Source organism: Rhamphochromis longiceps, linkage group LG15, assembly GCF_057381845.1.
Source record: "Rhamphochromis longiceps isolate RC_006_pf linkage group LG15, R_longiceps_female_GT1.1, whole genome shotgun sequence".
NCBI classification, from domain to species: Eukaryota; Metazoa; Chordata; class Actinopteri; order Cichliformes; family Cichlidae; genus Rhamphochromis; species Rhamphochromis longiceps.
This window is the reverse complement of record NC_140571.1, coordinates 9126061-9187008: the sequence shown is the minus strand read 5'-3', so window position 1 is coordinate 9187008 and position 60948 is coordinate 9126061. Positions and strand designations below refer to the sequence as shown.

General features: G+C 39.2%; 2 protein-coding genes across 5 annotated transcripts in view; one reads left to right on the top strand and one right to left on the bottom strand.

Moving 5' to 3' along the window:
- Positions 1-519: 519 nt before the first annotated feature.
- On the top strand, positions 520-48286 carry LOC146652029 (low density lipoprotein receptor adapter protein 1). Of its 3 annotated transcripts, none has more exons than XM_085382569.1 (10): positions 520-839; positions 23422-23564; positions 26904-27016; positions 34944-35058; positions 35418-35490; positions 35644-35730; positions 37856-37983; positions 39143-39177; positions 42848-42876; positions 43976-48286. In XM_085382569.1, exons 1-10 carry the CDS (start codon positions 755-757, stop codon positions 44020-44022), a joined length of 855 nt encoding a protein of 284 aa, XP_085238695.1. In that variant the 5' UTR covers positions 520-754; the 3' UTR covers positions 44023-48286. The 3 variants fall into 3 exon arrangements, with proteins under 3 accessions (XP_085238695.1, XP_085238696.1, XP_085238694.1); XM_085382570.1 differs by having other exon boundaries at positions 43450-44108; XM_085382568.1 differs by lacking the exon at positions 42848-42876.
- Positions 48287-56151: 7865 nt separating this feature from the next.
- fndc4a (fibronectin type III domain containing 4a) overlaps positions 56152-60948 on the bottom strand; it is a 22783-nt gene continuing 17986 nt past the window's right edge. The window contains exons 5-6 of one of the 2 annotated variants that reach the window (XM_085382082.1): positions 58254-58387; positions 56152-57050 (exon numbers count right to left, since the gene is read on the bottom strand). In XM_085382082.1, the coding sequence (XP_085238208.1) occupies positions 57009-57050; positions 58254-58387 (176 nt within the window). In that variant the 3' untranslated portion in view covers positions 56152-57008. Of the gene's footprint in view, positions 57051-58245; positions 58388-60948 lie in introns of both variants that reach the window. The other variant, XM_085382083.1, reaches the window with a different exon arrangement.

The window sequence follows — 60948 nt, the reverse complement described above, 5'->3', positions numbered from 1 at the left end:
TTTCGAGCTACAATCGAAAGATGGCGCCAGAATACCAACAAATTATTTATTATTTCGACTTTTGACTACTTTTGTTACTTTGTTTATTATTAACAAGAAACATAGACGGACATGTGGAAAAAACATTAAAGAAAACAGAAGGCAGAAAATGGTCAGCAGTAGCTAATGATTTTATCACCACCCTTAAATAAAACTGTAGGGTTGTTTCTAGTCAAGGTTAAAATATTAAACATGGTAAAGGGCTAAATGACTTTATTTGATAATTAAAAAAATAAAACTAAGAGAAAAAGAAACCATGGTAACAATGGGCCCACCACTGATCAATAACCCGCAAGAAATCCTATGAGACAGAAAGTGCAGTTGTAAGCTCATTAGGCATAAACTCATTAGTGTGTTTAAGTCCTCGGTACACACATTAGACTGTAATGACTTTTTTCATTAAGGTCACTCCCTCTCACCGAAGGAAGCTCGTGAAGGTTAGAAGGACACGCCCTCAACTTTGGAAACGGTGCAGTGGACTCGTGTGTGCCCTCAGCCGCTCACGTTATCACTTGGGAAAGAGAGAGAGAGGTAAAGACAGAGAGAGAGAGAACGAGGAAGAGAGGCTCGGGGCTGGAACTTGAATCTGTGTCCTATCTCCCTCGCCTTTTTCCTTTCCGGCGTATCCGCCATCGAGCGCAGGCTGTTCCGTCTTTTCCTCCCTGTGGTCCGGTGACTGGGGAATCCACCTGCCGGAGAGCAGACACACCTCGTGATGGATGCCCTGAAATCTGCCGGCAGAGCGATTATCAAGAGCCCGGGAGTTCCGCGGCACACATGGGGAACTTCAAAACACGAAAGTGAGTGAGATGATACAAATGTTTGGAAACGGTTACAGTTTTGCAAAGATTCTTTTTTTTTTCTTCATGTGGCGTAGCGGCAGCATCATCTGTCAGATTGGGAGTATGAAAGGAGGGCAGTGTGTGCCTCTGGCTGCTCGCAGCAAGCTAGTGGACTTGTTGTTTTATTGCTCGGGCGCTTTTGTTTGTCCTTCTGCCAAATCTAAGCGCCATAGCTGTACAGTTACAAGCTGTTTTATTATGCTGTTGACTCTGAGCTGTCACATAATAAGAAACACAAGCACAGTCCTGTCACTTTTACTGTGTGATATGGAGCTAATGCTGCCTGAAGCCCCATACCAACATAAATGGCTACTTAGAGCCAGTATTTCTTCATTACCAGTTTAAACAAGTTAAACTAAAATCTAAATAGCTGCTGTTCTTGTTTTTTAGTTAAATATATTAAAGCTTTATACTGTTTGAAACTCTGAAACATTCACTTTGGGATCTTAGGACTCTTTCTTTTCGGCATTTTCCCCATTGGATTCGCTTAATCTAGTAATATGTACAATAATTGATAGATTAATTGAGAACGCTAGCATAAGAGCTTTACAGGTTTTCCACCTAGCTGCGTTTTACAGCCATCTACACTCACCTACCACTTCATTAGGTACACCTGCTTAACTTTGCATAAATGCAAATCTGTAATCAGCCAATCACATGGCAGCAACTCAGTGCATGTAGTCAAGACAACCTGCTGAAGTTCAAAATGAGCATCTGATTGGAGAATAAGGGTGATTTAAGCGACTTGGTTGGTGCCAAACCTGCTGCTCTGAGTATTTTATAAACTGCTGATCTGTTGGGCTTTTTCCAGCAAATATCTCTTGGGTTTTATAGAGAATGGTGTGAAAATGAGAAGCTACCTAGTGAGCTGCAGTTCTCTGGGAAGTTTGCTTCAGAGGAGAATAGCTACACTGCTTTGAGCTGTTAGGATGGCAATGGTAACGTAAATGACCTTTTATTATAACAGTAAAGCACTTTTAGGGTGTGAAACAGGAGATTCACATTGTGGATGTGCAGCTGAATTAAATCTACAGGAACTGTGTGATGCTATCATGTCAACATGGACTAAAATCTCAGAGGAATGTGTCCGGCACCTTGTTGGATCTGTGACACAAAGAATTTAGGTAGCTCTGAAGGCAAAAGAGAGTCCAACCTGGCACTAAGAAGGTAAAACAAATGATGAGGTATTTTGATTCCTATATATCTATCAGATGTTCTCTGCTATCACAGGCATATTCATAACAGTGTATTATTAGTAACATACTACAATGCAATTGTAATTGTAATGCAATCTTTATTTTAATGGAAAATATTCCAAAAAAATAAATAAAAATAAGGTAAGCTATTTGTTAATTTGTAAAGTAGGTTCCTACACAGTTCGTAAACTATGATCTCATCACTTTTATATATGTAGTTATAGATAATAAACAAATAAATCCGCTGATAAATCAATACTGCAACTTTGTACTTTGTAAAATCAGGATGAACATTCGGCCATCAATCAGTAGTGAAAACTGCAGGGATTTTATAGAGATTACAATACAGATTACTGAAACACCTAATCAAAGTTAAGCATAGTCCCAGTCTGTTCCTGAGTTATGGAGCTGAATAATGCCCGTGTTTGTAGGGACACTATAATAACACAGAAAGTTGACCTTTGACCCTTTGCTTGTAAAATCTCCTCACTTCATTGTTGTATCCTGTTAGATATTTTCATGAAATCTTGTCATAAGTAGCACATTAATTCTTGAGTTACAGTCACAATGCGTTTTGGGAGGTCACAGTGACCTTGAGATGCTAATCAGTGCTCATCCTATGGTCCAAGTTCATCCTTTGGTGCTTAATGGGAAAAAAAATCAATCAAGGTGTTCAAAAAAGTGAAAATAGGTTGGGGATAAGGGCAGACTGGCAACAGCAATCAAATTGCCTCTGGCTATGACTATCTTAGTTAAAAGTAGCATGGTATTCATTTGTTGCAGGTAGAACTGAGGACTATACTAAGATTTAATCCTACTAAGATCTAATTAAAGGTCTAGGTTAGTTTTTCTGTTGAACACACTTCAGCTGTCTAATAAGATTATACAGCTACTTAAAAAATATAAAAATGAAACCAATTTTTCAGCGAGTTTCATCCACAGAGGTCGACCAATTATCATTCGACGAAGATAAATGAATATGCAACAAACACATCTTTAATAATTGAGCTGAATTTACATCATAATTCTCAGTTATTGGTTTTTCAAAAAGTTTTTTTGACCATATTCAATATGCAATGTTGCTTAAGGACAACTACAGTGCGAAGTACAGGAGGTTTTGAGTGCTGAGTGAGGGGTCAGAGCAGCAAACCTTGTCACACCATCAGTGACAGACTGCCTTGCAGCCTGCAGCCCTGCTGTAACACAAATGTGTCAAGCGCCGTCTTGAACGCTCCCTCCTCTCTGCTACTTTGCCTGTGAGCTTCCCACTGCAATAAATGGTAGCATGCTGGTTATGCTTCATCCAAAATTCCTACTTAGTGCCAGCTTTCATTAAACATGACTGATTAATTTCACAGCCAGCAAGATGTTCTTAGTTTCTTCTGCTCTGTTGGACATGTTCTACATAAATTATTGAATGCCCGAACATAAATCTGTTGGATTTGGGCTTTCATGATTGTCTCTGGTTGCTTTAAATGCATTTTGTTTCTCAGCTCGAGCACAAAATGACAGTTTTAAGTGGTGGCTTGTCTCAAATAAGTGCTTGGGTTTGTCAGCTTCTCATAACTGCTGGGCTAAAACTTTTGATTGTGCACAAACAGTGAGGGATTTAAAAAAAAAAAAATCATAATTTTCCACGTCACAATACTCTGCGCATCAACCGCGCTGACTTTTGATGACAAACAAACCATCAGCGTGTCATTTTGAAAGACATCGATTGTGACACATTGTTAGCAGAAGCCCCTGCATTGTGCTTTTCTTCTCTTATTGTTGTTGCCAGTGAGAGAGATAAGAAAAGGCAGAGTGACACTGCCAGAGCAGAATCCAGCTGGATTTCGGCACCTGATGACAGAAGCAGTTTGTGTCTCAGAAACACCGCAGAGATCAGGCTGGGAAAACGTGTGAACGCAGCAGTGAGGAAACGGTGCAGGCAGTAAGAGCGGCTGTTGATATCCAGATGCTACTTAAGCAGGCAAAGTGGAGAGAGGACAGTGTCTGTATGGCAGCATGTGGCAATGCGTCAGAGCTGCCTGTCGGAATTTAAATAAGGTAACATCGCAGCCGGTTGGCACTTTCACACACATTAGGTGTGGTTAAGTTTGAAAGAGAGTGATGAATTATTTGTGTGCTGACAGCCAACTGAAAGTGCATGTGGAGCGTGGATGGTAAGTCACTGTGGATAAATAATCACTTTTAAGAACAATATTTAGTTAATTTAGGTAAGAGTTGGTTTTAACCCCTTAAGCCCCAGCGCCCCCTGATACGGGGGGCAAAGGCAGGAGATCAGTTAAGCTTGGGGCTTAATAGGTTAAATGAGACTCCAGTGTGAAGGTGGAATGAGACAGAGGAATTTAATTGGATGATCACTTGTGTCTGGAGTGTTACACTGATTAATTTAATTGCCTCCTGACCTCTAATTGTCCACCACTGTAAGGTTACACTTAACTTACCGCCCCTCCCTGAGCCTGGTTCTCCCGGAGGTTTCTTCCTGCTAAAAGGGAGTTTTTCCTTCCCACTGTCGCCAAAGTGCTTGCTCATAGAGGGTCATTTGATTGTTGGATTTTTCTCTGTATGTATTATTGTAGGGTCTGCCTTACAATATAAAGCACCTTGAGGCGACTGTTGTTATGATTGGCGCTATATAAATAAAATTGAATTGAAAAAACTGAATTGAATTACCCTTTTGAAATTGTGTGGTTCTCTTTTAATACACCCTATATAACAAAAATTTATTTATTTATTTTATTACAAGTGGTCAATATGTCCCCCTCTGGATATATGTCCATGTGGTAGTCAAACCCGTCCCACACTTTTGCGAGCATTTCTGGAGTCACTGTGGCCACTGCTACCTACCATCAACCATGTGAAAGTCACGAACCCCCTCTGTGAATAGCTGTGGAATTAAAGCACTTTAAAATTTTATATATATATAACATATTTATAGGTTTCTATGAAATGAGGAGTGAACACTCTTTTCATTAGTAAACCAAAAAGACAAAAACAATGCATAATAACAATTTTATTTTTAACCAGCCACCTTAATAAACCTTATTAAAATAAAGTGATCTATTTGCTCCACCTTAAATGTAGTCAGTCTTTAGTCCTTTAGCAAGTGGAAAACTGACATGTGCAGCACTTTCTAGTCGCCCACTGTGGCTGCCCATTGTCATCTGTTGAGGTCAAAGCCACTGGCAGCATGGAAGAGGACACAGCATGTACCCTGAGTACAGGCCGTCCCTTTGCATCACGTCACACAGTAGCAGTACAGACCTTTCCTGTGTCTTAGAAGTCACACACACTTGCCCTTGGCACTAAAGGATGTCCCTGCTGCATCAGTTCAAAATGCTGTGACTGGAGGAGACTGAGCTGAAGCCAAGCAAGATTGTGTAATTTGCTTTAGTATTGCATTTTATAAGTGCTTTTTGTAACGGAGCATATCTTCTTTTTTGCTGCGTAGCTGTGGGACCAATGTGAGAAGAAGAAAACAGAAGACAACAAGCATCTTTAACAAAATCTCTGGTGTCTCAAGCCCTGTGGCTTTGAAGAAACTGTCAGAATATGCAATTTGTTTCCTGTGCTTTGCAGTTTGGATCATAGCTCGATCTGAAGTTGGTGGACTCAGGAGTCATTAGGTTCAATCTCTGGCTGTGCATATAGCCCTTGGTTATATTGAACCTGACAGGGGCTTGACTGAATGTCATCCAGGAGACACTGGTGTCAGTTAACAGTGTCCTGAAGGAGCAATTATCTCTCAGTGGCTCATTAAGACTCAGGAACCCGTGACCTAGAGAGATAGCAGTGAGGAGGAAGAGGAAACATAGTCCCCCTCCACCATTAAGGAAGAATTGAGTGTCAATAAAGGGCTGAAGACCAGAATTAGTAAAGATCAATTTACAGAGGGTTCCCACGATCTGAATGTGATAAATAAGATGACGAATTAGTGACTGATTGAGCAGTCAGAGCTGTGTTAGGATCCAGAAATAAGTACTAGTAATGTAACTTTATTAGGTACTAATTACATTATATGGTGTTATCTAAGGAGCTTGCATAGACAAGCGACTGGACTTTAAGTTTCTTAAAGACAACTGAAAAAACTTCTTTAGTTTCAAGACTAAAAAAAGAGCTCAGCCAGGAGGAGCTCAAAAGCACCTTGATGATTCCTAAAACTTCTGGAAAAATATTCTTTGAACCGATAAGATCAAAACTAAACTTTTTACAAGGTTTGAGTGTGGTTACATCTGCATGGAACTAACACAGCATTTTATAAAAAGACCATCATAGTACCAGTCAAACATGGTGGCGGTAGTGTGATGGTCCAGGGCTGCTTTGTTGTTTCAGAACCTAGACAGTCCATGAATTCTGCTCTCTACCAGAAAATCCTGAAGGAGAATGTCTGGCCATCAGTTCATGGCGTGAAGCTCAAGTGGAGCTTTTTAGGAAGTTATGCTGCAGGACGATGATGCAAAACACACAACATCAACAAAACCAAAATTATGATTGGCCTAATAAAATTCTAGATTTTATTCATGCCTAAAATATGTTTTCATTGCACTGTAACTAAACTAAACTAGTTATATTTTAATACCAGATGTAGCCATGTGGCTATCCCTGTGTGTGATCAGGTTTTAAACATGACTCTTGACCCTGATACAGCACAACATTGGCAGTGCTAAAACTATTTATAAATTAAATAGTCAACAGCAACATGTTTTTGGAAAAAGTCAGTGTACTTGGCTTTAGATAATGCAGTCCTGACAGTAAACCAGTACAAATATGTCTGTAGACTGCATGGATTCAATGCACTGGCTACTTCAGTGTAGAGACCTGATTCATTTAACATGACATCTTTAGGAAAGGTTGTATTAGCATAAAGTACACAACCAGCACTGTCCCATTTACTGTTGCACTAAAAAACATCATCCACCCAGAAAGAGGTAAATGGAGCAAGAATAGTGCATATATTTAGTCTGATATACAGCCAGATGTTGCTGTGCTTTTGGATTTCTTCTGCTAAAAGTAGAGGCACTCTTATTTCTCTTTGCATTTACTAGGGTTCATGTATAAGCACACAGTGATTTAGAGGATCAGTTAAGCCAGTATATGCCATTAGCTGAGCTTCAGTACATCAGATGATGATTTGAGTGAGCAGATTTCCCACCTATAGTCTGCATAATTCATGTTCACTACTCCTCAGTCCCACCAGTCGCATGCTGATGATAGATTAGATGATAAAAAGCTGCTAATGAGTTTTTACAGGGCGTGCTTTAAGGCAAGAAACCTGTCTAATGGATTTTTTTATTTCAAAAATTAGTACTATCTAAGTTGTGAGCTATTATTTGCAGTAAAGATTTTAAATTATTTAACCCACTGTGTGTCTAACTGAACCCACACTGTGACTGAAAATAGGATCTCATTGTGTTTCTTGTAATTTCAGCTAACGGCTTTATAAAGTCTTTGATTTAAAAAGAAATTGAACAGACATATTTTTTCTTTTTGAATGTGTTTTTTTATTTTATTTACAACCATGTTTCAAACACAAATCAGTGCTGTTTAGTTGCATAGATAACAGCAGAGATGTTTTTGTCTGAGTGTCTTTTCAAGCATTCCACTTCAGAAGGGAAATGCACGAGCTCTATCGCCCCAGCAGTCTGATTAGTGGGATTACTGTCAAAAGCACAGAGACCTATCTCACAGTTCTGCATAGCCTTTTTCCGCTACAGTTTGTTTGAATTTTTTTTCCTGCATTGTTTTATGAGGAAACTGACAAAAAATATATATATATAAATGCCATGTTGTGTTAGAAATTTTATTTTAGGCTTCTAGTAGCAAATACCCTGGTGCTTGGCGTGTGACCTTTTTAGCCATGCTTGCAGTGAGAGTCTAAAGGGACGCCTACACAGGAAGAGACTGGCAGGCATGTGGCAACCAGAGACCACAGAATGTCACTGAAATTCAGTGACTTGTAGCGACAATGGGAGAAAAAAAATGTCAGTGTCATGAAGCGGCTGGTCGCTAAATAAAACTCCTCAACTCTGAGGCAAAATAATTGAGTAATCTGAAGAGTTGTTGACTAGCAACCGGCTGTCATCACGTTCTAGATGGTGAAAAAGGAAAGTATCAGTCCACTATTTTTGTTCTGGCTAAAATATCTCAATAACTACTTTATGGATGAAATGTTATTGTTCTTGGCACCCACAAGAGGATGAATCACTTTGCTGATCCAAAGCCTTTCTGTGTTATACCAGGCCATGGCACGTCAAAATTTTCCATTGTACTGTGTTCAGCTGTTTGTTAAAACAAATATCTAATCAGCCAATCACTTGGGAGCAACTCTATTCAATCAGACATGTAGACATGGTTAAGACGACCTGCTGAAGTTGAAACTGAGCATCAGAATGGAGAGGGAAGCTGATTAAAGTGACTTTGAATGGGACATGCTTGTTGGTGCCAGGCAGACTAGTTTGAGTATCTCAGAAACTGCTGATCTACTGGGACTTTCTCACAAGGCGGCTGCAGTGATGAGGACCCTGTACCTGCCTGTCGTAGTAAAGAGAGAGCTGAGTGTAAAAGCGAAGCTCTTACTTTAGCTGTCGATCTGCATTCCTACCCTCACCTATGGTCACTGTGGGTAGTGACTAAAAGAACGAGATCGCGGATACAAGCGGCAGAAATGAGCTTCCTTTGAAGCCCTCTCCCTTAGAGATAGGGTGAGAAGTAGCGAGAGGGGCTCAGAGTAGAGTCTCTGCTCCTCCACATCGAAAGGAGCCAGTTGAGGCAGTTGAGGCATCTGATAAGGATGCCCCCGGGGCGCCTCCTAGGTGAGGTGTTTCGGGCATGTCCCACCAGGAGGAGGCTCTGGGGCAGACTCAGGACATGCTGGAGAGAGTATATCTCTCGGCTGGCCTGGAAATGCTTTGGTGTTCCCCCAGACAAACTGGAGGAGGTGGCTGGGAAGAGGGAGGTCTGGACTTCTCTGCTTAGGCTGCTGCCCATGCGACCTGGCCCTGTATAAGCAGGAGAAGATGGATGAATGGGTCAGAATATGCATAAATAACATAAAATCAGGTATGCATCGTGGCTGCTGCTGCTGGTGGTGTATTGGTGTGCAAGATATATTTGGGCACATTTTGGGTCCCTCATTGCCACCTGAGCATCATTTAAATGGCTTAAAAGACAAATTAGTTCAACACAGTCTCCAGATCTCAATCCAACAGAGCACCTTTGTGATGTGGTGGAACAGGAGCTTTGATGTGTGATGCTGTCATGTCAGTATTGATCAAAATCTCTTAGGAATGTTTTCAGGATCTTGTTAAATCTCATTTTTATACTAGCATGGTACAGCTAATAAATGGGGTTGGTAAGTGGCGTGCTAATTTTGTACAAACTAGCAAATATGGGCATGATCTTTGTAAAAATGTTTTGTCCACTTAACACCAGCCTGCAGGCATTGCCGCTGGGAGGATATCGGCACGCTCATTATTTGCATTTCATTCAAAGCATTGCTTTGCCCTTAGCACAAATTTAGCTCAGAGACATAGAACTGACTGTGTAATATACTCTTTTGTTTAGTTAGTGTGCATTTTTTTTATTTCTGCCTGGTAGTATTAGATAGGGGAAGTACATTTATAAACTAGCATATCCTCCATATTTTTTGCCACTTTGCTTCATCTTCTTGTAAACCCAGTTCAGGCTGCAAAGGTGAAGTTTTGGTCTTCATTTTTCCACAGCCATGAGAATATGCAGTATTAAATGGTTTTGGGATGTTGTCACATGTCACGTGTGATAACCCCCTGTTTGCGGTGGATATTTTGAAACTGAAGGAAGCCTCATTCAAAGATGAGTTGTAGTATTCCACAGCGTAATAATTTCTGTATTAATACTTTAAGGTTTGATTTTTACATATGGTATTATAAATTTTTCGTGAAAGGGTGGTACAGATGTTACCTTTATGTACATTTCTATATGTTGTATCTATTTCAGCCAACATTCAGAAAGTAAATCAGATTTTTCACGACGTTGTTTGTTCGATCTTCCACATGTTGTCTTGTGCCTGTTACATTTGAAGCAAGCAGGTTTATTTTCTTCACTGGTTCACTCCACAAATATTGATTTTTAAAACCTCAGCCTCGTGTTATTAAAAACTGCAGCATATCATATTCTATATTGATTTTCTTTGTGTTGTGTTGTGGCAAGCGTAATGTTTTCTCGTGGTCCACAGTAGAATTTTTGCTATAAATGTTTATGTTTGGTAATTCATTTTTTAAAGCCTTGGGGTTATTAACAGTTTCATCCAGTACATCAGTAATGGCCAAGAGGACATGATTCACTCCCACGTGTCCCCGTTCCCCTTTATAAACAGTAACATGTGCAGCCAAACTACTGTTTTAGTGGCTTAAAGAGAGCTGAATGTTATTCTGTTATTCGATGCATTTTCTCTGGAGTGTTTTTAGCACCAGCAAGGTTCCCTGGCCTGAAGTGAAGAGAATTATGCAACAGAGAGAAACTGAGAGCCCCTATCTCGGGAGAGGTCCTTGTTCACACAGCCGCTATAATGTGCACACGCACTCACACAAATACTGCTTCCTGTTTACTGTGTGAAGTCCAAACATTTGAGTGTTCTGTCTTGTTTGATGCCTGTGACAGGTGTCTATGAAATAGGATATGCTGTCACTCCAGTGTAAGAGTCTTTATCAGCATGTTGTCAATTGTTATTCTGTGTGTGTGTTTGTATGTGTAGGAGAGAGATTAACTATTGCAGATGCATCTTGTGTGTGTGCGTGTGCACGCATGCATATCTTGCTGAACCTGTCCCTCCACTGGAGAGCCAAATCCCATATCTGCTCTGTACCTCTGAAAAATTCAACTCCCCTTACCATTTCTGACACGTCATGTCCCTGCCTAAGCTCAGCACTGAGAGCTGAGGAGCCCACTCCTAAAAATAACCCTATGCTGTCACACTAAAAGGGGAAAACGCCTAACGTCAGCACTGTACAGAAATCCATTCTGTTTGCTGTTATTGAAACAAAGCATCAAAAATCCCAGTAGAAGTTTTATCATAAGACATGTTATCTTGATTTTGCAGTTTATTAAGATGAGCTGGAAGTGTTTAACCCAGCTCAGATAAGTTAGTTATACTTCAGTGGATTCCTCTGATCATACTGGTATTAATTATGGGGCTATCTGATGAATATTGGCTTTAAAAGCTTCTGAAAATTGCTGTTTGATGAATTCTGAATTATTTTACATAATTTTTTTAGGGTTTAAATTATTGAGATCTGTTGTACATCCAAAATTATTTAAATGTTTTTTTTGGGGGGTGGGGTCTTAGAAGATGGCATCTCAAAATGCAACGTAGAAACCAGTGGCTCCTGTTATGCTAGCTACAGCTACTTTTATGCAATCTGTGGTTTTAGAGTTTCCATTTTGAAGGCTTAGGTTCAGCATCTTTGCAGTTATAATCCTGTATAATTAAGGTAAGATAACCATGTTTAGATGGATCAAAACATGGGAAGTCAGCTAATAGCAGTGCGCGCTACTTAGCATGTGTAGCAAGGTGTGTCCCTGTTCGCTGCGATGTTGATATTTTGATTCAGCACCGAATCACTACTCAAAGTGGCCATGCGACTAATAATATATACCTTTAAGCCTCAATAAAATCTAAACAAAAGAGTTGGAAGAAGAATCAACCCATCTACATTTGCCACAAAGGGGGGAAATTGCTGCTTGAGACTTACTAAGATCTGCTATATCCAGAAGGTTATTTCCACTTGTTTTTCCATCTTTGTGCTAAGCTTAGCTTTACAGCTGCTGGCTCTAGCTTTATATTTACTGTAACCATATGACAGCACTATGGCTCTTTTGAAAGCAAAATAAGCTCCAAAATGCAGGAACTAGCCGTCAGTTTTTGTGGCTGGATAATATCAGACTTTCAGCTTCTCCCTTGCCAGAAGGGGTCGCACTGCATGTTTGCTTTGGCAGAGTTTTTACTCCGGATGCTCTTCCTGATGCAACCCCAAAGGGGATTTGTATCTCATGCTGGAATCAAACCAGCGACCTTTTGCTTGCCAAGCGAGTGCACTAACCACTACACAGTTACAGGCACACAAACAAACAGGCAAACACATTAAAAAAATATGACCTTGCCTGTGGAGTGCCTGCAGCATTCTGGAAATCTAGCCAAGGATCTTGAAACTCACAAGTTGATATAAAGGAAAGGCAAAAACGCCAGGAAAATGTATACAGTTGAAATCAGTCGTTTCCAAATGCACAGCTCAAGTACTCACATTGATTATCCCTTTATCTTGTTATCCCAAAGGCGTAACACCCTAGAAGCTGATGTATTTGGTACTTGCCGGACTAACATCCATCAGTCAGATGGAAGGGTCTGAAGTGCTCCACTGCATTAGAAGGGATTCCTGTGAGATGCCCTCATCTATTAAAGGGGTGCAGAGATACACTGTCTTAAATTAGATCAGCAGCTCTCAAAGGTGACTTGTTTTGCTTTGGTGTGATAATGGATGGGAAAAGTAATGACTGCTTTGTTTGTCCCTTGAACTCAGCTTGAGATTAGCACTGGGGAATATGGGGATTCTAGTTTTCCTCTTTTCATTTGAGTCACAGCCTTAGTCTTGAGTTGAAAACAAAATATTAAATATAAACCTATTATTTCCTGAATAGATTTTCTTTTTGGGAGGCTATTTATAGTTGATGAAGATGTTGAAATGGGAGCTCGAGGACTCCTGGGGGAACAGATTCGTATCAGCGCAGAGAAAATCACGCCCTGTTTGAATTGCTAATGAAAACAATCCTTGTATGGTGCAGAGCGATTATACTTTATGAATAAATGGCCGCGAGGAAATAGCTCCGATATTAAAGTGTCTCTTCTGTTGCTGTGTTAACTTGCCATGACTTTGGAAATGTTTACTTTCCCTCTAGTGAACGTTGATGTAAAATCATTTTATAGGTGATGACAACCATTGTTCTCTCTGTACATAATTATACAGTTAGTAGTTTTCAGTCTGTCCTTTGTGGCTGAGTTTAGTGCTTTCACAAGCAATTGCTACAATCTAAAAAGTTGTAAAGTGGGTGGCTGTAGCTCAGGTGGTAGAGCAGGTCATCTACTGATCGGAAGGTTGGTGGTTCGATTCCCGGCTTCCCCTAGTCTGCATGCCAAATATCCTTGGGCAAGATACTAACCCGAAATTGCTCTCCGATGCATTCATCGGAGTATGAATGTGTGTGAATGTCAGTTGTGCTTGTGCGAATGGGTGAATGCACAAGTTGTGTAAAGCGCTTTGAGTGCTCAGAAGAGTGGAAAAGCGCTATATAAGAACTAGTCCATTTACCATTTTAAAGTAATAAATCTAGGATGCAGTGTTATTTTAGATCCTTGGGTATTGATCGTAGTGGTTCAGACCTGTATGGAAATCACATAATTTAACAGACACAGCGCTCTACATGTATAAACAAGGGTGGATGCGAGTCACTCAGATGATTCAGGGTGTTTCTAATGGACACTTAAAGTGCAAGTCACCTCCATATTTAGTACCCTTCAGTCAATGTTAGACCACAACTCAAGAAACTGTAAACACCCTGTTTGACAAACGAGGGCTGCTCTGTGTTGCATAGTAAGACAACTAATTGAACATTTTAAATGGTGCTTTTCTGACCTAACAGGTGTATCTTTAAGGTCTGATTAAATATGCAAAATTAAAGCTTCTTGATGAATGTTCGGAAACAATCATGGACATACTGTTAAAAACAAAAGTGCAGGGCATGAGTTACATTCTAGACACGAGTGTATCCCATCTTCCTTTCATCTTCCTAGACCTAAGTATCATATTCTCAGTAAAATGAGTGAGAGGGGTTCTTAGAAAGCTGGCTCTAGTGATTATATAAAACAAGCTGCCTGTGAGCTTGGCCGAAGCGAAACGGGACGAAAATCCAGCAGGAGTTTGAAATGTTGAAGCACATTTATTTTCCACCAAACAACTCAATCAACCAGCCGGGGACCAGGATCGGATGGTTTTCATACGAATGTGCAACACATGCACAGCTGCACAGGCAAATCTTCTCGTAGCGAGAAGATAGTGAGACTTTGCTGTTAACAAGTTCTTTGCTGTGAATGGGGAAGGCACATAGTTTGCCAAAGTAAACTACAGGGGAACCACTATAAAAAACCGTTGCTTCAACAAACCTAATCATCTATTTTCCTTCACTTATTCAGTTCAGGGTTGTGCTGGAGCCTATTCCAGCTTTCACAGGGTGAGAGGCAAGGTACACCCTGGACAGGTCATCAGTCTGTCACAGGGCTAACACTGACACAGACAACCAGTCACGCTTGATAAAATTGGAATCACCAATTGGCATAACTCCATGCATGTTATTAGACTGTGAGAGGAAGCTGGAGTACCCACACTGATATGAGGAGAACATGCAAATTTGCACATAAAGACTGGATTTGAACCCAGGACATCCCTGCTGTGATGGGCCAATACTAACCATTGCACCACTGTTTATCAAACATGAGCAATTTAAAGAGGCTAACAAAGACAAAGTGGCTAAAGCTATCCAGAGCTCACAGCCAGCCACAAGCCATTCACTTGGAAGTGAATATAAATAAGTAAATACACTTAGAACAGTAGAACCAAACACACCTGTATCTATACCCCACTTATGTTACCATCCCTGTGAGGAGGCAGAGGTAAGTTTGTTTGTTTCTTCAGGTTAGCATGAGTCTGTAGTTAGCAAGTCTAGCTGACATTAAGCTAAACATACATACATGTAATACAATAATACAGCCGTGTCCCTCCTATGATCAAATGACTCACTGCACTCCAACATACTAGCAATCAATAATATGAAGGATAAACTGCAAAAACATTGTGTGTTCATTTATTCCCAACATGGCAATGTGTTAACGATGTGTATCAATACAGCAGTCCTGAGTGTCAGTGTAGTTTATGCAGTGGTTACTTACATTATCAGTAGCAATATTTTATGGTAATGGCAGCTTGTAATTACGCTGCCCCAAAACAAGTTATAGTTAATGTATTAACATGTAAAAACATGTAAATATAAAGATAAAATGCACACATATAATGATTTTGTGATTTCTGATCAGCAAACAATCCCAACCTCTTTCCAGTACCATTTGTTCCAAATAGATACAGCATGTTGCAACATTTTACGTCTTCTTCCAGAAGAGACAACAGTTACTAGATTAAAATGAATGCTGTTTTCAGTTTTTCTGGTGCCATTACACACTGAATTCTGTATGATGGCATGAATCCATGTGGCTCTTTCTTTCTCTCTCTCTCTCTTTTTTTAATCATTGTCTGCTTATCTGGCTCAGTCCTCCTGCACAGTATCATACCAGCCACACACCAACTGTCACTGTCTGCAGAGTAAATATTAGCACAATTTTCACACTGGGATGCCAGCTATAAATAGAGTGCAGGAAATCATCCAGGAACAAACCCTAAACGTCTGTGTTGGCTTTTAATTTGACCGTGTAATGACGCATGTCCACAAAATAACCTTAATGTTAATCCCATTTTATTCTCTGGACACTTCTGAGGAGAAAGCATCCTAGTTTTTGAGGAAAAGATAAGAGCGTTTCACTGCTGTATCCCCAAATGTCAGTTTAATGCTTTCTTATTAAGGATTCATGGAACCTTTGGAAGGCTTTGTGATGGGAGAGCTCAGGTCTATGTTTTGCATAATAAATACAGTTATGGCAATTAACATTCAGGACATAATTGGCTTTTCATAATCAAGATCTAGATGGGAACATCAATAACAGTCCCAACATTCTTTTAAGACCACAAAAGCCTAACTTGGCAAAATTTGTATGTATTACACAAACAAGATATTATGTCTTAGTTCGAGTGGTTTAAAGGCCCTGCAGATTGTTGTTTTAAGCTTTGAATACAGTCATGATTTTTTTCCCTTTTTGCTGAAACAAAGTGCTTAACACATTAATGAAGAGTGGTATTAGGTGGTATCTTTCTTTGCTAATATTTACTTTCTTATCTGTCTTTTATTACAGAGGCTCAGCCCATGTCAGTCACTCAACAGAACAGCTCCCACTTTGCTTCTGTTCTATTTGCTCAGCCATGCTAGATAATTCAATCAGCATTAACAGCAGATACAGTGTTTTAAGTAAAAGCAAGGGGTGGTGTGCTGAAAGAGACATTATGCTGAATGGGGGGCACTAGCACGGATTCACAGATAAACGTTTGGGGGAAATTGCTGGTTTATTAACCTAAATTATTTTACGCTAGAGAATTCTTACAGTTGGTATAAATGAAATTTTCTAAATTCAGGAGCTTGATGCAACTATTATAAAATATCTATGTTTTACAAAGTACAAACTGAATCTTGTTGGCTTGTATCCACTATAAACCACTCTATAGTCTTCTGATTTAATAATGTACCAAAAGTTTTCTTTTTCTGGCAGGGAAAATTAAAAGCATCACACTTAAGTGTGAATGTCAAAAGTCATCAGTTGAATAAAAAGGTTTTTCAAGCTCTCAAGAAATTTTAAATTAAACAGTAGCTTAGAAGCAAATAGAACAGTAGCTTTGTTTAAGTTGTTATAATGAAAGTAATAATAGAAACCTGAACCAGTGTCAACCCAAATCCATTGTCTTCTTTTTTCTGTTGGGTTTCAGCTTCTTTTCCGAGAAGCTATATTCTTATGCATTTTAAACTAGACAAGAGGGGTAGTGGCTAAAGCTAAAGATAGCTACTTCCCCCTTGTTAGCTGTGTTCAGCTGGATGAAAGGTATTTAAGTGTTTAATTAGGTATTTTGTTATGACAGTTGTCATGTTTCCCCATGGTTTAGTTTAGCAAACCTCACTCATAGTGAAGAACTCGCTAACAGCTATAGCCATGCTCATAGTGTAGCTGTGACTGTGCGAGCAACTATTTACCTGTGCTGCTGTGCCAGTGTTGCACAGGCATGACAGGGCTGACCAGTCCGGTCTGAGGACGCTGTGAACCGAGGGATTGCAGACCCTACCCGGCCAATCTGTGCAGCTCTAATAGATTTTAGCTTCTCCGATCAGCTGACCACAAGTTGTGATTCCATTAGAAAAGTGTATGACTAATGGGTATATGGTGCTTATCTAGTCTTCCAAGCTCAAATTTTCAGAGGACTACCTGGATACAATCATATTATTTCCATCTAGAGTACTTTTGCATAAAAACTTTGAAGTAATGTGGCTGTTGTTTTTATTAGTAAAGCTTATTTCCTTCTCCTTCTTATTGAATCAGGCACTCTGTTAATAACCCTAACCCTTTTTCGAGTGAGTTTCTATTCAGGTTTGTCTATCAGTGTAAGGGCAGTACAGTGAAGAAAATCAAAAGCTGTGATTGTGAGGGTTTAAAATAGAATGACATGATGGTTTGTACTCTGGGTTGGTGAATGTGTGGGTTTTTTTATGTACTACTCAAGCCGAGTGTGCAGGGTCTACTATTCCACTGTAGTTGATCCACTTCTTTTGATGCTTAGCCAAGGTGTTTAGTAATGCTATTTGCAAGTACCACCTCGCTGCTTCAGACATCATCTGTTTGATCCCATGATTGCGTTTTCGTATCTTTTTTTTTATGCTGTCAGGCTTTGAGAAATAGCTTGTACTGCACTCCTGGCTGTGAGGAGCCCAAGCTGCTCTCATTAGCTACAACTGGAGTTTATTCTGTGCGTTCAGTTAGTGCCAGAGGAACTGAAGATGCATAAGGTGAGTTAGGGGACGGATTTAAAAAAAGCAGTTTGAAGAGTGAGAGCTTGAATGAAAAGACTTAGCTTTACTTGGTTTCCCCTCAAGGCAGAATCAGGAAACCAGTTACACCCCCCCCAATACACCCACATCATCCCAGCCAACCATCTTCCCTGAATGTGCGGCCTATTTTCTCTGTCAAGGTGGTGTCCTAGATTCAAAGTTCCATCAGATGAGTAAAACACTAAGGCAAAAAGATTACATCTAGAAGGATGTGGAGGATGGGGGTGTCAGCAGGGGTCTTAAAGCAAGCTGAATGTATCTCTACTCATATGATGATAGTGTATTCAATCCACTGGTCTCCAGTCAAGTTGCTGTGAAAAACATTCTAGGAAAGAATATCCAGTTTGCCTGTAAAGAGATGGAGGCAAAAAATAGACAATTCATTTGGGTGTCATGCTTGTTTCTGCAGTTTTAGAAAGTAACTGAGATTAAGCGTCTCGAGGAAAATAGCGTATCGGCCCGCTGTTTGTCCATATGCCCGCTACGTCTCTGCTTACTCGTGTTTATGTTATTAATTAGCCATCAGCCGAGGTGTTCAGAATTCACCTGGGTATGATTTTGACTTCTCAGAGCAAATTAAATTACCGAGCGTGTAGCTCAGAAAGACAGCTGGTGATCACGGCATGTAGCTGAAGGCGTGCAGAGCACATGGCGTCTATTATACTACAGCAGCACTTCCCAGAGTCAGATCAGCTACTGTGAAATGCTGCTCTTGTCATTTGCTGGTTTAACACAGTCTGAAATATTTTACAGTGCTCAACATCTCAAGGCGGTAGTATTATAAAGTAACTTTATACGAATACACTTAAAGCCCCGTGGAGCAAAATGTTATTAAATTGTTCTGTGCCTTTGTTGTAATGCACTGATTCCTTTAGAGTGTGTCTCCACTGTGAAGCCTTTGTGCGAACACAGTGAAATCAGTGCTCTTGCTGCAGTGTACTCGGTGTGAAAGTGTTGCCAGGCATCAATTTGTTAGAGATGCAAATGTCTGTGCACCGCCAAGGCCGCGCTCATACCCTAATCTTGTTTTGTCCTCATCCAAATTTGATCGGCCTTGATGAGAACTATCTCGCAAACACAACGCGAATGTATGCACGCACGCCTACTTTAAAGTTCAAATTTCGCATTTTTAGTTGTCCTGAGGATTTTCTTCAACGTGTTAAATCCAATTAGCCACCCTCTGCTTGTTCCTGCCACTCTTATCAGTCCCAGTCCTTCTGTAGACTCACATAGGATTTATTAAAAATTTAAGACCTCCTCTTTTAGGCAGATAATATATTGGAAACCCTGCAGCATCAACATAAAGCTGTTTAATAATTCATTTGTGTAGCTTGGGGAAGACACAATATGGACTGTGGCACTTCAGCTTTGTATTGCTGTGACATTTTTACAGAGCCAAACTGTGCAATAAATCTTTCGACCAGAAGCTGACGCATTGCAGCTTTGAATGACATAAAGTCATATGGATACTGAAAGATTGGTAATAAAGTTGACAGGGTGAAGTGTATTTAATTGTTTTGGATTGACCAATCTCTAAGCCCCGCCACTCTTGCAGAAGCGCCATGTGACAGGATTTCTATTTTAACACCGTGGATACAGTTTGTAGTGACAGCTGTGACAGACGGGCTCAAAAATCCTTTTAAATGGTAAATGGTCTGTATTTGTATAGTGCTTTACTTGGTCCTAAGGACCCCAAAGCGCTTTACACTATACACAATCATCCACCCATTCACACACTGGTGATGGCAAGCTACAGTGTAGCCACAGCCGCCCTGGGGCGCACTGACAGAGGCGAGGCTGCCGGACACTGGCGCCACCGGGCCCTCTGACCCACCACCAGTAGGCAACGGGTGAAGTGTCTTGCCCAAGGACACAACGACCGAGACTGTCGGAGCCAGGGCTCGAACCGGCAACCTTCCGATTACAAGACGAACGCCCAACTCTTGAGCCACGATCGCCCCAATGGTCCCCTTTTAAACAATGGTCCCCTGATTTTGCACAGGAGGAAACAAAAACAGACGTCTTATTTTTAGATGATAAGTGTAGATTTTATTGCCTGGGAAAAAAACAAATAAATAAAACATAGTTGTTGTTTCAGAAGCAGATTTTATGAGCTGAGCTTAACTTGTTAATTAAATCTAACTTTTTTGTGTAAAACGTTTGTGATGTAAAAGGGTCTTAAATAGGTATATGATGGTAAAGACTGAGAAAAGTCCCAGGTAAAGTCAGCTATCCCTTAACTGAAATGATGAAAACTAAACAGGAAATGTTAAAAATTTGACTCATGTGTACTACAAAAATGTGTTTTTTTTCCTCCTGTTATTTGTAAGATATTTTATTAATATTTTAAAACAGATTAGCCCATGAGCAGTGGTAAACATTAGGGCTTTGCCTGAGCACAGCTGCCGTGTAACAAATGAGTTAACTGTGAATAGGATTATAATACTAGTTTACTAATGTCATCAATTTCTCACATAGCATAAAAAAATAGAGTAACGCAACTATAAGACATGTATGAAAAACATAGTGTGCAAAAAGAGCGTAAAACGCTATTTTTTCGGTTAGGTTTAAGGTTCCCAACCTTTTTTGCGCCACGGGCCGGTTTAATGTCAGACAATATTTTCATGGTGTCGCGGATAAATACAACAAAATAAAATGATACGGCCAAGAGAAAAACTGTGGTATTTTGTAAATATAATAATAAACACGAATTCACTGTGTAATTGTGTAACTTTATTAGCAGCGTCCTCCTGAAATGCGGCAACAACATTGAGAGTAACATCCTCCTCTTAATGCTCTCTGGTCGTTAATGTAACGTGTAACTATTTCTTTCAAAATAAGACACACAACTACAACACGGGAAAAGAGTCAGGGAAACCAAGTTAACGATAAAAAACCTGAAAACCATACATTTCACACCCGAGCCTCAGCTCTCGCGGCACGGTACCAAACGACTCGGCCCGGGGGTTGGGGACCGCTCTCTTATCTGATAGTAATTTTTATCGATTAGTATTGACTATATTTTTTTGACAACTTCACCCATGAGAGTAATCTGTTGACCAGTTTGTGTAAAAACCAACCAAACAAACAAACAAACAAAAACATTTGTATGTATTTAGGTTAATATTGGGTTTTTAGACTAATACCGATATTTGATAGTTAAAATAAGCCAATCTCAGCTGGTATTTTTTTCTTTAAGACACACAAAACATAAACTGATTTCTCCCTCGTGTCACTCTCATTTGGTGGCGGCAGATTGCTAGCCCTCCCTGAGGCTGGTCTTGCTTGATGTTTCTTCCTGTTAATAGGGAGTTTTTCCTTCCCACTGTCACCATGTACTTGCTCATAGTGGCTCATCTGATGGGGCTTCTTTCTAATATTTCCTTTAACTTGAGGCGACTGTTGTTGTGATTTGGTAATACATTCTCAGTTTAGTTTTATTTATATAATTGAATAGAATTTTAATAACACTTGTTAGATGTAGTTATTCGTGTAAACTTCCTAAGACCATAAGTAAAAAATAATTTTATACTGTGGCTCTCTGAAGCTATATTTAACTATGAAAGCTAGGAAGGGTGTGCAGCTTCTGTCAGGGCAGAGGCACAGCTTTTAAACCATACTTTACATTTATGCGCATGTCTCTTGTCTATGCTGTAGCCTGAAGCACACCACAATGATAAGTATGGGCAGTGGAAGGAAGAGATTATTGAGGGGTACAGCAAACAGTCAAAAACTGATATCAGTTTTTAGTGTTTTAAAAAACGTGTGTGTGCTCTTTTTTTTTTTTTTTTTAAATGTCCCTTCAGCATCTGCGTCTTTGGTCAGTAACATTTTGAAAAACCTAAATGCATTAGTTCAGTAAAATCTCATCGACCCATTCATAATAGAACAAAAATGTAATTATATAGAATCCTGCTCCCTTTGCCGGTGAAAGTCAATGGAATTTGTTTGTGAGTAATCCTTCCAGGGATGGAGTCCCTTATCTAATTTCTCCCTTCATGTATTCTTCTTTAAAAGCCTGAAACCCCTTTTTCCTGTCATGTAGCCAAACCTGCCCTTTGACCTTCTGTGAGAAGGGACACCACTGTGAGAAGGGGTCAGGAAATAATTCAAGTACCATTCCTAGGTAGTAGTGAGCTAGGTCACACGGGACTGTAAATATATTACATTTAAAGGCAGAACTTTCATGGAGGATAAATTATGGGACTCCTTATCAGCAGCCACCTCTCATCCAGAGCTGTCAAATGATTTACAGTAAGCTGGCCACTGCGTACCTTAGAATTTGCATTTCATAACACCAAATGTGCTTCCTGGTTCTGAAACAGCCCCCACAGTGTGATTGAAAATTAGTTAATAATTCAGCGTCGTTGGAAGCAGTGGGACGGGGATGGCGGTGTTTGCTGTTCGCTTCACAGCTGCATGGGGTCTGCCAGTGACAGATGGCTCAGCCCATGTGGAGAATTTAGTGCCAGTATATCCCAATAGAGTGTTGGACACTGTGTGTGCGTGTCTCTTTTCCCTCACCCTGCTCTTCTTGCTCATTCCTTTTGTCAATCTCACTCTCTCACTTCATTCAATTGTGTAAGCAGCATTGAATTTATATGGAGAAGAAAGACAGAGGGGGAAAGCGCTAGAGCTTAATGTTGATTATTTCATAGTTTTATATTTATAGTAGTTTAATCACACTTTGGTGTTGGAAGAGTCATTTGAAAATCTGTAGCTCAGATGTTTCCCTTGTTCAACTGTTGGTTTTTATCACAGAATGTGGCCTGTAGCAGTTTTGTAAGTTGTTGTTGTTCTCCTGCTGCTCATCTGTAGGGTGTCCAGGTGTCTCTGAAAGATATTTTCAGCTCTCTGCATGGGTGCAGTCACTGACACTGCCTGCAATAGTCAGCTCGAGGACAGCTGGTACTACCTGTTGGGAATCGCAGAGACAACAGGATATTGCAGGCATTCTGTTATGGCATTATCAGAGCCCTGATACTGGATTTGCTTGCCAGTGGATGTTTTGTTTTGTTTTGGGTTTTTTTTTTACTAAAATTCATACTATTTTCTACTGTAATGATGCAATCATTCAAAAGTGGTTACCCATTTCATTCAAAATTAATTTAGATTTAAAAGTGAAGTTCAAATTAGTCCCATTTAAAATATCACAGAGATATTTTAAATATTTAGAGCTGTTCATGTTTTACATTTCTAATGTTACACAAAATCTGACTCTATATTTATACCAGTATGTGCGGAGCGGTGATGTCACTTTGCCAGCTCACACGTTGCTGGGGCTGAGTACCGTAAACTGTTTGCTCAGCAATCTTTAGAATGACCACGCTGACCTAGAAACTGATCCTGAAAGAGTGGGAAAAAAAATTTCCAGAATGTGTGACATTTGCAAATGATTGCATTCTGCTTTTGGTTTTCCATTTTCCACAGTGTCACAACTTTTTTGGGAATTGAGGTGATATGCATGAGCCTGCAAATGCACTACTTTGAAAGTGTGTCGGTTTCCAAAAAGAAAAAGTAACTTAACACCTTATTTTGGGATGAACTTGTTTTTCCAGAGCTGCCAGAGAACTGGACAGACACGAAGGAGACTCTGTTGGAGGGGATGGTGTTCAACGTGAAGTACCTGGGTATGACTCTGGTGGGCCAGCCTAAAGGAGAGGACATGGCCTCTGCTGCCATTCGCAGAATTGTTGCCACGGTGAGTCTCTATCCCCCATTAGAAGCTTAAACCTAATGCATTATAATGCATGTCACTATATGAGCTGTGCTGGTATTACTTGATTTTACTAAACTAAGTAGTGTATAAATTATACCCTATTAGCAAAAATCTGTCATCAAGATCTAGAACTTAGAATGTTTTTATTGTCAATGTACAGTTGCTTATACAGTGAAATTAGTTAGCCAGACCACAAAGGTCACAATCATATTTCTAAAGTTTAAAGAGGGAAACTGTGAACATTTCAACTGCAGTGATATTTATTTAGAGGATTACTGTGACAATGTACTTTCAAATTCCAGTGCACATTATCTGAGTGACTCTAAGATGACTGATTGCTAAATTTAGATTTCATCCATGTCATCTTAATGGCTCAGGACATTGTTTTAAAGATAAGCAAGCAAAGGGTCAGTGAATTTGATTGTCATCATAACAGGAGCAAAATCACTGTGACACTGTCAGAATCATTTAAACTATAACCTTTGATTATTGTCTTATATGAGTATTAAGGATAAACAGCTCAGTTAAAGGAAATCTTTTGATTGAGACGTTCTGCGAAATATTTAACAGCTTACTGCGATTACTCTTAAACCAAGTAATCAGCATCATTCACAGGGAAATTTCTGTAATATGCTTGCCAAGTTGTTTACAAAGTTTATCTCTGTGTCAGGGTTTGCACGTATATGCATGGAAATAGAGCAGCTAATCCAGGATTATCAGGGGTTGCACACATGCAGAAGGCCAATCTCTGTTTTCATGTTTGTGCTTACCACCAGCATACTGGGGATTTCTGGGTACGGTTTTCTACATTAGTTCAGCCGGCTGGCAGTTTTCTCTTGAAACTACAAGAAAACCATTGCATTTAAACCAGTTAACTTGGAAACATACCAAGAAGCCAATTCCTGGACCGTTTTTATTCATGCAAATTGATACTCATGTTTCTGTTTCTACTAACGCTCACACTTGCACACCTATTCACTTGGCACTTTCTCAACAATGCAAATGTCTGATGTTTCTTTGCAGAATGAACAGCCTGGCACAGGCAGCAGTACAATCATAAATCCCCCGCCTCTCAATTAGAGACTGAACCAAACCTAATGGTGGGATTAAGATTCAGTTGATTTACACCAAGACAAAAAGTCTGTTCCCTCGGTAACCATTATAATTGACTGAACTGAATGGGTATATTGAATAAATAAGTGACTTTTCTGTTCACTACATGCTTCAGTAAGACATGATTAGACAAGACAGGGGAAGCAAACATAGAGAAAGGCTGAACTTGGCGTATCTCAAGCCGACAGATTGGTTTTTGCCTTGTGGCATGGCACTCGAAACATGACGCCGGCAACTGTAGCCGTTAGCGCTTCCTGCATGAAAGAGCTACCACAATCAGCTACAGCACGCTTTTAAGCGTTGTGGTTCTAAGCAGAGACTATTGTTCAATGTCACCATCTCCAGGGTATTACAATTCCTACAGCAAGCCATGGCACCATTCCCATTGTCCTTGAGAAGTCCTAGTTTTGTTTAAGCAAAGATCTCACTCCTACTGATCTTTAGCTTCTCACCATCATTCTTTTATGAATAAAAGAGTTCTTACACAATTCAACATATGGAAATACTAAATTATGTAGTTCTTTAAATGTATTTGTATTTATATGTATTTAATCTATTCATTGGTGGTCACTCTACTGATGCTTAGCCTGATATCTGTTGAGTGTCGCAAAAAACTGCTGTCATTTGCTATTTAATTGTATTATCTGGAGGTTATTGTCACTGTCAACAGTATTTTCTGGAAGTCCAGATGGTATAAAGTTTCAGGGAGAGTCAGTGGCTGCTGGCCCGACCTGGAGTGCTCATTCTGGGCTGCATGTTGTAGCTTTTCTCCCCTCATTCTGTCGCTTTTTATAAAGCAGGCTGCTTGGTTTTGCTTAACAGCATACTGTTTACAAGTTGAGGGCTTTTAGTGTTTGATCAGAAGGTCATTTCGTATTAATGTCAGAGTGACATAGAAGGCCTGCATTTTCTTCTATGAGGCAACATTTCCTCCAGTTTCCTCATCTTCTTTCATCTATGTTTGTATACACAGTGTGCGTCTGCTGTGCAGAAGTCTTGAGCCATCCTTCCTTTTTCCTAGTTTTTGATAGGAAAATGAGAAACGGGTGCAGCAATGGCCTCCTTTATTCCTCAACATAGCCAGGCTTTCTTTTTTAAGAAAAAATGTTTAACTAGTATTCAGAAATACTTCTCTAAGTTACTGAAGGACATTCAAAGCTCTTTTTTGGATTTTGGCTGCCTTTTTTTCCATTCTTTATCAAGATGATCCCACACTGCCTCAACAATATTAAGGTAGTGTTTCATTGTCTGTTCTTTTATCCTGGTATACTTTTATTATAGCGAGTTTGAGATTGTTGTCGTGCAAAAATACTATCTGGAACATGCCATTGAGACACGTTCCAGATGATATTACATGTTGGATCTAAATCTGACTATATTTTTCTGCGTTCATAATTGCATTCATTTTGACAAGATCTCCAACATCGCTGGCTAAAATGCAACCATGACAGAGCCTCCAAGGTGTTTTACAGCTGGCTGTAGATACTCACTGTTGTACCTCTCTCCTGACCTCATCCGTACACGTTGACAGAAATTTGAACCAAAAATGTCACTTTGAATTCATCACCCCATCAGAACTCTTGCCACTGATTTAATTTGGCATAAATACAGCCACACTTCCATTTCAACCATCTTTGATGAGGCTTGAGAGAACAGTAGACGGATCAACTGAAGGGCTATATCCATCTCTTAGATCCTGTGTCAGGTCTTTGATGGATTGCTTTCTATTTCTTAAAGACATGACCTTCATATACTCTTCACCTGCTCTTGATTGGTTGTACAAAATGACTATTTCATGTCAACTAAAGAAATGGCACAGGCTACTAGTAACAAAGTGCTTAAAGATGCACTTTAAAAAGACTGCTTGAAGTTTCTTCTTTGCTATGTTGTCTATTTTTGTACATACGATACAGGTTCATCCCTTGAGTTGGGTACCTCTTTATGCTTGAAAAATATATATTTGAGAGTTAAGCATCTTAACAAAAAGAAAAAAAATCCTCTGAAAATGGTCAGGTACAAGGACTGGACTGAAAATGAGTGAAAAAGCAACAAACATTCCAAAACTTTGAAAGACCTTCAGAAAGCCTGGAGAACTGTTGTTCAAGACCACATTACAAATGTCAATAAAGTCTGGTTCACTGGACGAAATGAGGGGTGGCTCAAGACTTTTGCACATTACTGTATATGTTTTGTGTTCAATATCCACAGGCCAGAGCCGGTGCAAAGAAGTTTCGGAAAGTAACACTGACAGTCTCACCGAAAGGCATCGTTATCACAGACACAGAAACCACAGACCTCATAGAGAATGTCTCCATTTACAGGTACGGCCATCGCATTTCTATCCTGAACCTGTTAGTCCACAACAGTGATTGATTACTAAGATTTTTTTTAATACTCATGTTTCCCAGAGAACTTCCCTTACCCCATTTTCCTGTACTTCAATTTTTTGCCCTTTTCTTAAGAAAAAAAAAAAAAAAAATCCCAAAAACTGAACAATCAGCATGGTTCATAAAAGTTGACATTCATTATCAGAAACAGTTCCTCTCAGGCTCTACTGTACTGCTACAATGTACTCTCTGTCTATCTGTGCTCTAGATATAAACTGATTAAAGTGGAAAACATTATAGTGGACTACAACCTTGCAGAGGTACCAGCATTGGTTCAAACTTCCCAAGCAGCGTGTGCATGTAATATACTAGTTTGCTATCAGAGTTAGCAGATACACCTGCAGGGATTTGGAACTGAATGAGACAAACACTCCAGCAGAGAACTCATTTGTACCAAACTCAATTTAAATTCAAATTCACTTAAATTATTATTTTTTAATTCATTTTACAAGAGGTCATTGGTTTGTCCCCTCTTTTCTATAATAATTTGCTGCTATTTTATTTCTCCTTTATTTTATTCTTTGTTCAGCCATTCTTTGATATAATGCTCTTAATATAAGTCTTGTTGCTGTTGTTGTTATGATATGGCTTCATTTTTTGACCTTCTATGTAGGTCATTTTCCCTTCTGTCCATTGCCGTGCTTCTTTTGCAGCATTAAACTAAGCAGTTTTCTGCTCAGAGCTGTGGTGAGTGGGTCAATTAGGGGTACATCACAAGATGAATATCTGTTGTATCACATCAATTTTGGACTAAATGTTGAACAATAGGGTAATGAAATATCGTCTTTTGCCTGGCACCAAAGGGTAAAGGAAACCAATTACAACAAAAACATAACAGAAAGTGGGTAAATCAGCCCATAGTGTGTGTGTGTGTGTGTGTGTGTGTGTGTGTGTGTGTGTGTGTGTGTGTGTGTGTGTGTGTGTGTGGATATGATATGTTTGGCTGGCTTCTCTCTGGGTAGCATTCTATAATACAGCCTTGGCCTCTTGTTGTTGGGGATTACAGTCTAAATATCATATGGCTGGACTGTGATTACAGAACAAGCTTTGATAAAAGACGCATGTGTTTGAAGGTGAATCGATGTGTGTGCAGGTGTAGCTCTGGATCCCCTCTTGATCCACCTTATCAGCAGTAACAGACCACAGGCTAGTGAAACCTGCCTCGTCTTTGATCTCCTTCTTTTCTCTCCTCTTTTCCTTTATACTGTCTAAGGAAAAAAAAGCTCCTATTTATGCTCATTATCTTAAACTGAGCTTTGAACACAGGACAACAGAGTTCTTAGACTGAAACTCGAGCTTCGATTGTTTGCCGAGATATGATACAGGACTCAGTGAAGGACCACATGCTGTGCTCGGGTTGACTGAAGATTTTATGGAACCCCACCCCCACCTCCACTTCCTTGTAGCCACCCCACCCCCTCGTATCTTTTTTTTTTTTTTTTTGCTGCACATAATCCATTTGTTGGCCAAGAAAGCAAGCAGAGTGTGAAAGAATTCAAATCAAGCAAATCAAGACTGTGTTTAGAGTGTGTAGCATCCACAGGGGGAGTTAGATACACAAGTTATGTGCACATATGTCCACACATTGTGACTTTGTGGATGTAACTTGCACAGTGAGTGTGTATGTAAATTTGTGTGTTTGTAGAATTAATTTTGGATTCACACTGGGTTAAAGCCAGTCTGTTTCCCCTCAGGGGAAGCTTAATGGGGGTTAGAAAACAGACAGGAGGGCATTGTGCATGGCATAGAAAATAGGATCCCAGCACCCATAACCCTCCCACTGCACCCATCCACACCCAAAACAATGCAATACTAACCTGTATGGGTGGAATTTCACTTTTTACAGTTTCAAAATATCCAATAGCTTTTAACACGGGGGGGGGGTTACCTCATTGGCACTTTTTAAATGATCATAACTCTGTTACCATTTGTGCCAGAGACAGAATTAAAAGGGTTTCTGAAATGAGAGAAGACAAGCTTTATGGGGATATTCGGCATGTCATGGTAGCACAAAGCTTTCACAAGGTCCTCTGTCTGAACACAGAAAATTAATCTCAGTGCGCTTCACATTATCATAACTGCTGAAATGTTTTCGCTATAGAGAAAATTTAAGTGGTTCCTGAAAGATGATAATTATTTTGCAATTTTAAAGCCAAAATTAAAAAATAAGTCCAGGTAGCCTGTATACTTTGATGTTAAAGGGTTAAAGCTTATTGTCACAAGCTTGATGTTCCCGGATTTGCAGAGCTGCTGTTGTCTAACTGCAAACAGCAGTGAAGGATTACACCACACAGGAGGTGAATAGATGATTTTCTACCTCAGGCATAACCCTGGATTGTAATGATAATACCTGTCAGTAGTTTACAGATCAGTGATGGGGCTTATATATAAGGAAGGAAGTGGAAAACATCCATTGATATGATAATGAAGCAGAGTTCCTATTAGGGAGAAGTCAAATTTTCTGCTTCTAACAAAACACAATTTTCAAAAGTGCACATTAGGTGGGGTCCAAAGATTCACCAGATCCAGTTAATCCAAATTAAATGTCAGAACCTATTTGGTTTGACAGCTTTCTATCAAGAAGAGCCAGGTTAGCTGTTTACCTCCAGTCTTTATGCTAGGCTAAAGTTACAGCTTCTTGTTCTTAGATCAGTCTCTAACAAAGGATTCCTATAGATGTTTGAACCATAATCAGTGATGAAGAAATCTTCCTGTGTTTAGTTCAAAATATAAGTAATCTGTGTGTTTTCTGTTACTGGGTCATGCACAGATTTGCAGATCTGCAGGTGTAGGAGAAGATGTGGGAGTTTGATTAATGCAGCCACTTACTGGATCAGTAGACAAGTGGCTGGTTTGTTTTTGAGTACTGACACTCTGGAGAGGCCTTTATGTGCGCCGGTGTAGAAAAATCCAGATATTCAACGCCAATACAGTAATCGATGTTTGTCATCCTTTTAAAAACATGCTTTGTTTAAAACATGCAGACAGAAGATGCTCCCAGCAGAGAACATTGTGAGGGTGTTCAGACTCCATCTGGGCTAGCGTTGCTGATTCATATTCTGACAAGAGCTCTCAGGGAACAGCCAGCATATCAATTAGCAGAGCATACGGGTCAGAAAAGCAGAGCTGAAATGCAGACTGACAACGCACCTTGTAATGATACACGTGGTTCTGACATGTGTCTGTACGATCTCTAAGCTGAGGATATTGGGTGTAACAGTGATCCTAAACATTCATGGAAACATGGCTTCTTTCATCATTTTATTTAAAGATGAAAAAACCCACTGCTTTTTCTTTCTTTTTTATAGTATTGCTAAGTTGAAAATTGAACAGAAGTTATCACTGTCGAATTAAGCAGCAGACCTGTTTCATTCAGCGTATGAAAGGTTTGAGGCTTTGATGTGTGAAGATCTATTCAGGCTTTGTACTGTAAATATTTAAATAATATCCAATCACGTTCTCTCGCTGCCTCACAAATACCGGTGCGGTACACAGTAAGAAGATCAAAGGCTTGCAGTCCAGACAGCCCCTTTGGAGATATGATGGCGACTGACAGCTCAGCTTCTGTTGTTCAAGCTTAGCGGGAACTATGCGATACTGTCAGGTTGTTTTTTTTTTCCTGTTGTTCTTTAAACCTGAAGGCCTGTATTGAAAATAAGATCCACTGCGCCGCACGTCTGACACTTATTATCCTGTAATGACTAAAAAGTTTTCTTAAGAGTTTTTATAAATAGAAGAAACGTGTCTTTGGCACATGGATTAAATCTTACATGTACATTCACTGGACAGAGGCCTCTTTGTTGATGAATACATGTAACTATATGTATAAGTCTGACTTTTATGCTGTTGACAGTAGAAGTCAATGTGGCATGTGCTTCTTAATATGATTATTGTGATATTGGGATTTTGGACAGTCCAGTGCAAAATAATAATATTAGTAATGTGAATCATAACTGATGCACAAACAGCTTTGGGGTCACTGACTTGCAAGACATGCACTGCGTGTGCACTGACCTATTTTAATATTTCGCTTACAGCACATTGTTCTGGGAAAGCTAAAGACTGACTGTGAAAAAGTTTTATTTTTTTTCATAATAAGGCTAAAAAAGGTTTTAAAAATATGTCAAGAACAGCTAAAGCTTAGATACTGCCATTAAATAAAAATAAAATGTCAAATGCTGCAGTTACTGATTTAAATTCTATTCATAGAACTTTTTCTGAGGTTAGCAGATCAGTCCTTAAAAAGCAAAAGAAAGAAACGAGAAAAATGCAAAAAACACAACACGCCTGATGTAATTTTTAGCTGCTATCGCCTTCAGGGTCTGCTTCCTTTAAGCACCAGTTATTTTTAGATCACCCCTTCTGATCAGTTGCATGTGCGCTGGATGTCCGCCACTAGATCAAAATAATGATTCTTCAAAATAAATCTCATTTTGCGCGAGCCAAATCTGGCAAGTAGGGCAGTAGCTTAGTAGGGATTGTGTTGGTGTGGCCAAACAACTGTTTTTGAGTGTGGTGTGAATAGTTGCAACATGATGAAAGCATGGTACGAGACAATTTTTGGGTCACTGACAGGCTTAACTTGCATAATCCAAAATAAAGATTGCTATGCTCTTGGTTGTGCTCCGTTTGTTACCTTTAGACACAGGTCAGGATAATTTCTCATCAGTAGTGTTTTCTGTACTTGCAAGTCGATTGCGAAATAGCAGATGCAGTGTAGTGGTAAGAATGGAAATCTATGTTTGCTAGAAGCGATCCAGATGTGCACAAGGAGATGCCTTGAAGGGAGCATATTATTTAGTAAATAAAATTCTGAGAACACAAAGAATTATGAAGGCATGTGGATGCTTAAATATTTAAAATAAGTGAAATTCATCTTGTGGAAAATATATGAAGTTAATTAAAAGCACATACTATCTCAATAGGATGATAATTGAGTTGTATTGAGTAGTACTTGAGTTTCGTCATTCTTGTTTTCTAATTTTAAATAGGTCAACCCTTTCAACTTTTCCCTGCTCATTTTTATGCAATTACGGCCCCAAATATAAGTTCGCGCTTCGGGAGAGGGGGTAATACGCAAAGCTGGGTATCCTGGGCATTGCTATGTGGGTCATGCATCAGTGGTGCAAGCCAGCAAACAATCTGAGATGGAGTAGTGAGCGCTGTTGATTTCATGGTTGTTGTTTGATCTAATACATAACTTCATTTTTAGCACCACTACCCACCCAACCCCCACCTCTGAATTGGGGTAGCAAATGAGTGTCAGCCATCCACAAATCCCCTTTGCACGTAGTTTACAATTTGCTCTAATGATGGCAGATTATACAGCCATCAACCCAGAGCTTTCTCTTTTCTCCAGTGATGATGATGACAGCATGAATATAAAAAATAGCAACATAGCTCGTGTCGAAGAGTTCTGCTATCGGCTCTATGGAAGGAGCCCCTAATTGTCCTTGTTGTGCTGTTTTTAATTATAGTGAAAAAGGTCAAGTGCAACGTTTACCGTGGCTAATTTGCATATCTATTTAAGGCAACAAACAAATGACGCATGCTGCCGATTCAGGTAACCATCGCATATACACAGAGTGACTGAAGATCAATACAGCTTCTAATAGCCTGTGTAAAATCTGACAAAGGAAATTCACTGCTGTTGTTGCCTCAGTGAGCCCCAAACAAGCTGCTGTGGGAGAACAAAATGGCTTGGTGGACTTTGTCTGGATTGGGTTTTAGATAACTATTGAAAATCACAGGGCCGAGGCTGTGGCTGGATTTGCAGACAATTGGATTTCTTGAAAACCAGATAGTGGATTCAGTGTGACTGCTGGGAATGAGGTTTCAAATGCAATACAATCACAGTGGAGATCAATTTGTAATCTTAGACTTTCTATTTTCCACTGATGGTAGAAATTTAAATGTTTCAGAGGAAAAAATATATATATACCCACATGATGGGGACATTTTTCTGCGGTTGATAAGAATTCGCAATATATTATGTAACTGTCAGGGAGGTTATTTCAGAAAATCTTCAGCAGATTTACTGCAGTTTCAAATGCCTTCCTGCAGTGGTTGATGCTCTCAGATAAAAAATGAGGAACAGCAAACAGTTGATCTGAATATAATATTTTTTTAAAAAGTCCTTTACCTTTGAATAATTCTATCATTTTCATCACAAAAGTGTAAATAACGCTCCTTTGCTGAAAATTCAGGGTTAATCGACAAGCTCAGTCTTTAAAGGTAACATTTTATCAACATTCGAGTTCGGCATGAAACACTTTCTCTCCATCCAAACTCTGAAGTTCCTACAGCTTCAAGCACAACTCACTTATGGATGTCACTGCTGCTCATTTGTCTTTGCCCAGCTGTGGGACTCAATCAGCATATTATTCATATCCATTGCTCTGGTGCTGTGACTGGTGTGCTCATGCATATGCAAAAAGTAAACCGCAAAGTTACAGCCTTAATTGACATGTAGGCAGTGCAGCTTACCTTGATCTACGAGGTTTCATTCACAGTGCGGACTAGTAGGTAATGTTGTGTACTTTGTGTCGCATGTGTGACACTAAAGCCTTCCTATTTGTACTTTTTCGTGTATCATTCATTATAAATGGATGTACACTCATGGCAAAATTCAAACTCTTAAGGTTTTACATATCGGAACATAATTAAAAAACATTATATGGTCCGCACTGGGTCTGAAAATGAACTAAATACAACCTTAGATGAACAGAAACACATGAGATATTACACCCTTACCGCTTCCATAGGAGTTAAGACTGTAAGTAGCAGCTGCGTGCTGCTAATCCACTGTTAACTGGTTATCAGTAAATGTTAGCATCTCCCATGAAATCAGAAATTTTGGTAGTTCTATGGTTTAGAACATTCAGCTATGTGTTAATACAATGCCAAGGAGGGAAGACTGCAGCAATGAATGAACGGTTGGTGATCATCAATCTGGGAAGTGTTTTAAGGCCAATTATAAAAACAGGCCATCATTCTGCAGCGAGAAGGAATATTCCCAAGTGGAAAACATTCAAGAAAGCTGCATTGGAAAAAAACAGAAGACTTCTGGATAGACGAGATGTTTGCACAGCACTATGTTTGGTGAAAACCAAACAGAGCATATCAGCACAAACGTGTTACACCAACTGTCAAACACAGTGGTGGAGGGGTGATGATTTGGTCTTTGGGCACCTTTTAGTTATTACTGATCATGAAGTCCTCTGCATACCAATGTCAAATGTGTCAATAATAAGTCAAATGTGAGGCAATCTGTCTAATGGCTAAAACGTGGCTTACATATGGCCATACAACAGGATGATGATTCAAAGCAAAGGGACAAATTTATAACAGAAATGGCTAAAAAAAAAAAAAAAACCCAAATCAAGTCATTGCAGTAGCCCAATTAAAGTCCAGACCGCAACCTCATTGGAATGCTTTGGCAAGTCCTTAGGTTTGCTGTGTATAAACAAAACCTAATGAACTGAGAAAACATTGTAAAGGATGGTCAAAATTCTTCTACAGCAATGTGAGAGACAGAAAATTATTGCTTTAAGTTATCGTTATCAAATGTGGTTCTACTAAACTACTAAATCATCTTCGTTTTTCCTGCGTTCCTTCTGCATTTTGCTCCATTTTTGTCAAATAAAAATAACATGGTGTTTTATGTCATGTGTTGTTAATGATCTTAGTTTTATTCACCTATTTTTAAAACCTGGTAAGGACTAGATATTGCTTTATTTATGTGCTTGGCTGAAATATGTAGAGCCGTTGTAACTGACTGTATATCATGTGAATTGATGGAACTGCTACACTGCAATAAAATTCTGTTCTCTCTCATATTTCTCTCTTTCCTTTAAAACAGAATCTCATACTGCACAGCAGATAAAACTCAGGATAAGGTCTTTGCATATGTTTCACAGAGTCAGTTCAACGAGACTCTAGAGTGCCATGCCTTTCTCTGCCAAAAGAAGAAAATTGTAAGTCTGCAGTGCCGTGGGTTTCTTGTATATACCTGGATTTAGACTGATGTGTTGGATATATGTTGTCAGACTTTAGGAGGATGCTCAGTTTGTTTCAGGACCAATAATTGTGAACTCTAAGTGCAACATAACAATGGGTGGCGTGTGGCTCCATCTTGTGGCTGTTTCCTTAGTGATACTTGAGATTTACTTCTGTGGTTAGTATTAAAAAAATACTGCTTTCTGACAAATCTTTCACAATAGATACACTCTTATCCAAAGAAAAAGTTAAAATATCTTCTTTATCACAAAATCAAATACCCATTATTAAAAATAATTTAATTTCATCTAGTTTCTCTGTGTTATTCTCTTTCCAGGCTCAGGCTGTAACATTAACAGTAGCCCAGGCCTTTAAAGTGGCCTTAGATCTTTGGGAGATTGCTCAGGAAGGTAAGTTCCCTGAACAAAGAGGAAATGACTCTGGAACTTACGTTTATACTCAGCATTTTGTGGACATTAAATTGTCTGTGCATAAATGAAAGTTTCAAGTATAGTTGGAGTCTGTTATTTTCTAAGAGTTTGAAACAGCTTCTTGGTTCACAGACAAAAGCAAGAAGGCCAGGACCTGCTGTACGTGCGCAGCAAGCAATGGGCAGACGGAGGCAGCGGACGCTCAGTGTGTCCCAGCAGGTAACTTCATTTTATTGTGTCCTCATCCATATTGTGTCCCCGCATATCGAACAAGAAATAACTATATTAGTGAAAGGTAAAAGGCAGCAGAATGTTAAATACTGTGTTAACTGTGAAGTTGTTTTAATGTGATTTAACAAATTATCTAGTTCTCAATATTAGAAATAGCAACAAATCCAAATTAAATTCATTTTCTTTGCTTTTTAACAAGTCTGACACATCACCATAAAACCGGGGGGGGGATTATAAAAATTCTGTTGAATTCATAATCAATATTGTGCCAAGGTGTGTTATATTAATTATATTACAACATAAAGACCCTACAGTATTAAAAAGAAACCCCGACAACCAGACAACCCCCGACGAGCAGGCACTTGGTGACAGTGGGAAGGAAAAACCCCATTTTAACAGGAAGAAACCTCTGATAGAATCAGGCTAAGAGAGGGGCAGCCATCTGCCATGAGTAGTTGGGGGTGAGGGGAGAAGAGAGCAGATAGAACCCGGGTTTAATAGTTGCTAATGATTAAATAGTAGTGATGTATAAACACACAGAGAGTTAAAAGAGGTGAGTGAAGAAGAAACACTCAGTGGATCATGGGATAGCCTGCAAGCCTGTTGCAGTATAACAATGAGATGCTTCAGGGTAATCTGATCCAGCCCTAACTCCAAAATTTATCAGGATTCGACTTTTTCTTTCTACTGTTGAAAACTTTTGAAACACTTACTACAAATAAGCCTGCAGTCTGAGAGAGAAGTTCTGTGCTAAGATAATGAGGTACTATGAAGTCTTTAAGATATGACAGAGGCTGATTACACAATCTGCTTTCCAAAATAAGGTCATGACTTGAAAATCTTTATTATTGCTCTAATTTTATTGAAAATGGTACAAATACAACTTTTTAAATGTTGAAAAAATGTGATTTTTAATGAATTTGAGGCAGGCAACATGTTTCAGAAGATAAAAGCGTTTTTAGGGATGTGCAGCATTACGTTTTCTTTTTTTAAACCACTCTGTGTTTGGGTGCAGACGACACATTAAAACAGCTGAAAGTTTTGATCTACGCTGCTCAAGCTGTTTGGGGCCTTCATGTCAGAAAATTAGAATTCATCATGCGTCACGGCTGACAGTTTCCTGCAGTTTCCACTTTTTACGCTCTGCTAACTTGCAGCTGTCTTTTTGAGTCGCACAATATTTACTGTCGAGACGAGAAAGTGGCGTCAATCTTCTCATCTATCTCTCAGCAAGAATGCCAAAGAGTGTCTTTTCTCTTAAACCCTTTTTTCAGGTTTGTTGCTTCTGTAATCAATTCTCAAGATCCGCGTTTGAAATCAGTCTGCACACGGGGATCTGATTAATGCTGGGAAAATAATATGCTGTGTTATTGAAGTGAAGCAATAATAAGATGCTGATTTGTTTCATCTGCACAAACCTATCCGTTTCAACTCATCGTGACTAAGTGGAAGTCACTGCAAGTCAGTCCTATGATGATCTTAAATGACCTTTTCAGTTATACTAAGTCTATCACAATTTTGGCTTTTAAGTTTTTGATTGACACTGCTCTCTCACAAATGTATCAGTCATCTGTCACTTGTCATACACGCTCAGGGCAAATCACCCTTCAGGGAAACAGTGAATTTTAAGCGCCTTCTAATGACTGTGACATTTATAGATTATTCTTTATAGGTCAAAATGTTTTCCTGACCTCAGAGGGTCAGCAGACTTACAAAATGAGACTTAATCATCCATTGTTAGTCGCGGCCTGGTTTTCCCAGATTCTTTCAATTAAAATTTGCTCTGCTCCCAGTGGTAGTGGCCTGAGGACATAGAGAAAGTCTGGTGTGAAAGCCTCAAGGACCTTTGGAATAACTACACGGACAGATGCATTAAAGTTTTACAGAGATGATTTAAATTGTGCCTGTCATGAAGAAGTTTTTGAGTGCCACGGGCTGGAAATGTTGTTTCACCTCTTTGAAATCTGACAGCTCTTCCTTTCCTTTGCGTCCGGATGTGTCTGTCCTTTACCTCTCATCTGCCTGTCTCTACTCTGCCCTCTATGTTTCCTTCTTCCTGCTCTTTTGCTTTATTGTTTGGCAGCCTCTCATAAGCACCTGCCATCTCTCATAGATCCAGAGACACATAAGCCCAGTGGGATGGAGGAAAAGCTCCGGAGGCCCTTATTCTCTGCTTCGCTCAGCTCGCCCTCACCTCGTAGTAACCCTACTCGAAGGCGACCAATCAAACATGACTCTTGGGTAGGTCAGCTTTAAAGCGTTACATCATTGCTAGCTTGCGTGCTCTTGCTACCTGTCAAATACAGAATTAATGTCTGCTCCTTTTGCCTATAAATCCATGCCTGCTTCAGCATTTGGGTACTGCACATTTCAGAAGTTCTCCACTCCTAATATATCACTATGTCTGTTAAATCCTCAAACCAGCTGCTTTTAAATACTGGGGTTAGTGGTTAGTGACATTGCGCTTTTGTGGTTGCTGCTCCAAGGCTTTGCAATAGCCTTCCTTTCACAATCAAATAATCCCACTGTTAAATGTTCATACATAATATTTGTTTTTAGTTTTTTAAACCATGTTTATTTCATGTAAAATGTATCATTTCAACTTAGTTTGATGTTGTCTTTCTATTAAATGTGCTTTAAACTTTTAAACCGAATAAGTGGACTAGAATGATGAATATGGTCATATATCCATGGACCTCTTCTTTACATGAGCCAAATTTAAATGGAAAAAATTGAAACTTTAAATTTCAGTGGAAAAAAAGATTAAAATGTAAAAGTGGGAAGGAATAGTATAGCATGATTATTGGTCATATCCTGCCATTTATCCTCTATAAAACGTAATAAATATGTGCAAAGTATAAAATAATGGGAGCTAATTTTATACATTTATTGCACATCTGTATATAATCTGGTGTTCAGTTGCAGATTTTCAACACTAGGTGACACCATACCCATACGAATGTCTCCCATATACACTGATCTCATACACGGAAATCCCGATGATGCACATTTTTCCCTGATGTGCCTTTCCTCTCAGTGAGAAATGATCCTGTGGCTGAACGAGACCTGGTTCAAGCTGGTTCAAGTTCATTTTATTGCTGCAGTTGTGCAGTTTATCATCTGTCCGTGCTTATTAAGTGGGGTATTTTTCCAGGGTACTTTCTCATATTGTACTAAATATCTATTACTGTGACTGTTAATTGAGTTGCATCTGTGACTGGATTAAGAGAATCTATTTTCACAGATTGATTCCTCAGTAGCAGTTCATTTATGTGAATAAGCAAACAGGCAAGCACCTGGCTCAGTGCAGATGCACAAATGCTTGAAAGTACAGAACGAGCAGGATTATAACTTGAAGCACTTTGAACGTGGACTGAGTCCTATTGTTGTGTCTCAACAGGATGTGGAAGATGGACTTGAGGATGCATTCTCAAGGTGAGCTTTGTTCATGACTGTAATTCTGCAGAGCGCTAATGAGAATAAAATCTGATTTTCTTGTTTTATGCACACTAATATTTAAATACTACCATAAGAAACAAATGTATTCAACACATTGTGACAATGAATATTGCCTTTTGATTACAGTTGAATAGCTCCTGAGTTACACTGAGGGCCTTTGAGTCTTTGGATGAAATATCTTTTCTTTTGAAAACAGATATTGAAAGTCACATAGAAACTGAAATAAGCAGGCGAATGTGATAAACGTGATTTTCCAAGGTACCTTGGTCTAAAAGATGGCATTGAAACTGGTGAAATAACTTGATATTCAAAGCAGCTGTCTTAAGATATTTTCACAGTGGCATGCAAAGGTTTGGGTGGGCATAATCAAAATTTCTTACTGTGAATAGTTGAGTGGGATTATCTGATCTCCAAAGAGTTGTGTGAAAAATTCAAAGCTTTAGAAATGATCTGACTCATGCAAAAGACCTTCTGCAAGTTACAAGTTACACACTCTGGAGTTATGCTGCGCTGTTTCACTTTGTTGTGAATCCTCCACTAATATGACCGTTGTGTGAGAGGCACCTTTCCACCAAATTTAGTGTCAGAATTCTGCAAATTTGTCTTTTATTTTATTCAACCTTATTTTTACAGGTAATCCCACTGAGACTTAGTGTCTTATTTACAAGATAAACGTGTTTCAATTTAAAAAAAAAAGAAAAAGAAAAAAGAAAATAGTGCTACTACTGTATAGTAATAATATAGTAATTATCATTTAACTGTTCTTTTAACTCTGTGAACTTGAGGAGACCAGATTCTGTTGTCTTGAAAAGAAAATATGTTCCCTTTCTTGCTTCTTGTAGAATCTCAGCTTCTCCGAGGCTGTTCAGATACTCTTTTGCCTTATTTTTCATTTCATAATTTATGAAATGTTTTAAAGGGGTGATAGCTCTGGACTCCAGGCTGCACACCCTGGTTCTCTTCCTGTTGAGCCGCTCTTTTGAAGTACATGCAGAATGGTGTTATCAGCATTTTTGATGAAATATTCCAGGCTTTTCCTGAAAAATGTATACACCACAGCATGTGTTGCTCCAAAAACATTTATATGCTGTTACTGCTGTACACACCAATGCATTAAAAAAACTTTCCAGTCTTTCATCACCCCTCACCCAGCTTCTGTGAAATGTGTTGTTTTCACATTAAAAGGAGGAATTTATTTCCTTATTTATTTGTGTGTTTATTTTTAATGACATGTGGCGTTTTGTTTTGAAAATCTGTATTATTATTTAGCTCTATACGCAATGGCCAACCTTTTTTGAAAAGGTGAATTTGACTGAATTTTTATTCATAGGTTTCCATAAATATACATTATTTGTTTTATAGGGCATCACTGTACAACATGCACCCTTAAAGCTGTAAGCTTGTTCTAAACATCAAGCATAATTGACTCATAGAGATCATGTGGAACAAGCAACCTCCTTTGATTGCTACAAGATCACCACTTTCCCAGACAGAGGTTTCAGGAGCACACCAGCTCAAACCAGTGCGGGAGCTCCACAATGCATCAACACCTTGTCACTGAACTAGGATTACGATACAGCGCTTATACCACGATGTGTGACAGCTTGTAAAATTGACTTTTTATAGGTGTAGGATACCTGCAGAGACAGGAATGTGAGTCTCAGGTGAAATGAGACATGAGGGATATGAAAAAGTCACACGTCAAAGGAATACCCCCAATTCTGCCTGATTGTTACAAATCCTTGCATGCAGATACACAATTTAAAAATTGTGTATCTTTTAAATTAAATATATAAACATAGTATATTTCACCTGTTACTACTTAATGCACTTGATCACTCTGAAAACTCGCAGCTCACAAAATGTATGATTGTCTGCATGACTCTTAATTTCGTTGTGTAGCCAGCTTTCAGTCTCTGAGACTGTGTATACATCCTACAGCTCTGTAAAATCTGTCTACAAAGACAGAGAAGAGCTACAGAAAGATGGTGCTGCACACATTAAAGACATTGCACTCGTTAAGCTGTGCTGCCTGTGGCTAACGGAAGTTTTGGGGAAAGCAAATGAGTAAATTCGACGAAGGGATTTTCTGCATGTGTGTTTCTGTGGAAGTTGCTTTTACATGCGTGGAGAGCAGAAAAGGAAAGCAGGTCATCACTCAGGCACTTCTCAGCAGGGATGGGGACAGTTGTCAAATAGTGGGTAGGTGAAACTCTAGATAAACATCTACTAAATCTGACGTCCTGGGAGTCGCACTAAAGGAGTTTGAAGTGTTTAGAGTGAACGTGCTCTGCAGGGGTCAGCAAGGATGTCAAGCGCTGCAGTTGTGGTACAGCACTGGTGAATGAGACGCGGCCTGAAACTCTGAAGAATCTGGGTGACATTGAGTTTTCATGGCTGTCACACCTATTTAATGTTGTATGTGACTTCGGGAATGCCTTTAGATACAACAGAGGAGGGTTTTATTTGTGGCTCTTCATATGTTCAAGGAGAAATCTGTTTTAAAATGTCTCTGCTGTTTATCTACTCTCTAGCCCTTTGGTTCCCAAAATGTAAGTATGTTTAACTGCCAAAGATTTACTGTTAAATAGAAAAAGCTCTTTTGTGAACTGAGTGGTTTCTGTTATATTTCAGGCCTGCTTATACAACAGAATGACTGGGTTTGCCTCAAATGTTAGTGAAGGTAGTCTCTGCCTTTACAGCTACCCTTTAAAAAACCCAGAAACTATTCTAGTGGTCTTAAACCATGTCTTTATATATTATGAGGTGTCAAAACTCGTCATTAAGGGTACTGGGGAAGCAGTCAGGGTCGTCTTTAAGGGGCAAAGAATTTTGCTAGTACCCATCAAAAATGTTTTTGGTGAAGTATTTTACTCTTGCTTTACTCTTGCTCTAACTTTGTATAGCTCATAACATTAGGTGTTTGTATAGGAATTGTCTGTTTGGTTTGGGGTTGGGTGGTTGTCTGAATCTCTTGCACACACTGCAGTAAGTTTCCATCACCAGTGCCTCTTCAGCTTCCTGGTATATCTACGAGTGCGCTTGTTTAAATATAGCATCGGGGTCACGTTATTGGTCTGCGGTTTGGCGATTCAGTTTAAATCTCTTTAATCCACTTTGGTGTAAGCAGCAGCATGACCTCTAGGGGTCACTGGTAGCACTTTGTAGTTTTGCGAGTTGAGCTGCAGCTGATACCGTTAAACCAACTTCAGTAGAATAATTTTAATTAACACTTAGCTGCACAGGTCAGGATTTAGACCTCATTAAAAAATCTATTTTTAGCAGAGCCAAAAGTGCTCACAACTATTGACTTCAGCTTCAGTTCAAACTGGTTTAATTAAAATGATTCATTTATGGTATTTAAAATTTCATAAATGAACGGCGACCCTGTGTAACAGCCGATTTAGCACTGAAGTACTTCTCCCCATTGAAATCTGAAGTGTTCTTTTTAGTTTAGTTTAGGCTTCTTTGTGTGTCACTTTGCTAACCGCATGGTGAAAGTGGGGCAGCTCACTTCACAATGTGTGCATGTACACTCCTGATGCCCTTTACCGGAACAGTTCCTATCACCTTTTCTTCACTTATCCTAACCTTTAGCACTGATTCACTTTGTCTTGATTTCTTCTGTCTTGAATCTGGCACGCAGCAACATGGAAACAGAGGAGACAGACACTGGTAAGTGATGTGATAAATGTATTGTTTTAGGACAGGACATGCTTGCTCTGCCTCCTTATTTCAGGCCTAATGTGAAAAATCCTAACTATTATTATCCCAGTCCAATCTGCTCTCTGCAAGGGGAAAGCACTGGCCTCTGGACGTATGTGACTCCACTAATAAGAAGATGATATTACGCTCAGAGCCACATTAAAGTTTTTGTTTGTTTGTTTGTTTTTACCTGAAAAGATTATTTTGATTTCAATTAGGATTAAACTATTACTTAAAATCTGTTTTTCAATATTAATTTTAATATTACATTTCCTTGGTTAGTGGTCCAGCCCAATGTAAATCTTAACATCTTCATCTCAACCTCCTGTCTTTTTGTTGGTGCCACCATTACCAAACCATACCTCAACAGGTTTCACTTTGTAAACCGTCCCTTTCACTCTTGCTGCTATCCTTCGGTCACCTGTCTCCTCTCATTCACACACGTATTCCATCTTGCTTTTACTGGCTTTCATTCCTCTTCTCTCCAGTGCACACCCCCACCTCTCCAGACTCTTCTTACTCTGCTTCTTACTCTCACTGCAGATCACAGTGTCATCTGCAAACGTCATAGCCCACGGAGACTCCTGCCTGACCTCGTCTGTCATCCTGTCCATCACCAGTGCAAAAAAAGTGACTGAGTGAATGATATAATTTTAATCATTAAGTTGCACATCAAAGCCATTGGCGTGCTGAAAAATGTTTATTGTTAAAATATAATATACCAAATAAATGAGGGTAGCGCTTCTGTTCAATTTTGGAGTTGGCTTTTGTTTTCAGTGTTGCCAGTGTTTTTCCGAACAACATCAAAAACACTGAATTTTCTTGTTGTCTGCCACTCACGACCTCACACGCTGCACTTTATCCACTAGCACTCCCTTTTCCCATTTGTTCTTTGTCATTTTGAGTCAAATCAACATCCTCTGGCGTTGTGTGTTTGTGTCTGTGACCTTGCTACATTATATGCTTCCTTCTTCTGTCAGTTTTTTAAACCTTTGTATAGACTGTAAACCCCTTTGTCTTCTGAAAAAAAATGTTCTAGCAATGCTCTGCTTTTCTCTGTCTCTGTCAGACTGGCCGAGTCCCGCTCCGAACCCATCTCTGACAATGCAGCTTTGAGTCTCCCGGAGGTCTCCACTGAGAATCTGTTGCCTGTCTGCAACAATGAGTTTAAATAACATACCGGCAATAGCTGCCCGACGTACAGCACCACAGAAATTAGACAAAAAGCATACGCTCCAGTACCCAGGCTGACAAAAACAGCATGCTTTACTCAATCAGAAAGAAAAAAACATATCACCCTCCCCGGTGCACAAACTGAATGAGAAAGCCTGTATTTGATATTCAGTCACTGCTGCAGAGAAGCCAGAGTGAATACCCTGATATCATGAAATGTTATTTCTATGAATGCCTGCCTGTCAAAACCCACTTCTCTCAGTGTAAACAGCCATCTCCTGCCATCTTAAAATTTGGTGCACACAGTGTGCAATACACCACAGCGAAGAGAGCAAGGACCACAAATTTATACACAATGCAAATCACACAGGATGAAGTTTGGAGTCTCCTCCTTTTAGTAATAATTTGTGAAACATTTCCACATGTGGATTCCACTTGTAAATTACAGTAAAGACTGCACAAACGTCACAGTCCAAAGATGCGTGCACTGTATATATGCCTGCTATCGCTTTCTGAAAATGTGAGCACTCTCTAATCTTGCTGTTTGTTTTGGTGCAGTAACAGCTGCCAGTCACAGCACTTGCTGGAGGAAGTCCAGTGTTAGGAGTCATCATCAGACACTGGAGTGAACACTCTGTCATGATGCTGAATGGGTTTTACACGAATCATCCAGTTTGTTGTATCGAACAAACCATTTCTTTTGGGGGATGAAGGCCCCATTAGACACAGAGATATATAAAAGTGTGTGTCAGGTTTTTTTCCCCCTGGCAACACAGTCAATAAGGAAATGTTTCTTTAAGAAGAATACTTGTAACATTTACAAAGTAAAGTGGAGTACTTAAATTTAATCTCCAGCTAACTGTATATGATCGTAGTTTTTTGGTCCCAAATTCTCACTGCTTGAGGGGTATTCACTTCATTCACTTATTGTGACCTTTCCCAGCAGATAGATGTGCCAGGTTGTCATGGGAATGGTTCAGTTTGTTATATATCGGGTCATTGTTTGCAGTGGGTGGGGGGGTTTGGAATCCATCATATTTATAATAGAGATAATGTATGAGAAGAGGGAATTTAACTACCAATTTATTCATCCGTCTTTTGTTACAGGACCCAGAAATTGTTAAATCCGAGTGCATCTTTCTGCTGGGAAACATAAGGCAGAAAGCTTCAGGAGTCCTTGAACTTTGGATGTTGGGAAAGTTACCAGATTATTATTTTCAAGGTCAAGAAAGAACCTTATATCTATGTTTTATTTTTCCTTATAGGTAAAGTATTTTGGTATCCCTTTTGCATTTAGTGTCATTATCAGGTTTAAAATTATGTATTCACTAAGTAACTAAAGCTTCAAGACCATTAGGGATGCACACAACAACCAGCTGTTTTTATGTTAAAACGGTTACTCTGGCAATTTACAACTGTAATAAATAGAAAAATGTATGCTAACAGTGATCAAAATTGAACTAACAGAGGGTGAGATGGTGTTGTGACTACTAATTCCAAAATCCTGCCTTCCGTTTTCTACAATGCAGCAGCTAAAGTCTGAAAGTTCACCACACTACCAATTTGCACCCCAGGCTTTATGCCGAAGATCTGTAGTTGTGCAAAATAAGAAAAAAAAGATAAGCAAATTTTAATCATATGCAGCCTTTTATGGGTGAATGAGTGATCTGCCTATGGTTTGCACTGCATACATAAAAGTTTACATAGTTGTTTTTCTTTCTGTCTTAAATGCTAAATATGAATGCGAATTTACTCTCGAAAGTAACAGGCTGAGATTTCTGTAACGATCATCACGGTCCGACTGGAATACGGCGAGTTTAGCATCTCCTCATTCATTCAGCTGTCACTGTACATAAAGACAATGTTACTGTTAATGCTGTTAGGTTATGGAAACTGTGTTTCAAGCCCAAAATCAGACTAAAGAAACCTATTTCCATATGCTGTATTTTTTCAGTGTCAAAGTTGTACCTATTTACTGTATGTATACATATTGTATCATTATAAATGAAGTAGGATGATTAGAATCAGGGCTTTTCACAGGTGGGCTTTTTTTTTATCACTAATTGGGACGTGGATGTGTAGATGCTTGTGTGCTTTTGCGTTAGGTTAGACGATTGTACAGATTTAAATGACTGGGTTTTACTACTGCAGGAGTCGCTCATTTTTTTTTACTTGTTATATTCAGTTACATAGTTCACACTGTCCTCTTTAAAGGATGCTTTTCCTTTTCTCTTAAACATCTCTTTTCATTAATGGAAATGATACATTCCAATTGTTTTCTTGTTTTTTTATTAGACTGTGCGGTTTATTTATATCCACCACTCAAATGCTGTTTGTTGTCAAGAGCATGTTATATTGTGCCACAGTCTGGTTGAAGTGGTCTTCTCTGTATTCACGGCATCACGACTGAAAATAATTGTGGCGGTGGTAGGTGGGAGGTAGCAGGGAGCTCCGTATTGTTGTCATGACACCCGCTGCAGAATAATTGGATGGCTTATCAGGTTACGACATGAGGCTTAATTACACTGTTTCATTCCTGACTGTCTGAAATACCAACTCTATTACAAATTTTAAAGCGAAACTATTTAGTATGGATAACAGAAATGCCCTGTGTCATGTCAAGGATGGTCTAGGAAGCGATGTGTTCACTTTAGTATTGACTGTGAATTTGGAGGTCAGCAGAGTGCGCTGCCAGTGCGATGCTGTAATGCACAAATGATCTCACCTTTTTCAGACCCGTCATTGATTGACTGATGGATTCCTGTGTGGATGTGTCTGCTGATTCAGTGCCGTTAGATATTTTAAGATTGGCTGCTGTCCAAGAGCTGCGAAATCTGTGAAATCTGCCGTTTAAAAAAAAAACCCCAATAGTTTCAACCTGTGGAGCCGGATAATAATAATAATATTAAATTATGATAATGTATTACATTTACACCTCAGGTAATTTAGAAACAGACGTACTACTAAAACATACTATTAAAGATATTGGGAACATTTTTTTTATGGTTTTAAACCTTTATTTTACTTTATGCTGCAGCAGTTATAGCAAAAACAGGTTGCATAGTTTTAAAAAAAAAATGGCACATTAACCATGATAATGTGCCATGATCTTTAATGTACCACTCTTAATATTTCTAAATGACATTGTAGTAATCATTAATGTAGTAGTGAGCTCAGTTTAAATACGAAATGTTGTCCTGGGCGTTGTAATAAGGACAGAGCACATCATGTACACTCATTCTCGAAACACTTTAAGTTTTATTTGGACTGTAATGTTGTTAAAGTGATAAGCTAGTGACTTTTGGCACGTAGGAAATAACAGCCGTTCAAAGCTCTGTTACTGCCTGCACAGCACAATTAATCCACGAGTGGCCAAAGACATGAGAGAAAGTGCATGGGCAGGTTTTGTTGTACAGTTTCTCTATGGTCATGGTGTTAAAGTCCCAAAAAACGTCCAGGTGAAATTGTGGTACTGTATAGGCTTAAAGCTAAATTATTATTTGTAAATTAATAAAACATAAAAAGTAATCTAATGTAAGAAGAAAAAAGTCCTGGATTAATAACATTATGACGCAGATAATTCCATCAGGCTCCTCTGAGTATTGTTTCATGTAGCTAGTATACTGGAAACAGCAAGCCATCAATGTGGCAGATTCCCAGCAAATCTTGACTGGATGCGGTTCTTTGGCACAGCTGAGACTTTTGTCTTTGGGAGTGAAGAGAGAGAAACTAGCACTTGGAGGTACAGCATGCCAAACTGAGTCTTATGTGCACTGAATACAAATCACCCTGTGAGGTTCTGAGCCCAGAAAGCATTTTAGGCTGTTAGGTTTTTAAAAAATGAGAAAGAGTTTCGACTGGGGAAGCCAAGTACTCTCAGAAAACCTACTGTACTTCTTAACCCCAAATAAACACTGACGTTTACAGTATGAATTTACTTTACCAAGGTGCTTATTTTCTATCTATGCAAATAGTGGGTTTCCAGCAGTGTTGTGATATTATGTTAATAGCAGTTTGTGTATGATTCACAAGCAGGTGTCCTAATCTGTGTAAAATTGTGTACAGAATTTTGAGGCGGTTATGGTTTGTTACATATTTATGCATAATAAAGGACTTTGTACAAACTCTGCATTTTGCTGAAATGTCATTTTAATTACAGGATTAAGAAACCAGTCCACAGAAGCCTGTGTTTTATTAAACTAGAAGCCTTCTGTCGTGCTGTTTAATTTCTACGATCCTGTTTGGACACTACCAGAATATCAAAATGATTCTGAACTTGAAGTTTTAAAAAATCTTCAGAAAAGAAGCTTTAAAATAGCTGTTCGGTTTGCAGACAAACAGCTCAAAATCAAACATTTCAGTTTGCTTTGTCTTTATTGATTTAGCTCTTTCTGCTAAACTGTCCACAGTATTTTATTCAATCTGTACTTTTCTCAAACATTTCCCAGTTTACTGGTCAATCACAACCAAGGACGTGCACTTTGGCTGTCTGATCAATATGTCTCTAAATTCTGTCGACCGCTGTTGCCTGATTAAAGGTTTAAAAAAATGCACACCATTTGTAGTGTCTGGTGATTCTTCTTGGCTATCAATAAAAATGCCTGTGTAGTGTCATTTACACGGCCATTTAAAGTACAAACTCAGGTGAAAATTGTTTTAAATACTGCATGCATGGATAGAATGATTTGTGACCCCTGATAATATTCAAAGAAGGACTTTAAGGAAAGTACATGTATATTTATCTAACTTCTAATCTTCCTCTGGCTGGAAACTCTTCAGTCTAGCGTATACAGTGGGGCAAAAAAGTATTTAGTCAGCCACCGATTGTGCAAGTTCCCCCACTTAAAATGATGACAGAGGTCAGTAATTTGCACCAGAGGTACACTTCAACTGTGAGAGACAGAATGTGAAAAAAAAAATCCATGAATTCACATGGTAGGATTTGTAAAGAATTTATTCGTAAATCAGGGTGGAAAATAAGTATTTGGTCACCTCAAACAAGGAAAATCTCTGGCTCTCACAGACCTGTAACGTCTTCTGTAAGAAGCTTTTCTGTCCCCCACTCGTTACCTGTATGAATGGCACCTGTTTGAACTCATCATCTGTATAAAAGACACCTGTCCACAGCCTCAAACAGTCAGACTCCAAACCCCGCCATGGCCAGGACCAAAGAGCTTTCGAAGGACACCAGGAAAAGTATTGTAGACCTGCACCAGACTGGGAAGAGTGAATCTACAATAGGCAAGCAGCTTGGTGTGAAAAAATCAACTGTGGGAGCAATCATTAGAAAATGGAAGACATACAAGACCACTGATAATCTCCCTCGATCTGGGGCTCCACGCAAGATCTCATCCCGTGGGGTCAAAATGATCATGAGAACGGTGAGCAAAGATCCCAGAACCACACGGGGGGACCTGGTGAATGACCTGCAGAGAGCTGGGACCAAAGTAACAAAGGTCACCATCAGTAACACACTACAACGGCAGGGAATCAAATCCCGCAGTGCCAGACGTGTTCCGCTGCTGAAGCCAGTGCATGTCCAGGCCCGTCTGAAGTTTGCCAGAGAGCACATGGATGATACAGCAGAGGATTGGGAGAATGTCATGTGGTCAGAGGAAACCAAAGTAGAACTTTTTGGTATAAACTCAACTCGTCGTGTTTGGAGGAAGAAGAATACTGAGTTGCATCCCAAGAACACCATACCTACTGTGAAGCATGGGGGTGGAAACATCATGCTATGGGGCTGTTTTTCTGCCAAGGGGACAGGACGACTGATCCGTGTTAAGGACAGAATGAATGGGGCCATGTATCGTGAGATTTTGAGCCAAAACCTCCTTCCATCAGTGAGAACTTTGAAGATGAAACGAGGCTGGGTCTTCCAACATGACAATGATCCAAAACACACCGCCCGGGCAACAAAGGAGTGGCTCCGTAAGAAGCATTTGAAAGTCCTGGAGTGGCCTAGCTAGTCTCCAGACCTCAACCCCATAGAAAATCTGTGGCGGGAGTTGAAAGTCCGTGTTGCTCGGCGACAGCCCCAAAACATCACTGCTCTCGAGAAGATCTGCATGGAGGAATGGGCCAAAATACCAGCTACTGTGTGTGCAAACCTGGTAAAGACCTATAGTAAACGTTTGACCTCTGTTATTGCAACAAAGGTTATGTTACAAAGTATTGAGTTGTATTTTTGTTATTGACCAAATACTTATTTTCCACCCTGATTTACCAATAAATTCTTTACAAATCCTACCATGTGGATTCATGGATTTTTTTTTTTTCACATTCTGTCTCTCACAGTTGAAGTGTACCTCTGGTGCAAATTACTGACCTCTGTGCAAGTTCCCCCACCTAAAATGATGACAATCGGTGGCTGACTAAATACTTTTTTGCCCCACTGTAACTGTAAAACCTCACCTTCTATTGATGTTGCTGGTTTTGATACTGTGTTCACAGACCTCTGCAGCTCTTTCACCTTAAGTTGTGTTGGATTTATAGATTATATGTTCCAAAATTGACATGAAAGTCATTTAAAATATTGCACCATACCCAACATAACACAAATACGGTGCCACCTATGTTTGATTGTCAGTGATGATAACGCAATATACAACATTATAAACAAAATCAGGTGAACTGCAGCACAAATGCTGTGAAATGTTAATAAAAGTATAGATTAGTATAGTAGATTTTATAAATGTAAGTGTAAACAATAATATACACTCCTCATTTATTTGCACCAGATAGGTGAATAACAAAGAGTTATGTCCTTAAAAAATCGGTGGGGAAAATACAGCAAAGATTTGACACAGGACCCGAGAGATGCATCTGACCCTTCAGTTGATCCTTCTGCTCTTTTGTCTCAGCATAAATGCTTTCATTGGAACAGTGGCTGTCAAGGAGAAATTCATAAAGGAAGGGAAACAAGAAGAAAATGCAGAAGTATGCCATATTGCACAAGAACTGCACTGAAAATCAGTGGACCTCAATGTTATTGAAGCAATGTGGGATTGTCTGGATAAGATAAGATAAACTTTATTAGTCCAACACGTGGGAAATTTGTTGGAAAATGGATGAATTGATGGAGAATGGAATGTCCTTGAGAAGTCTGGAGAACTATTCCTGAAGACTACTTAAAGAAATTACAAGAAAGTTTGTCTAAAAGAGCTCAGGCTGTGTTGATGAATAAGGGTAGTCATGCCAAATATTGACTTTCAAGTTTATTAGAATTGTTCAAACACTTTATGGATTATTTCCCTTTGTGTTTGCGTATTTCAATAAATATTTTCCTATCAAAATATATAGAAATGAGGAGGTGGCTCAAGGCTTTTGCACATTACTGCAGATTTTTAACAATTTATTTCTTTTAATTGAATGAAGAATGATCACACTTCTGAGAAAGCCTTTAAAGAATGAATATTTCTGTACAAGCTCATCTGAACAGTTCACTGAAGTGTCAAGGGCTTTTATCACACGTTTAAAAATCCCAATCTGATCAGCTCTGTGGGCTTGTGTTTCTGTCAGCTATCTGAGTGTTTGTTTAGACCAATTAATTATGGTTGGCAAATATTTTCATTTCCAAGGATGCATCGCAGTAGGGTGCCTCCAATCTCATTATCAGACTGTGTGCAGAAGTGGGAATGAGAATCAGCTCTGACACAAAGTGGTTTAAAAAAAATATGTGTTTAAGATAATAATCAATCACGTTTCGGGATTAAAATATTAGAGATTCATGGCAGAAGCTCTGACTCAGCCCTGACTCATCTAGGCATGGACTCTGCTAAACCCCTGAAGCTGTGCTGTGGTACCAAGATGTTAGCAACAGATTCTTTAAGTTCTAAAAGTTGCAAGGTGGGCCTCCCATGGATTGTACTTGTCTGTCCAGCACATCCCACAGATGTTCAATTGTATTGTAATCGGGGGAATTTGGAGGTCAAATCAACACCTCAAACTCACCGTTTTGCTCCTAAAACCATTCCTGAACCATTTTGCTTTGTGTCAGGGCTCATTATCCTGCTGAAAGAGGCCACCGCTATCAGGAAATAGCATTTCCACGAAAGGGTTTACATGGTCTGCAGCAATCCTCCAGTAGATGGTATGTGTCAAAGTAATGTGTGGTGCCAGGTGTTTCGCAGGTAAGTGACCTACATGCATCTGGCCATGCATGTAATGCAAGAGAAGACATGATTCATCCGACCACACCACTTCCTTCCATTGGTCCGTGGTCCAGTTCTGTTGCTCATGTGCTCATTATTGGCGTTTTCAGTTATGGACATGGGTCGGGAATTGTCAATTGTGAATTTCAGCTTCAGTAGCTCGCCTGCTGGATCTGGAAGCAGCAGGCGAGCCTACCTTCGTTCCTCAAGTACAGTACATCAGTGAGCCTTGGCCACCCATGACCCCATCGTAGGTTCACCACTGTTACTTCCTTGGACCACTTTTAATAGATCCTGACTACTGCAGATCAGGAAGATGGGAAAATCCCATCCAGTCATCTGATCATCAAACATTAATCCTTATACCTGCCCATTTTTCCTGCTTCTAACAAATCAGCTTTGGGGACAAAATGTTCAATTGATCCCTAATATATCCCACCCACTAACAAGTGCAATGATGAAGAGCGAATCAGTGTTATTCACTTCCCCTGTCAGTGGTCAGAATGTTATGTTTGATCAGTGTATAGAGAACTGACTAATCAGATTCATGAGATCAAAGAAGGCCTGTCTTCTACTTTAGATCAGAAGAGTTAAACATTTCAGAGAAAACTTCACTATGATGAAAATGCTGTATGACAGACCTGTTGTGTGACAGAAATCACTGACTCTGTGAACAAAGAGTGTGGAGTACCCGGCCCACCCTCAGAAAGAAGATCAGCTTGTCACAAGTAACAAAGAAAAGTGACAGAAAATCTCCTCTTTGATGTTTTCAGAGAACTCACTAGAGACTAAAAAGGCACACTGTGTTATTTCATTGTATTGTCACACTGACAACAACAGCATTGTTAGTGTGCTGCTTCTGCTTCCATTACATATGTGTAAACTGGGGTTGATGCAGCACAGGCCTTGTTTTGTTGATTATACTGGAGTGCATAAATCTTTCCACTTAAACTGCTCTCAGCTCACTGCGTGACGAAGCAGAGCTCACCTGCATGTCATGTCAGCAAAGTCTGCAGCAGTCAATTAAACCCTAGTGCATGAAAAGAAATCGCAAGAGTAAGAATATTCAGTACCATCACCAGTTATTTTTTTATAGCAGCAATAAATAGCTTTGTCATTGTTTTGCTTCACGAGTGGTAATCCAAATCACCTCTGGACATAGACATTAAATTAAGGTCACGTATGATGGGGAAAGAAAAAGGCTTATTTTCATTTAGCTCCGCGGGACAAAATATTACACTTGACGTAGTTAAACAGTCATTCTAAATTTGAAATTACTGTTTAACTTTCGAGGGATATGTTGATTACCAATGTCATATTTGTCCTTTGTGTCCCGGGATATGGCAATGAACAGCTCATTTAGTATTCATAAGTGTGTAATTGATTGCTAATAGCCTATTTAACACAATTTTGTGATGGCTAATTAGTGACTGATAAGGTGCTCTGCCCTGCTCTAATGGCTTAATATTGTGTATGTAATAGTTGTACCATTTGATACTGAGACTCCGGAGAGACCAGCTTGTGGAGGTCAGATAGGCTGACACTTCACTGCAGTTGAGATTGTTATCATAGGGAGGGCCATAACCTGCATTTCATTTTTAGCACATTTACTGATGTAGTTATATATATATGGATGTGCCGGCTCTTCAGTGCCTGTGAACCATCAGTCTTTTCATATTCACGTATATGCATGTGGGGCCAATATGAATATATTTATAAAACTGGAATTTTAGAACACACAATATAAACTGTAATAACTTGCAGTGAGCTTGCAATAAATGTCTTTCTATATATCTTCATTGCCTATCTATTTTGGCTCCAATACTGACAGACAGGAGAAAGCTAATATTGGAAAGATGGGGCCAAGCAATACAATAATGAAGGTAGACTCCAATGCAAACCCTTTTTTTTTTTAATAGATTTTATTTATTTATAGCTTCACCATATCCCTGGATCTCTGAATCACATCTAAAATCTAACCACTTGGCCCTAACAGCCCATAAATCACCTGGACAACTAATAAAAATTGTCTGCTGTGCTGCACGGACAGTGAGTTAAGAGGGAATACAATATTACCTATTAATCCCCAGGACACTGTAATCTCTTTCTATTTTAAGATGCGCTGTATTCTTAGATACTTTAGTGTAATTACATTTTTGATTAGGAACATTCTAGTTTAAAGGCTAGATCAAATGGCTCATTGTTCTCTAAAGCACCGCAGCAGACAGTCTCATAAATGAATGCAGCAGCTGCTGGTGCACTAACCAACTGTTCTGAGCTATTTTAACGTGTAAATATTGACCATTTTAAGCAAGTAGATTGTTTATTATTAGCAGCAAATATAGGTATTTATGTGCATTCAGATGTTTGTACCATAGATTGAACAGGGCAATCATTCATTCATTGGTTTAGAAGCCTGAATTTTGAAGCCTCAGCTTTAGTCCTATGAAGTGACCATATTTTGATATCAGCTAATTCTGGCTAGCTTGGTAAGAAAGTTGCATAGACTACATGGACGCATGGCACAGGTGCTTGCTGAAAAAGTTATAAGTGAAAAATACCATGTTGTTTATCAAATATTTGCTAATAAACTTACTCTGAAATCCACCAACACCACCAGAGTCCAAGAAAAATTTAAGTCTAGCAGAAGCTAGCCTCGCAGAAACAGTTGCATGTGTTAGCATCGACGTGTCAGTAAAAGTGGTCACAGTGCTAACAATGCATAGCTTAGTACATTTTAAATGAGTCAAAAAAATTCAATTTTTGTATCTTTAAACATGTTTACATGTGTTGAGTAACAGACAATTTTGCTTTGAAGCTAAATTCCAGTGGCCATTAAAATAACTTCAGTTTTTCAGTCAGTGTTGGCTCTGTTTTTTTTTTTCCACTTTGATCAGTGAATAAAAACATCCCTGAATGGTAATGCTTTGTTTGCTATATGAACGTAATATACGGTTTGTATGACATTAGTCTAGAGATTTTTATAGAGTGTTTGTCTTATTACTTCAAAGAAGAGCTTAAGCACAGCCATTTCTCATGCTGATTTGGAGAGCTTTAACAAGACATGACTTTATCTCCACCAAGTCCCTATGAGTACCCATAACAGTACATGATATCACTGTCCCAGCTGTATCGTGATCTTTCCTCTGGTCCTTAAACCTATTGGGGGAAAAAAAACAACAAAAAACAAAACAGTGTGTAACCACAAACTCAAACAGAAAGTTAAGTGACAAAGGTTTGGCAAAGGTTTAGAACCTGTAAAATAGTAAGTTTTTACTGATGAGATTTTTATTTATTGATTCTTTTTTAAATGTTTTTTGTATTTGTTTTACTTCTCCAGCATATTCCAAAAGTTAGTAAGTAAAATTAAGTAAGTAAAATTTATTTATGTAGCGTTTTGGTAAGAAACCAGCCACAAAGAGCTTTTATGTTGTATCAGAAAAACTGCTGTGACAAGATAGAAATTAATCTGTCAATTTTTAAGCATTGTGCACATTTTATACCTGGAAGTGAAGAAACCTAGTTTAGATTTTGGCCACCACATCATTAACAGGCTAATTTGTAGCTCTTGGAGAGTATTACTTGGATTAAAACACGTTTTTGTGAGGGGGCTTGCCAAGCAATTTGTGCATGAAATGCACTTTCCTGGTGTAAGTCTCACTCCCGCTTAATGTACACCATGCACCTTTGTAACATTTGACGTTCTTTTTATATGTCAGAGTGCAATTTGTGCAACGTTAAAGTGATTTATGCCTTTCGGTGAGAGAAAGTTTATTACATTAGCTGCAATTTAGTAATGGGAGTTTCAAAAGAAGCTTTATTTTACACTTTAGAAAATACAATTTGCAGAAGATGTACAAGATGTGAAATAAAACACTGGATGATAAATGACAGTGCCTTTTTCTAAAAGCAGATAAAATAGAAGAATAAAAACATTAAGAGCTTAATTGTACTGCAATCATGTTTATTTCCCTATTTTGGGGCATCTAGCTTAGAATGCACATTGAAGGCTATTCTACACGCAAATAACTTGCATGCAACTTTATTAGGAAATGGATGAAGTATGTACAGAGATATCTGTTTTACATGATGTATGAAGAAAAACATCCAGACCAGGGCAGTTCAACTGTAATATTAGGTTAAAAAACAACAACTAAGAAATGTAGCAAATTAATTTTAGATTAATGTATTTGCTTTCTCGCCTTATTAGTCTACTGACTGTATTCAGAAAATAATATACATTAGTGACCAGGCAGTTTTTAATACTATTTGCACTTGTCTATAACGTGTGAACGTGGTGTCTAATTGCACATGCCAATATCAAAAATACACTGCGTATTTAAAGTCACTAAGACAGGCTTCCCAGAGATTATACGTCGTATTGTGTGTATTGTATTGCAATAATATACCAAGCACCTGGCAAAGACATCAATGTTAACTGCACCATGGGTTAACATTAATCTATGTACAATAAACCCGCAGGAGTAGAATTCTGTTGTACTTACTCTCTGGTGTTTCTGTGTGTAGGCATTTGTGGATTTCTATAGGATTACTGGATGGCATTCGGAGTGTGTCTGTCGGTTTGTGTTGCATTTTCCTACAAATACTGGGTGCATGCAGGTATTTTGTCAACACTTTTTTTTTTCTTTGCTGATGACCAACAGAAGCCTTGTATATTTCTCTCCTTTTCTCTACTTTCATCCCCCTCGTCAGGGAGAAAGGTCGAAACGCTTTGATGGTAGAAGAGATGGGATTTTAAGTTTGGCTTTCTTCTTCTCAAACTTCAATGATGTTGATTGATGGCACAGAAGGGTGAAACTGCAAAAACAAAATACAAATAAGTATTAGTCACTGCTCACATGGATGCCTTGATCTCAGAATTTAACAGAGCCATTAAACGTGGAGTGTGAAAGCCTTACTGTGCTTTAGGTGTAGTGGTTAATACATTTGCCATCAGCTATGGCAACACCTTAGGAAATAAAGTAGCAGCCATGAGGCTAAACAAACTTTTTATTCAGCTCTATCTTTTGTTGAACTTGATACTTTTGATACTTTTGTATTTTGTTTGGACAGTGTTGGCTCATATGTTGCAAGCCACTGCTAGCTTACTCAAGTTGCACCGTCTTATACAAAACAACTAATTTTAATAATATATAGTTATAGCTCCAATGATTGATCAATATCAAGAAATGTCAAAATTTATTTTGCATGTAAAATACTTTAAACATGTACTTCCAAGTTACATCAGTTGATGAATTGTTAATTTTCTGCTTTTTCAAAGAAATGACAAAATGTGGCCCCACTCTGTCTTTAAGGAGCAAACTGTATGCTGTCACTGTCTCAGTAATAAATGATTTAAGACATTTATTGGGTTCAAGGTAAACCAAGTGTGCTAGTCACCAAATCTAAGAAGAGAAAACTGATCCAAGGTGTCTGACAACTACCTAATAAGGATGAGAGAACTCAGTGTCTAGCAATGTTACATTTTTGCTTGAGGTCAAAATTCTCAGTGTAAGTGACCTTGATAATTGATTGGTCGTGGGCTCTGCATTAATCTATCCACTCCAGTCTGATGCTTCTTTAAGGCTCTGCCGGTGCTTTATCTACGTATTGTTCAAGACAAGGGACTTAATCTGCACTTTTAATGACCAGTATAGTCTCAGGTTTGTACATTTTTATATGTGTAAATATTGGACAGTTGCCTACTGAAAAATGGATGATTTTGTTCCTCCAGTGGAAATTTATTAGATTGGTGTGACTCAGATCAGATTTGTGATAGCGTACAGTGTATTACTTCAGCCATCAACTCAGGGAAAGTTTCAGCTCAACTAGTATGTCAAGAGAGTGAGAGAAAATAAACTTTTGTCATAGCAGTGGAATATGAAATAGCAATACATATGGTGTGTATAGAGAGACTTTACTTGGATGTATATATACAGCTGTTTGAGGCTGGTGTGAAGCTTAACAAGAACCGAATTCAAATATTTCCGTCTCTGTGTGGCCTCAGTCCTGAGACTTCACCTTGCTCCTTAGCAGTCCTCCACTGTGGTGCTCTGGCGTGCTTCTTTCTGACGACGGCTTGGCCTTCTCCTTATTGTTGCTGGAGTCGTTGTCCTTAATGATGTCATACTGCCGGCAGAATAGGGCAATAACAGCTGCCAGGAGGTGAGACAGGGGCACATTTGCAACAAAACACAAAAGAGGATAGGAATTCAGTCGTGAGGCAGCTGTCAATCACTGTCATGTCACCAATTCCTCTAACAGCACATGCTGAAATGCCATGTGGATAATGGAATTTTGTTCCCACGGGAGGGTGACGGCTGCGCCTTTATCTCAAAGCTTGGAGGAGAGTCATTCACTATACTCTTTGCTTTCTTTCACTGCTAAATCTGCCAGATGCAGATTTGCCTCCAATTTGGATAAGTACTGTATATTCTCAATTATCTTCCTTGCTTCACTGAGGTCATGAATTTTTATGGGGGCGCTTTTATTAAATATTCAGAAAGTGATATACAGTCCTGGTAATGAGAGTTACAGAGCTGTTCTGAGACGCATTCGTTAAATTATTATTCATGCATCATGTAAGTCGTCTCCTGCATTGCAGCCACGTCATTCCCTCTGCAGAAAGGTACGAGTGGGTACTTCTGCATCTATCCTCATTGTTTTGTCGTAGAATTACAAAGGCGTTTGCGGAAGTGGAGAATGAGAGTATCCACAAAAACTTCAGCTACACAGCTTTGTATGTCTGATTGCTGTTTTCTTTACACTTTAAGTATGGTTTAGTCAGGACTAAGTTAGTACATTGAAATCTTAAACAGAATAGCAGAAAAGATTAGCACTATATTAAAAATCACTTAGTTATACCACACTGCTCCAAAAATTAAAGAAGCACTTGATCATCACAATATAAGACAGACAGTTAAATGTTAGAACATTAATTTCTCGTTAGTAAGTTTAAACTGTTATGAATCCATCTCAGCTGCTTCGGTGCAAATGAAAGTGACAACAGGTGCACTGGAGAGGAAACCCCAAGACAGCCCCTAAAAAGGTTTTGCAGGTGGTGGTCACAGACCATTGCTCTCTCCTTCTCCTTCTTGACTGATTTTTCTCTAGTTTTTCTTTTTGTTAGTGTGCTTGTCACTTCTGGTAGCATGAGACAATCCTAGAAGCCCATTCAGGGTTGCACAGGTAGTCCAGAATCTCTAGGATCACACACCTACACATGCTGTCACAAGAAGCTTTGCTGTGCCTCCCAGCAGTCTCAAAAGTGTGTGAATGAGTTATCAAAACATGGATAGTTACATAAAGATTGATGCCCTTCTACAGTTACAGCGCTGTGGAAGGGCATCAACCCAACAGTGGGACTTGTATCTGCTCCTCTGTGCAAGGAGGAGCTGGAGGAGCACTGCCAGAGCGCTTCAAAATGATCTCATGTGCAGGAATTTGACCAAACTGTCACGAATAGACTCCCACTAAAGGGCCCAGTGTCCTTTAGTGACCTGTGCTCACTGACCAGCACCATCCAGCTCAACTGGCATAACTGCCACTAGAACCCAGCTCACTCCACGAGCAAAAAGCAAAGCTAGAGAAAGATTGGTCAGGTTATATATCTGTGAAGGTTCTCAGTCATCCAGGTCATCGTAGTCTAAGGAGCTTAGAAAGAAAAGCGTCTGGACTTCTTTAAGTTGCTTGAAGACGTTTCAGCTTTCATCCGAGAAGCTTCTTCGGTCAGGTTGGATTCACGATGGTTTCCGCTCCAAACTGCACTGATTGATATTCCTAAAGTGTAGCTGACTTTGTGTTACACTGACAGAATCAATTATTCCCTATTATTTGATTTGATTTCTTTGAGCAGTGTCTTAAGTTTTAACTCTAAATGAATAAATTCAAAGAGGATCAGGTAAATCCGACATTAAGCTTGACGGATAACAAATGTGGAGTCCATTATGAATATGCCAAACGGGTTGCTTCTTGTCTTTCACTCCCGCTCTTCACAGCTTCCGCGTTACCTTGGTTTCTCTCATTAGTATTATTTAACATCTCACTCTGGTCCTCGTGGGTGGGAAGCCCTGCTCCTAGCTGCCTGACAGATACGCCACTTCTCATTGTGCCTCAACACTTCATTAATCATCGCACTACTTCAAAGGAGAACCCCAGAAGACGAGAATGCTCAGAAAAGTGTGATGTTGGTTTGACACTGCTGCGCAGTCGTCAGATTTAGTTTACAGACAGACCCACTTGCATTTTTTTGTACTTTAGCTTAAACTTGATTGCTGTGCCGCAGGTTTTACCTACTGTGAAAAAACTGTCCCATTATAGTTCTGACTTTTTTTTTTGCAGAGCTTTCATTTAACTTAAAACAACTGCTGTAACATTTGCATTTTAGACAGTACTCAATCTCCTGTCAGACTAATGATACCTGAATATAAGAAGTAGTCTCATACTAAATCAGCTGATCCTGAATCTGATTCAGGATTCTTTGTTTTATGTTTTTTCTTACTTCATCAGTGTCCCGCCAGTTTTTACTGATGCTCTGTTTTGTATGGTGGGTGCAAGGAGGAGTGATGTTGCTGTCATCGTACAAAGCACACATTAGAATTATTATTGTGACTAAAGTGATCCTGAGTGAGCTTCACACTGAATATTTATTCCCCCCTCTTCCTGCTTATTGGTCCTTCTTTCTTTTCTTCATTCTTTCTTTTTTTTTAATTGAATG

What these genes read in the sequence shown, in the direction of transcription:
- LOC146652029 (XM_085382570.1), top strand. Translation starts at nt 755, where the DNA reads ATGGATGCCCTGAAATCTGCCGGCAGAGCGATTATCAAGAGCCCGGGA. An exon ending in GGGAACTTCAAAACACGAAA is followed by an intron (nt 840 to 23,421) that starts GTGAGTGAGATG and finishes TTGTTTTTCCAG; the next exon opens with AGCTGCCAGAGAACTGGACA. An exon ending in TTCGCAGAATTGTTGCCACG is followed by an intron (nt 23,565 to 26,903) that starts GTGAGTCTCTAT and finishes CAATATCCACAG; the next exon opens with GCCAGAGCCGGTGCAAAGAA.